Here is a 72,089-nt window from a genome sequence, read left to right as displayed (position 1 = left end):
ATGTGATAAGGCGCTATATAAAATAAACGGATTATTATTATTATTATTATAAATGTTTAAATAGACTGTGTCCTAATGCAGGGTCTCTATCCAAAATGTCCATCATCCTCTTGCCTCCACATATGCTGCCTGACATATTGATTTCTTCCAGCAACCTCTTTATTTTTTGCGCCAAAGTTCTGAATATCTTCGAGATCTTCGGTTTCCTCCCACATTCCAAAGATGTACTGGTTTATAGGTTAATTGGCTTGGTAAATGTTAAAAAAAATTGTCCCTAGTGGGTATAGGTTAGTGTTAATGTGCGGGGATCGCTGGTCGGCGTGGACCCGCTGGGCCGAAAGGGCCTGTTTCTGCGCTGTATCTCTAAACTAAACTAAACGATTGGGAAGTTGCCAGGCTCTGCTCTTTGACCTTAATCCCTTACATCCATTATTCTTCAGGTCCTCTCTTTCCTTATTTCTCCTTCCATTTTATCTGGAGTGTTTACTTTTCATGTGTAGGAAAGAACTGCAGATGCTGGCTTAAATCGAAGATAGACACAAAATGCTGGAGTAACTCAGCGGGACAGGTAGCATCTCCGGAGAGAAGGAATGGGCGACGTTTCGGGTCTGAAGATGGGTCTCGACCCGGAAAATCACCCATTCCTTCACTCCAGAGATGCTGCCTGTCCCGCTGAGTTACTCCAGCATTTTGTGTTTACATTTTATTACTGAACTTGCACAAACTGATTGGATAAGCAGTGATAAATGAATGGTAATAAAGACCCTTTGTTTACGTTTGTTCATTCACTAGACGCAGGGCCAAATGGTGAAATAAACGTCCATCTGTGATTGATCTCACGAAAGGTTGAAGTGCACTAGGAAATGTTTCAGTCGGTTTGGTGGAAATACGCACAGTGCTGATAATTAGGGGATTTCAGGAATTTTATGAGAACTTACGGGAAATGGCACTTTCCAGGAAATACGCTGTTTCCAGTACGAAATGGTTGAAGGAGCAAAAGACACAGATTTAAGTTAAATCACAAATTAAATTAAATTAAATTAAAGACACAGATTTAAATTAAATCGGGTGCTGGAACCGAAACAAAAATATAAATCAGCCAGTCAAGCAGCATCTGTGGGATTCAAGATTCAAGATTCAAGATTCAAGATTCAAGATTCAAGATTCAAGATTCAAGATTCAAGATTCAAGATAGCATTATTTGTCCTCCAAAAAAGTTTTTTGGACGAAATTCAGTCGCCCACAGTCCAACAATAAAAGCACTAAAATAGGCAGATTACACAATAAAGCATTAAAATAGGCAAATTACACAACCCCAAAAACACACAAAAAAAGAAACATCCATCACAGTGAGTCTCCTCCAGTCTTCTCCTCACTGTGATGGAAGGCCACAATGTATTTTCCCTTCCGCTGCCGTCTTCTCCCGCGGTCAGGCTGTTGTGGTTCCAGGCCGCGCCGGACGGTCCGCAGCGGGCCGACCCAAGCCCCGCGATCCGGGGCGGGCGAACACGCTGCCACTGTTGCTGCACGTCGGGGCGGTCGTGGCTCCCGACATTGAAGCCCCCGCCCAGCAGAGAAAAATCCCGCGGCCTATTTTAGGCCACGCCGGACGGTGAAATGTCCGCGACCCAAGCCCCGCGACCCGGGGCGGGCGAACACGCTGCCGCTGCCGGAGCTCCCGATGTCGGCATCCACGCGGCCCGAGCCTAAGGCGAGTCGCAGCCGCCCCCGCAGCCTCCGAAGACGGCCGGCTCCGCTGTTGGTAAGTCCGATCCGCGGGCTCTGCGAACCAGAGCCCTGGAGGCCGCCAGCTCCAGGAGTTGTTCTCTGTGTGTCCAAGTGCCTGTTTAAACACCTCTAAGCTGATCTAAACTGAACTAAATGTTTCTTTAATGTTGCGATAATCCCTGCCTCAACTACCTCTTTCGGCAACTCCTTTCTTACACCCACCGCCCTTTGTGTAAAAAAGCTGCTCCTCAGGTTCCTATTAAATCTAGCCCCCCGCCCCCCCCCCTCCAGCTAAACCTAGGTCATTGAATGGTCTTGCTAGCACCATTCAATTCAACAGCTGCAGTTACAAAGCAGCCCCTTTTCAATCAAGTTATATTAATCATCTAGGTCAGGTATTTCCAATGTCTAGAGGTTATGTTGAAAGTGTTAATTGTAATTGAATAAGTGCTGGCAAGACCAGCACTCACACATTTATTGTATCCGTTGTACATTCTCTGTATTTCTAGGTCACCTGGTCAGGTCCACTACCCCAGACAGTGAGGCATGTGCACGGGCACATTCTATATATCACTGCAACCACATATCTAGGTCATGTACCAAGGGCAATTCTATATTAACAAACAAACATTCTCGTGCGATGAGATTTAAAAGATCAGGCGCTATTTCCAAGAAATGCCAGGGGATAAGAACATGACACATGGAACAGTATAGCACGCGAACAGGCCATTCGGCCCACGAGTCCCGTGCTGATCATGATGCCAATCTGTAGGAAGGAACTGCAGATGCTGGTTTACACCGGAGATAGATGCAAAATGCTGGAGTATCTCAACGAGACAAGCAGCCTCTCTGGGCAGAAGGAATGGGTGACTTTTTAGGTGGAGACCCTTCTTCACACCCTGAATCTCCTCTGCCTAACGTATGATCCATATCTCTCTGTTCTCTGTGTGTCCAACACCTCAAACACCACTATCGTATTGGCCTCCACCACTACCCTGTGTGCAGCGTGTTCCAGGGTCCCACCACCCTCTCTCTTGGTTTATGCCCAGTATATACCACTCTGTTACCAATAGTTTCTGATCTTTACCACCTTATCGTTCAAGGACTTAATGTACACAAAATGGTGACAGTATTCCTAATACGTCTAAAATATTTGATTGCCCCTCGTGTAGCTTGAGAAAAAAAGTATTCTTGGTTAAAGTATATCTGTTGTTGTTTGATGTCAGAAGGCAGTGGAGGCCAATTCTCTGAATGCTTTCAAGAGAGAGCTAGATAGAGCTCTTACGGATAGCGGAGCCAGGGGGTATGGGGAGAAGGCAGGAACGGGGTACTGATTGAGAATGATCAGCCATGATCACATTGAATGGCGGTGCTGGCTCGAAGGGCCGAATGGCCTACTCCTGCACCTATTGTCTATTGTCTATTGTCTATTCATGAAGGATAATGTCACAGCAGTAGACCCAGATGATTCATCTAGTGAGGCTGTATAGGTGGGGCTGAGAAACGAAAAGGGGATGATCACCTTGTTGGGAATGTGCCAAAGAGCCCTCGAATAGTCAATGGGAATTAGATGAACAAATGTGCCAGGAAATTACAGGCAGCTGCAAGACTATTACAGTTGTCATAGTAAGGATTTTAACTTTCCCAATAAAGACTGGGACTGTCAAGGTGCAAAAGGGGTGGAATTTGTCAAATATGTTCAGAAAGTCTCCTCACAAGACGTGGAGGCCCAACATGGAGAGGGCACGCACGAGCATTTAGAGTATTAAGGTCATAAGGTCATGTGAGGATGAGAGGGGATCTTATCGAAACATATAAGATTATTAAGGGGTTGGACACGTTAGAGGCAGGAGACATCTTCCCAATGTTGGGGGAGTCCAGAACCAGGGGCCACAGTTTAAGAATAAGGGGTAAGCCATTTAGAACGGAGATGAGAAAAAACTTTTTCAGTCAGAGAGTTGTAAATCTGTTCGATCCCAACTTCAGGTGCTGTCTGTACGGAGTTTGTACGTTCTCCCCGTGACCTGCGTGGGTTTTCTCCGAGATCTTCAGTTTCCTCCCACACTCCAAAGACGTACAGGTTTGTAGGTTAATTGGCTTGGTAAATATAAAATTGTCCCTAGTGGGTATAGGATAGTGTTAGTGTGCGGGGATCGCTGGTCGGCGCGGACCCGGTGGGCCGAAAGGGGCTGTTTCCGCGCTGTATCTCTAAACTCTAAACTCTAAAGTGGTGCCCAAAATTGCTCACAATTGAGCAACTGTGTTTAGTTTTGGTCACCCTGCTCGGGAAAAGATGTTGTTGAGCTGGAAAGAAGGCAGAGATTTCCAAGCATGTCCAATGGTTCAATGGATTCTTTATCAGCGTGTCTACCGAGGTACAGTGAAATACATTTTGCATCCAGCTCAGGAAGATATTAGCACAATCCCCACGTCAGTACAGAACATACACAACAGCCCAACAGCCCACATACAATAGTTGCTACTTTGGCACCATTCTACTGCCCCAGCTACAGCTGGCCACAAAGGCCCGTTGCAGTTGCCCCTCTCCTTGCCCAGATCTCTTCATGGCCCTGTGGATGTTGCCGGGACTCGAGGGTCTGGGCTACAGGGAGAGGTTGGGCAGGCTAGGACTGTATCCCTTGGAGCGCAGGAGGATGAGGGGTGATCTCATAGCGGTGTCTAAGATCATGAGGGGAATAGACAGGAGGGATGCCCAGAGTCTTTTCCCTAAAGTAAGGGCATCTCTTTCACACAGAGGGTGGTGTGTGTGGAGCAAGCTGACAGAGGAGGTCGTTGAAGCGGGGACTACAACAACATTGAAAATGCATTTGGACAGGTACATGGATGGGAAAGGTTTAGACACAGAAAAATAGGTGCAGGAGTAGGCCGTTCGGCCCATCGAGCCAGCACCACCATTCAATATGATCATGACTGATCAACTAAAATCAGTAGGTAGACACAAAATGCTGGAGTAACTCAACGGGTCAGGCAGCATCTCGGGAGAGAAGGAACATGTGACGTTATGGGTCGAGACCCTTCTTCAGATTGATGAAGAAGGGTCGATTAGTCTGAAGAAGGGTCTCGACCCGAAACATCACCCATTCCTTCTCTCCCGAGAACTCTGCCTGACCCGCTGAGTTACTCCAGCATTTTGTGTCGACCTTTGATTTTAACCAGCATCTGCAGTTTTTTTCCTACACATCTAAAATCAGTACCCCGTTCCTGCTTTCTCCCCATATCCCTTGATTCCATTAGCCCTAAGAGCTATATCTAACTCTCTCTTGAAAACATCCAGTGAATTGGCGTCCACTGCCTTCTGTGGCTGAGAATTCCAGATTCACAATTCTCTGGGTGAAATGGTTTTTCCTCAACTCAGTCCTAAATGGCCTACCCCTTATTCTTAAACTGTGACCTCTGGTTCTGGACTCCCCCAACATCGCGAACATGTTTCCTGCATCTGGCCTGCCCAATCCTTTAAGAATTTTATATGTTTCTATGATCCCCTCTCATCCTTCTAAATTCCAGTGAATATAAGCCCAGTCGACCCATTTTACATCATATGTCAGTCTCGCCATCCTGGGAATTAGAGGGATGTGTGGGCAGCGTGGGGAGGTGGGACTGGTGTAGATGGAGAATGTTGGTCGACATGGAGAGGTTGAACCGTAGGCCCTGTTTACGTGCTGTCTGACTCGATGTTCTGACATCGTGGAAAGTCTCATTTAACTAGCAGCACTTTCCTTTTTTAGAAACACAGAAACATAGAAAATAGGTGCAGGAGGAGGCCATTTGGCCGGTCGAGCCAGCACCGCCATTCATTGTGATCATGGCTGATCATCCACAATCAGTAACCCATGCCTGCCTTCTCCCCATGTCCCTTGATTCCTCTAGCCCCTAGAGCTCTATCTGACTCTCTTTTAAATCCATCCAATGAATTGGCCTCCAGTGCCTTCTGTGGCAGAGAATTCCACAAATTCACAACTCTCTGGGTGAAAAGGTTTTTTCTCACTTCAGTTTTAAATGGCCTCCCCATTATTCTTACACTGTGTCCCCTGGTTCTGGAGTCCCCCAACATTGGGAATTTTTTTCCTGCATCGAGCTTGTCCAGTCCTTTTATTATTTTATACGTTTTTCATACGTTTTTTATACGTTTTTCTTGTTAATCAAGCAACAATCTGCCTGATCATCACAATCTCGCAGCAGTAGTCCAGGTCCCAGATCGCGACTCGAAACGTCACCTATTTTTCTCTCCAGAGATGCTGCCTGCCCCGCTGAGTTACTCCAGCACTTTGTGTCTATCCCAGATCTTCAGATGATCAAAGACCTCCGGATAGTACTAACAAACCACATCTCCTTGATCACATCCACTTGAAATTGAACAATCAATATAGAGCTTGTTGTGGGACTGTTACATGTGGACAGGTTCAAGGATCTGACCATTAGAACAGAAAAAGGCTCACTCCTCTTATTCACAAAATGCTGGAGTAACTCAGCAGGTCAGGCAGCATCTCGGGAGAGAAGGAATGGGTGACGTTTCGGGTCGAGTCCCTTCTTCAGACTGATGTCAGGGGGGCGGGACAAAGGAAGGATATAGGTGGAGACAGGAAGAAAGAGGGAGATCTGGGAAGGAGGAGGGGAAGGGAGGGACAGAGGAACTATCTAAAGTTGGAGAAGTCGACGTTCATACCACCGGGCTGCAAACTGCCCAGGCGAAATATGAGGTGCTGCTCCTCCAATTTCCGGTGGGCCTCACTATGGCACTGGAGGAGACCCATGACAGAAAGGTCAGACTGGGAATGGGAGGGGGAGTTAAAGTGCTGGGCCACCGGGAGATCAGTTTTGTAAGGCTCACTCCTCTGTTTAGTTGCAGGTCAGTTTTATTAGCAAGAGAGAACAGCAACAATACTTGTCTCGATATGCACGGGTCCAGTTATACAGCAGCTCACCTCTCTCCCTCTCTCTCTCTGCCTCTGTCCGCGGCTTTGATCGCGACAGCCCGTCGGTGAACCCCTCCCTCTCGTACATGAACTTAAACTAACTTCTGGCTTACTGGCGCCTGCCTTGAAACAGGTAAGAGAATCATATGTTGAAATAACCGCAGGTGAGTCCTGGCCGAAAGCGCTGCTCCCAAATTCAAACTAGAACCAATGGCAGGGGACTGCGTCCCAGCCCGACCGGAAACGTCACCCATTCCTTCTCCCCAGAGATGCTGCCTGACGCGCTGAGACACTCCAGCATTTTGTGTCTATTTTCGATTTAAACCGCATCTGCAGTTCCTTCCTACACATGTTGCTCAACTCTATTCAGGGGCAAAGCAGTGTGTTTGGTTGGCACTCAATCCACCACCCTAAATATTCCCTACACCTCCGTCACCACCACCCAGCCACTCCAGCACCTTGTGGCTGTACGGTGTACAAATGGGCCACTTACTAACATCACCGTCTCCAGCAGCAACTCGACAACCTGTGGCCTCCACCACTAAGAATGACAATGGGAATCAGACTCGTGAAAAGCTTCACCATTTACAGCAACCTTCCTGCATCCCTCATCAGCCTACATTGAAACTATCATGGGTAATTGTTTAAGAAGGAACTGTTTGTAACAAAGATAGAGACAAAATGCTGGAGTAACTCAGCAGGAAAGGCAGCATCTCTGGAGAGGATTGGGTGATGTTTCATTCTGATCGAACTGAAAGTCTTCTTCAGTCCGAATAAGGGTCTAAACCAGAAACGTCACCCATTCCTTCTCTCCAGGATGTCCCGCTGAGTTACTCCAGCATTTTGTGTCTATCATGGGTAATTGTTTAGTCTTAACTGGTCTCCTTTACTTTGCTTTACTTTACTTTGGAAATACATCATGGAAATAAGCCCTTCGGCCCACTGTGTTAGTGCCGACCAGCGATCACTCTGTACACTAGGTATCATCCTAGGAACAAATTACAATTTACTGAAGCCAATTATCCTACAAACCTGCACGTCTTTGGAGTGTGGGAGGAAACCGGAGCACCCGGAGAAACCCCAGGCGGCCACAAGCAGAACGTACAAACCCCATATGGACAGCACCCACAGTCAGGATGGAACCTGGGTCTCTGGGGCTGTGAGGCAGCAACTCTACCGCTGCACCACACAGCTGATTTTACTGGATGGTCAAGTTATAAATGCATTTGCATCTTTGACAAATAATCTAGTCGCAGAAAATAGCTGTGAACATGCATTTCCTGCCACACTGTGGCGACTTTGAGCAAATGCATGTAGCTTTGATTTCCTTGGGAAAGATGCTGGAGTCAATTATAAAAGACGAAATTGCGGAGCATTTGGATAGTAGTAACAAGATCGTTCTGAGTCAGCATGGATTTACGAAGGGGAAATTGACAGGGGCGAGCCAGTGGATGTGGTGTACCTCGACTTTCAGAAAGCCTTCGACAAGGTCCCACATAGGAGATTAGTGTGCAAAATTAGAGCGCATGGTATTGGAGGTAGGGTACTGACATGGATAAAAAATTGGTTGACAGACAGAAAGCAAAGAGTGGTGATAAATGGGTCCCTTTCAGAATGGCAGGCAGTGACTAGTGGGGTACCGCAAGGCTCGGTGCTGGGACCACAGCTATTTACAATATACATTAATGACTTGGATGAAGGGATTAAAAGTACCATTAGCAAATTGACAGGGGCGAGCCAGTGGATGTGGTGTACCTCGACTTTCAGAAAGCCTTCGACAAGGTCCCACATAGGAGATTAGTGTGCAAAATTAGAGCGCATGGTATTGGAGGTAGGGTACTGACATGGATAAAAAATTGGTTGACAGACAGAAAGCAAAGAGTGGTGATAAATGGGTCCCTTTCAGAATGGCAGGCAGTGACTAGTGGGGTACCGCAAGGCTCGGTGCTGGGACCACAGCTATTTACAATATACATTAATGACTTGGATGAAGGGATTAAAAGTACCATTAGCAAATTTGCAGATGATACAAAGCTGGGTGGTAGTGTGAACTGTGAGGAAGATGCTATGAGGTTGCAGGGTGACTTGGACAGGTTGTGTGTGTGGGCGGATGCATGGCAGATGCAGTTTAATGTGGATAAGTGTGAGGTTATCCACTTTGGTGGTAAGAATAGGAAGGCAGATTATTATCTGAATGGTGTCAAGTTAGGAAAAGGGGACGTACAACGAGATCTGGGTGTCCTAGTGCATCGGTCACTGAAAGTAAGCATGCAGGTACAGCAGGCAGTGAAGAAAGCTAATGAAATGTTGGCCTTCATAACAAGGGGAGTTGAGTATAGGAGCAAAGAGGTCCTTCTGCAGTTGTACAGGGCCCTAATGAGACCGCACCTGGAGTACTGTGTGCAGTTTTGGTCTCTAAATTTGAGGAAGGATATTCTTGCTATTGAGGGCGTGCAGCGTAGGTTTACTAGGTTAATTCCCGGAATGGCGGGACTGTCATATGTTGAAAGACTGGAGCGATTAGGCTTGTATACACTGGAATTTAGGAGGTTGAGAGGGGATCTTATAGAAACGTATAAGATTATTAAAGGGTTGGACACTTAAGAGGCAGGAAACATGTTCCCAATGTTGGGGGTGTACAGAACCAGTGGCCACAGTTTAAGAATAAGGGGTAGGCCATTTAGAACGGAGATGAGGAAAAACTTTTTCAGTCAGAGAGTTGTGAATCTGTGGAATTCTCTGCCTCAGAAGGCAGCGGAGGCCAATTATCTGAATGCATTCAAGAGAGAGCTAGATAGAGCTCTTAAGGATAGCGGAGTCAGGGGTTATAGTGAGAAGGCAGGAACGGGGTACTGATTGAGAATGATCAGCCATGATCACATTGAATGGCGGTGCTGGCTCGAAGGGCCGAATGGCCTACTCCTGCACCTATTGTCTATTGTCTATTGTCTAACCTTATTAAATTAACCAATTATGTTAAATCTTCACATAAAGGAGAATAATTAGTTTAATGACTGCTAATATGGGAAACCAAAACAAGAATATCATCCAAATGGAATGAAAGATCTTCAAGCAGATTCACTAGATTTTTGGTTTAAAGCCAATGCACATTTTTTTTCAGGGAACTGCAAGCAATCTACGTACAACTATTGGAATTTCCCAGTGCATGTTGGAGGAAGTGAGTATTCCAGCGTGAAAGCAGAAACCCCAAACTTCCTGCAGCTGTTCATCAGCATCTGGACAACTGTAGTTTTACATTGAAACAGAAATAAACCATTGAACTGTGCTTCACTCTGACTCCTCATGGACTCCCAGCCCCTACCCGAAGGACCCTCTCAAATAACCTGTGCCAGTCTCCATTCAGCACAGTCAGTTCTCGTTTAGTTTAGTTTAGTTTAGAGATAGTGTGTGGAAACAAGCAATTTGGACCACTGAGTCCGTGCCAGCCAGCAATCACCCGTACACTAGTTCTGTCTAATTAACCTTCAAACCTGTGGAGTGTGGGAGGAAACCGGAGCGCCCGGAGAAAACCCACATGGTCACAGGAAGAATGTGTGAACTCTAAAAACAGCACCCGTAGTCAGGGTGGAACCCGGGTCTCGGGCGCTGTAGGGCAGCAGCTCTACCCACTGCGCCACCGTGCCACCCCAACATTTGTTGTTGTTTTTGTTAGCTCTGATTCTAACCTCCTTTCAAGTTGTGCATTCCACAATCATTAGATCCTCTAGTCACACAGAGGATCTTGAAGGAAGTCAGGTTGAAGAAAATGTAAGGCAAGAATATGAACTCTGAAGGCCTTTTGGTGGCCTTGTGTTCATTAATGGAGCAACGGGAGAGGGGAAATGTAGATTGGCAGACACAAGGAGTGGTGGGGCTGGGGGAAGCAGCAAAGACATGGAGGTGCAAGATCAAGCAGAGCTTTGAGTGAGGATGGGAGCACTCTGCCACCCTTCTGTGCCACAGTGTCACCCCATTCTCGTCAGCACTGCAAGGGATTGAGGTAAGTGATGGTATTTTCAGATCTAATTTTAACTCTTGGAACCATTTCGAATGATTCTTTATTGGGATGAGTGCCCCTTCAACAAGAGAGAGTGCCCCTTCAACAGCACGGTAGCGCAGCGGTAGAGTTGCTGCTTTACAGCGAATGCAGCGCCGGAGACTTAGGTTCGATCCTGACTACGGGTGCTGCACTGTAAGGAGTTTGTACGTTCTCCCCGTGACCTGCGTGGGTTTACTCCGAGATCTTCGGTTTCCTCCCACACTCCAAAGACGTACAGGTATGTAGGTTAATTGGCTGGGTAAATGTAAAAATTGTCCCTAGTGGGTGTAGGATAGTGTTAATGTACGGGGATCACTGGGCGGCACGGACTTGGAGGGCCGCAAAGGCCTGTTTCCGGCTGTATGTATATGATATGATAAGAGAGAGTGCCCCTTCGACTCCAGAGAGGAACTAGCGGCCGACTTGGCCAGCACCACAGACACAACCCTTCACTCACTCCAGCACACAGTAGCAGACGTTTGTAGCATCTCAGGCGGTGGCACGGTGGCGCAGCGGCAGAGTTGCTGCCTTACAGCGAATGCAGCGCCGGAGACCTGGGTTCCATCCTGACTACGGGCGCTGTCTGTACGGAGTTTGTACGTTCTCCCCGTGACCTGCGTGGGTTTTCTCCGAGATCTTCGGTTTCCTCCCACATTCCAAAGGCATACAGGTTTGTAGGCTAAATGGCTTGGTAAATGTAAAAATTGTCCCTCGTGGGTGTAGGATAGTGTTAATGTGCGGGGATCGCCGGTCGGTGCGGACTCGGTGGGCCGAAAGGGCCTGTTTCTGCGCTGTATCTCTAAACTAAAAGATGGCAATGCACAACTCACCAAGATTGCTCAGACAGTATCTTAGAGGTCATAACCTCCACAAGGTAGCATAGGACAGTAAGAGCATGTAGTAAAAGCAGGACTGTAGTAAAGGTACTGATTCTGGATGATCGGCCATGATCATATTGAATGGTGATGCTGGCTTGAAGGGCCGAATGGCCTACTCCTGCACCGTCTTTCTATGTTTCCATGATTGTATAAACACAACAGTGGCACAGCTGGTAGAGCAGCTGCCTCACAGCTCCAGAGACCCCAGCTAAATCCTGGCCTCGGGTGAAGTCAATCTTGTGTATGCACGTTCTCCCTGTGACCTCGTGGGCTCTCTCCGGGTGCTCCGGTTTCCTCCCACATCCCAAAGATGTGCAGGTTTGTAGGTTAATCGGCCTCTGCCAATCATACTATACATTTGTGGATTAGAGGGGCTACGCTACAGGGAGAGGTTGGACAGACAGATTGTTTTCTATGGAACAGTGGAGGTTGGGAGACCTGAAAGAAGTATATAGAATTATGAAGCTTAGATAGGATAGACAGTCAGTCTTTGCCTCAGTGTGGAAATGTCCAACAGTAGAGTCCATTGTGGAATTCTCTGCCACAGAGGGCAGTGGAGGCCAATCCACTGGATGAATTTAAAAGAGAGTTAGATGGAGCTCTAGGGGCTAGTGGAATCAAGGGATATGGGGAGAAGGCAGGTACGGGTTACTGATTGTGGACGATCAGCCAAGTGGGACAGGGGCTTAAAGAGTGAAGGATTGATGTGGAATCTCTGTTTGTATGTGTGCTAGAATCAACACATTAAAAAAAAAAAAGTGATTTTATCAGAATTCTTCATTGTTTGTGACTTTACAAGTGGAGCTAGTAGCATGCACTTACAAGTCACTGAACAATTCAGGTCTGCTAATAATGGAAAATATAATTCTGTGACTGAACAGTATGTGATGCCACCAAAGAGAGTATGATTCTGAAATAAATAATTGCACTGCTAATAATGGCACATTTCACAACCTCAGGATGCTCACAAAATACATTCTAGCTCGAGAAGGGCTTGTCCCACTGAGGTGATGTTTTAGGCAACTGCCAGCGACTGTCAAAGTTATAGCAGATCGCCGAAAAAATTAACCCTACGACAATGTCCACGACAATGACCACGACAATGTAGGGCGGCACGTTAGCGCAGCGGTAGAGTTGCTGCTTTACAGCGAATGCAGCGCCGGAGACTCAGGTTCGATCCTGACTACGGGTGCTGCACTGTAAGGAGTTTGTACGTTCTCCCCGTGACCTGCGTGGGTTTTCTCCGAGATCTTCGGTTTCCTCCCACACTCCAAAGACGTACAGGTATGTAGGTTAATTGGCTGGGTAAATGTAAAAAATTGTCCCTAGTGGGTGTAGGATAGTGTTAATGTGCGGGGATCGCTGGGCGGCACGGACTTGGTGGGCCGAAAAGGCCTGTTTCCGGCTGTATATATATGATATGATATGATATGATATGATATGATATGATGATATGACAATGACCACGACAATGACCATGACAATGACCACGACAATGACCACGACAATGACCACGACAGTGACCACGACAATGACCACAGTGGCCACAGTGACCACGACAATGACCACAATGACCATGACAATGACCATGACAATGACCAGAGTGACCACGACAATGACCACGACAATGACCACAGTGACCACGACAATGACCACGACAATGACCACAGTGACCACAGTGACCACAGTGACCACAGTGACCACGACAATGACCACAACAATGACCATGACAATGACCACGACAATGACCACGACAAGCTGAGACAACCTACCACACAGGCGACGGCAAGCTGACGTTAACTGGTGACTCAGTCTTCACTACCTAGGACGCCCACTACGACAGGGACCACGACAAGCAAGACAACCAATGACATCCTGCACTTATGTGGAGGTGTCACAAGCACAACTCACACTTGAACAAACCCACAGCAAGGTTCGTCCAGTGACATTTCTAGGTATATTTTGCATTCGTTTGAAGGGTCTGTTTAAAAAAATTTTTTTGCCATGCAGTTATCCATCTTTCATAGGAATATATTGTTTTTGAATAAAGTTGATTTTGGTGATTTAAAAAAAAATAGGTGTCGGAAATTATTGAATTTCTAAGTACTTTATCATGACATCTCATTCAAAGATTCCAGTCGCATTCATTTTGACCATTAAAATCAAACGCTGACACACGCACTGCGCTATGAGAACTCTTTTTATTCATTTATTTAGATCAATGAGGCAAGCACATACACAGGCATTTCGGTACATCCACAACTTTCTGCAATGTTTTACCGTCTTAGGCAGAGCTGTTGCCAAACCAAGATATTATACATCTTGGCAGGATGCTTTCATGGTGTAATAGAAGGTGATAAGACCTGTTGGAGATAGACATAAAATGCTGGAGTAACTCAGCGGGACGGGCAGCATCTCTGGAGAGAAGACGTTTTGGGTCGAGACCCTTCTTCGATCCGAAACGTCCATCCAGAGATGCTGCCTGTCCCGCTGAGTTACTCCAGCATATTCTGTCTATCTCTGGAAATCAAACATGGATAGAGATTTCTGCAGCGTCAAATGGAGATTCCCAAGTCGAGAGTCCACAAGCTTGATTTGAACATATAACTGCTAAACCACCTGCCCTAAATTGAGAATTTCTTTCTGCGGTTCCTTGGTGAGAAAACATCGTCATCTTCCAGTCTCTCCAGAAACTCCTTGTTTACCCAAAAGTTCTTTAGATCCCACTTAGGTAAGTGTTTATTCCTCGTTTGTGATACAGGATTGGAATAAACTGTTATTGGAGTCACAATGAAGTTGCCCAGCCAGTCTTCTGGCATTGACATCTCACTGCTATTATCAATGGCATTGGATTGAGGAAAGGAAGTGAAAGAGTTCTTTATTTATCCCTCCTGAGCACAACCTACTATTCTGGTGAAAGGGGACAAAGTCACCACACATTGTGGTTGGACAGTAAGGTCAGTGCACTTCTTACCCCTTTGAGCTACGCATTTACCATTCATCTGCAGATGCATTGACTAACGGTATGGAGGACATTGCTTGTGTAGTCTCGTGCACACAAGGTGGGGTACACTTGGCATGTAGTCTCGTGCACACAAGGTGGGGTACACTTGGCATGTAGTCTCGTGCACACAAGGTGGGGTACACTTGGCATGTAGTCTCGTGCACACAAGGTGGGGTACATTTGGCCATGGATCATAATCATAATCGTAATTAATTAATTAGCCAAGTATGTTTTGCAACATACAAACAATTTGATTTTGCCATACAGTCATACCAAAAAAAGCAACAAGACACACAACTACATAAAAGTTAACATAAATATCCAGCACAGCGTCTCCTCATTCCCCACTGTGATAAAAGACAATAAAGTCTTAACTTCTTTCCTCCATTTCTCCCGCGGTCGGGGCAGTCGGGGCGGTTGAAGCTCCTGTGGTTGAAGCTCCCGAGCTCGGTCCCTAACCAGGGACCGCTAGCTCCACAATGTTAAGTCCGCAGGCTCCCGTGGTTGGAGCTCCCGAGGTCGATCCCCAGCAAAGGGACCTCCGCAAGCTCCACGATGTTAAGCCGCAGTGCGGACGGAGATATGATACAGAAAAAGTCGCATCTTCACCGAGGAAAGAGATTTAAAAAGTTCCCCCACCCCCCACATAATACAAAACTAAAGGTACACTAAGACCTACATTTAACAACAGACCAAAAACAACAAAGAAGAAGAGAAGAGGCAGGCCGTTGGCGAGGCAGCCACAGTTCGCCGCCACCTGCTGGATGTAGGGTGATATCAAATAGGCCACATGTTTTACACCAGGTGCAAAAAGCAATGCCATTCATTTTATGACACTATCCCAAATTATCGCCAGTGGAAGCAACATGGCTGAATCCTTTAACTCTCTGGATATGCATGAGAGCAGCACAGTGGCACAGCGTTAGAGCTGCTGCCTCACAACGCCAGACACCCAGGTTCGGTCTATATGGAGTTTGTACATTCTTCCCTGTGACCACGTGGGTTTTCTCCGGGTGCTCGGGTTTTCTCCCACATTCCAAAGACGTGCAAGTTTGTAGGTTAATTGGCTTCTGTAAACTGTCCCTAGTGTGTAAAATAGAACTAGCTTATGGGGATAGCAGGTCAGCATGGGCTCGATGGGCCAACAGGCCTGTTTCTACGCTGTATCTCTAAAAATAAAAATAAAACTAAGACTGAAAAAAACACAGGGATCAATTTAGTCCTAATAATAATAGAACGACTCAGAAACAGGTGATGTTTTCTCCAATTAAACTGCTTTCATTCAGTAAACTTCAATTACTCCCATTTGTCAGTGCAACCCTGTCTCTGTTTGATTAATTTTTATTCTTCATTTAATCATATTTTTTCATTTCCCTTGTTATCTCTGCCCCCATTTGTCTGCAATATAATAACGTGTGGCTTTTGTTCAGTTTATTAATGGTGCTGGATATTTTTCTGTTATACGTTTCGTCACAGATCATTTGATCCAGACCATACTGTCAGATATAATTGCCATTGTTTCCTATTTTTATTCAGTTCTTTATTTATTCCTTAATAGTTTTTTAATTGAATTTCTCTGACAAGTATTGAACAATTTGCTAATGTTTTACTTTAATGATCTGTCTTGCTGCAGATCGAGGTACCAACGTTTGGTTTAATAGATTGGCCTCCATCTCAGGCCCGCTCAGTGCCCTGGGGCATGTGTCACAGAGTAAAGTTCTACTACCTCTGCCTTGACCTGCCAACACACATTAACCAGTTTGTGATCAACTTGCTCATTCTTATCCAGCTACATGCATAATATTCTAAACTTGCCTGTGCTCTGTGACGCCACTTTCAGGGAGCTATGTACCGGCGCTCCTAGATCCCTCTGCTTCACAACACTCCATAGAGTTCAGCCATTCACTGTGAAGGTAGGCACAAAAAGCTGGAGTAACTCAGCGGGACAGGCAGCGTCTTTAGAGAGAAGGAATGGGTGACGTTTTGGGTCGAGACCCTTCTTCATGCCCTTCTCTCCAGAGATGATGCCTGTCCCGCTGAGTTTCTCCTGCTTTTTGTGTCTATCTTCGGTTTAAGCCAGCATCTGCAGTTCCTCCCTACAGATTCACTGTGAAGGCTCTGGTTCTGTCCAGGTTTGACTTCCCAAAAATGCCTCGCACTTATCCGCATTAAACTCCTTTCGCCATTCTTTAGCCCAGAGAACTATGGGTCATGTGCAGGCAGAGGAGATTGGTTTATGCTGGTTTCGCAAGGACATGCTGGGCGTACAGGACTGTTCCTGTGCTACACTGTTCCATGTGTGATGTCCTATAAAACTGCTTCCATTCAGTAAACTTCAAACGTGAAGGGCCATCGGCACTTTTCCATTCACCAGGCAAGTTGCAAAGGTGAATACCAAACTTGCATCCCGTACACCAAAGAGAAGTACAGTAAACCCTTGTTATTACGGACCTCTTTATAACAGATTTTGGATATAGTGGTCAGACCTTCACCACCAGGCTGGGCTGCTGACGCCACCCATTGGTGCTCACCGCCTCCACGGCCGCTCCCAGGCCATGCCAACTGCTGGCAACGCCAACCCCTACCTGCCCTCCAGCCACCCGCGGGCCGCGACCATTGAGCCTCGTCCCTCCCCCGGCTGCCAGCAGGCCATGACCATTGACCCCGCCGACCCTCGTCCCTCCCCCGGCCAGCTGCAGGCCGCAACCATTGACCCCGCCGACTCTCGCCCCTCCCCCGGCCGCCAGCAGGCCATGACCATTGACCCCGCCGACCCTCGTCCCTCCCCCGGCCAGCTGCAGGCCGCAACCATTGACCCCGCCGACCCTCGCCCCTCCCCGGCCGCCAGCAGGCCATGATCATTGACCCCGCCGACCCTCGCCCCTCCCCCGGCCGCCAGCAGGCCATGACCATTGACCCTCGCCCCTCCCCGGCTGCCAGCAGGCCGTGACCATTGACCCCCCCCGACCCTCTCCCCTCCCCCGGCTGCCAGCAGGCCGCGACCATTGACCCCGCAACCCTCGCCCCTCCCCCGGCCAGCTGCAGGCCGGAGCTGTCAACTCACCTGGACTCTGAAGAAGGGTCTCAACCCGAGACGTCACCTATCAATGTTGTCCAGAGATGCTGCAGAGTTACTCCAGCACTTTGTGGATTATTTTGTGTATTAACCAGCATCTGCAGTCCTTGTTTCTAATACAATGATACTCTGATACTCGGTATTCCCATACTCCCTTATAGTGGACAATAAGTTCACAAGTTCTAGGAGCAGATCAGGCCATTCGGCCCATCAGGTCTACCCCACCATTCAATCATGGCTGATCTATCTTTCCCCCTCAACCCTATTCTCCAGCCTTCTCTCCATAACCCTGACACCTTTACTAATCAAGAATCGATCTATCTCTGCCTTAAAAAATATCCATCGACAGTCTCCACAACCTTCTGGAAATGAATTCCACAGATTCACCACCTTCTGACTACAGAAATTCCTCCTCATCTCCTTTCTATTGGTACGTCCTTTTATTCTGAGGCTGTGACCTCTGGTCATAGACTCTCCCACCAGTGGAAACATCTTCTCCACATCCACTCTATCCAGGCCTTTCACTGTTCAGCAATAACAGGCACCATTCCCCCCCCTTCCTCCCATGGTCCATTATAATTTGGTGGGGTGCCGCAAGGCTCGGTGCTGGGACCCCAGTTATTTACAATTTATATTAACGATTTCGATGAAGGAATTAAATGTAACATCTCCAAGTTGACACAAAGCTGGGTGGCAGTGTGAGCTGCGAGGAGGATGCTATGAGGCTGCAGGTGACTTGGATGAGTGGGCAGATGCAGTAGAATGTGCATAAATGTGAGGTTATCCACTTTGGTGGCAAGGGCGGCACGGTGGCGCAGCGGTAGAGTTGCTGCCTTACAGCGAATGCAGCGCCGGAGACTCGGGTTCGATCCTGACTACGGGCGCCGTCTGTACAGAGTTTGTACGTTCTCCACGTGACCTGCGTGGGTTTTCTCCGAGATCTTCGGTTTCCTCCCACACTCCAAAGACGTACAGGTATGTAGGTTAATTGACTGGGTAAATGTAAAAATTGTCCCTAGTGTGTGTAGGATAGTGTTAGTGTGCGGGGATCGCTGGGCGGCGCGGACTCGGTGGGCCGAAGGGCCTGTTTCAGCACTGCATCTCTAAACCCCCCCCCCCAAAAAAAACAGGAAGGCAGATTATTATCTGAATGGTGTCAGATTAGGTCAAAGGGGAAGTGCAATGTGATCTCTGTGTGCTTGTACATCAGTCACTGAAAGTAAGTGTGCAGGTACAGCCAGGGGTGTATCTATGGCAAATAGCACCTGTGGCAAGCACTGAAATTGTGCCCCTGTTGCCAGCCGTCTTTCCATAAGCTATGTTCACCTTTCCCCCTTTGTGGACATTTCACCGTCTATGCAGACGGTACACTACAATGTTCTGCACTGTGCATCGTTCACTTTGCCCTACCTATTGTAGTCGAGCCGGCCTTGATTGGATTTATGTATCAGATCACCCGATCTGATTTGCTGGCTTGAGAGAGAGTTTTTCCTGTCCCCGGTGACAAGAGTAAACCTAAACCTGAACCACAAAGTGGTGGAGGCAGTGGACAGAAGCTGGGAAGCCCAGCAGAGATCGTGGTCTGTAGTCAAATGGAGCATAGGAGAATGAAAACATGCGGTAGAGGAGATGACGATAGGTGGGCGAGGAATGTGCAAAGGAGAGAGGAATTTGGTCACATTAGCAAACGGCCGAAGAAAACTGTGGGCTGAATGGCGGGAAATAATGGGACATGTCAGAGAAGAGGGTAGCAAGACCCTGAGGGAATAGGGAGCACTCCATAGCTGAGATGGTTTCTGACTCTTTTGTACTGTGGAATCTGTTTGCACATAATGCATGAAGAGACAATAGGATCGGATAATAGCACAGAGGGGACTCAGGCCGAAAGGGAGAGTGAAGTCATGTGGTAGTGGGATTAGATAGTAGATGAAAAGGAGACTGCAGCCGATCTAATGATATCAGCCCAGAACTGATTCTTGGAATCAGTACGCCGATCACCTTTAGAGACTAAATGCTGGAGTAACTCAGCAGGTCAGGCAGCATCTTGGAGAGAAGGAATGGATGACGTTTCGGGTCGAGACCCTTCTTCAGACTGAAGAAGGGTCTCGACCCAAAACGTCACCCATTCCTTCTCTCCAAGATGTTGCCTGACCTGCTGAGTTACTCCAGCATTTTGTGATACCTTTGTTTTGTACCAGCATCTGCAGTTATTTTCCTACACTTTCAGAGATTGAGTCAGAATCAGAAACGCCGTAATACTATGGTATCTATGGTAGTCTTGGAGTCTGCAATATTTTGGCATGACTCATTAGTTTGAATGATTGTCCAATTGTACAAGTTGAAGGTATTCTACTGAAGGGAGTTATCTGCCCATCCTCGTGCTTCTCACTCATGATAATCAAAGCAGTTGGGATGGAACCCTGGTCTCCGGCGCTGCATTTGCTGTAAGGCAGCAACTCTACCGCTGTGCCACCGTGCTGCCGTTATGTTCAGACTTAATAAAGCAGGCCTCACTTCCACTGCTTGACGGACCTGATATGTCTTCCTCTCATTAACCCCTTGACGTTTCACTGCCGTCTGCGCCTCTATTGTCACAGGTATTGTTCAGTGGTTTTTATCTCCGGTGAAGCAAACATTTCCCTGGAATGCAAAGTTTGCAAAGGTGTGGAATGTCTGCAAGGAAAAGTAACAGTGGCAGAATCACCACTCCAGAATACTGACGGAAAATATATTCCAGATTCCCTGTAGGAAAAAAAATGCTACAGATGCTGGTTAAAATCGAAGGTGGACACAAAATGCTGGAGTAACTCAGCGGGTCAGGCAGCATCTCGGGAGAGAAGGAATGGGTGATGTTTCGGGTCGAGACCCTTCTTCAGACTGATGTCAGGTGAGGGGGTGAGGAGTTGGGGTTGGGGGAAATTGAATATATGTGGAGAGCATTAAAAATGATTTAAGATTAATATAAATGTAGGAATAATGTAAATGGGTGCTTGATAATCTGCAGAAGGGTCTGTGTCTGTGCCGTGTGACTCTATGACCTGAGTAACAGTGATGATTAGGCATTTCTGAAGAACATCGGTCAGGATAACCTCTGGGAATTAACGGGGAATGAACTGAAGATGAGAAGGTTAATACAGAGAACATGGACTGAGTACCCAAAAGCACGCACTTAATGAAATGGCAATTACAGATTGATAAATCAGAGTAATGTGCAATTCAGTGACAATATAATGAGATAATCGGGAAAATGATATGAATTAGTCCATTGGAAAATGATGGGTTTGAATCAGGCTCATGTTAAACAGAAACTTTGTGTTTAAAAGATATATAACGTTTAAACAGGGTTTCAAGAGCACGTCTGGAGTAGCAACAGCAACAAATGTCAGATCTTGCAGAAGGGGACATGGGTGAGACTGTAAATGAATACGTTTATTGGCCAAGTATGCAGATACAAGGAATGTGCCTTGGTGCTCTACTCACAAATGACAACACAAACATACAGTTAACAATTAAGAATAAAGCATAAATACATCAAAACAATAAGGATACACCATTACGGTCTAAACATGTGGGTGAAAATAAACCCGAGCAAAAAAGAGACTACAGACTTTGGTTATTGAGTAGAACTACCACTCGTGGAAAAAAGCTGATTCTATGTCTGGCTGTGGCTGCTTTGACAGTCTGGAGTCGCCTTCCAGAGGGAAGTGCTTCAAATAGTTTGTGGCCAGGGTGAGAGGGGTCAGAGATGATCTTGCCCGCTCGCTTCCTGGCCCTTGTAGTGTACAGTTCGTCAATGGGGGGGAAGGTTGCAGCCAACAACCTTCTCAGCTGTGCGAACGATCCATTGCAGCCTCCGGATGTCGTGCTTGGTGGCTGAGCCAAACCAGACCATGATGGAGAAGGTGAGGACGGACTCAATGATAGCAGTATAGAATTGGACCATCATTGCCTGTGGCAGATTGTGTTTCTTCAGTTGCCGCAGGAAGTGCATTCTCTGTTGGAACTATGTAACTAGAGTTGCAAATGCAAGCTTCCATCAACACGCTGGGGTGCAGGAATAGCATTATAGTTCACAATGGTAATCATGATTAAAGAATAAATCAGCATTTTTATGGAAAGGATTTTTAGACACTTTTATGGCATTTGCATTAAAGAATACAGACCCTCAAAGAATCCACACATCTTTGGGCGGCACGGTGGTGCAGCGGTAGAGTTGCTGCCTCACAGCGCCAGAGACACAGATTCGATCCCGACTATGGGTGCTGTCTGTACAGTGTGTGTAACTTCTCCCTGTGACTGCGTGGGCTTTCTCCAGGTGCTCCGGTTTCCTCCCAAGTCCCAAAGATGTGCAGGTTTATAGGTTAATTGGCTTCTGTAAATTGCCCCTAATGTGTGGAATACATCTAGTGTATGGATGATCAGTCACTATGGACTGGGTGGGCCGAAGGGCCTGTTTCAGCATTGTATCTCTAAATTAAACTAAACTAATAGAGGATCTGGCATATCCCCATGCACAGTTCAGGACCATCACACAAACCAACCTCCCTTCTGTTGACTCCATCTACACCTCACGCTGCCTCGGCAAGGCCAGCAGCATGATCATGATGAGTCGCACTCTGGCAACTCCTCCTCTCTCCCATCGGGCAAAAGGTTTAGAAGTGTGAAAACACGCATCACCAGATTCAGGGACAGTTTCTTCCCAGCTGTTATCAGGCAACTGAACCATCCTGCCACAACCAGAGAGCAGTGCTGAACTATCTACCTCATTGGAGACCCTTGGATGATCTTTGATCGGATTTTAAGAGCGCACTTGAAATCTTCACGGAAGTCCCCCAGAAAATGTGGTGGCTAGGCCAGGCGAGATGGCCGATCTCGACCTCATTGGGACTTCCACTGCTGGACATCCGATCGGCGGGTGGAATTTGCCCCGCTGCGGCCGGGACTCTGGAACTCTGGCCCAGCCGGCACCGGCAGATCCGTTCCCATAGCCGACTTCCGCGGCCGATCTAAGATTTAAATTAATTGATGGAATTGAAGGAAAGGACATAAAGAGCTGGAATAATGGAGAACATGGGTCGATGATATTTTGGGTTGGGACCCTTGTTCGAACAGATAGTGGGGGCGGGGGGAGAAAGCTGGAAGAGAGGGAGAGCAGGACAAAGCGTGGCGAGCAATAGGTGGACACGGAGAGGCGGGAGAGGGGGGGAGAGGTGGATGGCTGCAACAACGGCCAGAGATTAAAGCAGGTGTGAGACAGACTGATGGAAGAGTTGTAAATGATGAAGCCAGAGGATGGAATGTTAGATGAGGGGGGGGTGGAAGTGTGAGCCCAGGTGGGGCGTGGCGGAGGGGAGGGGGGGAAGGAAGGGGGGGTGGGGGAGAAAGGGGAGGAAGTGTTGCTGGAAGTTACAGCAATTAAAAGTGGAGAATTCAATAGAATTGAAGACTTTGTTTCACTCGCATGTGTGATGGAGACTTGGAACGTTGCTGGGAACTGTGGTGGAGGCAGAAACACTCACTCTATTTATAAACCATGTGAATGTGCACCTGTGGAGTAAAGCCCATCAGGTCGTGAAACAAGGGCTGGGAAGTAAAGGAAAGATGCTGGGAAGTGTGCAGAAAAGATTGACCAGGATGGTGCCAGGACTGGAGGGACAGAATCATGGGAAGAGGTGGACAAGCTTGGAATTTATTCCTTGAAGCGAAGGAGACTGAGGGGCGATCATGTATAGGTGTATACAATCATGAGGGGCATAGATAGAGTGAATACAAACAGCGTTTATCCCAGGGGGAAGAATCAGGAGCTAGAGGTTTATTGTGAGAGAGGAATGATTTGGTAGGAACTAAACCAAGTGGACCCGTTGGACCCAAACCACTCCTGCACTGGTGCAGCCCCCTCTCCACCCCCACTCCCCCCTCCCCTCCCCCACCCACCATCCCCACTCCCCTCCCCCACCCACCATCCCCCCTCCCCTCCCCTCCCCCCTCCCCTCCCCCACCCATCACCCCCCTCCCCTCCCTTCCCCCCTCTCTCCCCCCTTCCCCCTAGGGTTGCCTCTCCTGCATTGGTGCAGCACCATCTCCTCCCCTCCTCCACCCCCTCCCATCTTTCCTCCCTCCCCCCTCCCCTTCCATCCCTCCCCCTTCCTCCCTCTTCCCTCCCCCTCCCTCCCTCCCTCCCCCTCCCTCCCTCCTGGGATCAACCCGCTGTTGCCATAGCAACCTGCCTCCCGGCTCGAGCAGCCGCCATTGGTGGAGCGGGGGTGGGGTGGGGGGGAAGAATCCTGTCCTGTCCCGGTGGGGGGATGTCCAGTGGTAGGCGGTGATGGCTCTCCCACTGTTGCTGAGCCGCTGGACTCTGGGTGGTGTGGGGAAGGCACTGAGCCGGCCGGGGAGAGGAGGGAGGATGGGGGAGCCGAGGGCAGGCCCAGCGCCAGGCCCAGGCCTCGGCCTCCTCCTCCACCAGTGCCCGGCCTCACCGCTGCTGCTGCCGCCTCTCCCCTTGGCCTATCTCAGGCTCGCGGGTACCCGGTCACATCCAGGCCCAGGCCCAGGCTCCGGCACCAGGCCTGGCTCTCCCGCCCCCAAGAGACAGGCGGCCCAGCCCTGCTCAACGGGCCCCAACTGCGCAGGCGCGGACGCGTTTGTTCTGCGCAGGCGCGAATGCGGCGGCCATCTTACGTAAGTACCAGATCAAGGGAGCCCCAATTGCACATGCGCGGTTTTTAAAACTTTAAAATGTGAATAACTTAAAAAATATAACACCGATTTCAATTATACTTCTGCCATAGGACCACGGGACGACAGTGAGCAAAGTAGGGCCTAAAATTGTCACGCTATCGTGTACCGTCTTGGCTGTAGTTTAGGAACAAACAAACAAACGAGAGTGTTAGTCTTTCGATGTGAAGGTCTACAGAGGGTGGTGGGGTTATGGAATGGGCTGTCAGATAATGTAGTTGAGGAGAGTGCAATAACTACATTTAAAGGAACTGCAGATGCTGGTTTACACTGACGGTAGACATAGAAAGCTGGAGTAACTCAGTGGTTCAGGCAGCATCTCTGGAGGGAAGGAATAGGTGATGTTTCGGGTCGAGACCCTTCTTCAGACTAGTTACGGATAAGGGAAGGAGAGATATTGAAGGTGAATAGAACAAATGAATGAGAGATATGCAAAACACGAAGGATGACCAAGGAAAGGTTGATTATTGGGGGTGGGGCAGGTGATCATGAGTTATACAGACACTGAAACTCAACAAGGGACATTTGGACTGGTACATGGATCGGAAAAGCGTAGAGGCATATTGGTTGTACTCAAGCCAATAGAACTAGCTTAGATGGGTCGGCATGGACGGGTTGGGCTGAAGGGCCAGTTTCTGTGCTGGTTGCTTCCATAACTCTATGACTAAGTGGGGTAACCCAAAATAGAAGATTGTTTGCCAACATGGCCACAGAAAACTAAGTTGATTTTTTTTATGCTGAAAATGTCCGTGATTCCCTTTCTCTGTGAAAAGCTGCCACGTTGGTTTACCTGCCAGGTGAGTGATACCTGTTCAACAGTAACTGGGACACCTTTATGCACACTTTCCCCCAGCTGAGGGGCTATAAAGAAAACCTAACATGCCAAGCTGGTGCGGGAAAGATATACAGCAAATCAAAACAAAACCCCAGAGAGCAATTTTGATTATTCTTGTCAACTTGCTTATCACAAAGTCAGATCTATTAACCAAGGATGTTAATAAATATTACCATTAAAGACTAACATCACTCACCTCTTCTCAATATATTATGTGGAAACAACACAAAATGCTTTCAGAAATGAATTTGCTTTTTGAAATGTGATTTTGTATTCCATGGATCAACTGCAACATTATGAGTGGAGTGACAGATCAAGTAGGAGGAGGAGCAATGGGCCATTCGGCCCTTCATGCTTGTTCTGACATTCATTAAGGTCATGGTTGACCTTTTACCTCAACACCATTTTCTGGCACTGTGTGTATATCCCTTGATTCGCAAACTGGAAAATTTGCCCCTCAGGTTCCCATTAGATGCGTTGCACGGTGGGACAGTGGCACAGTGGTAGAGCAGCACAGTGGTAGAGCGGCACAGGGCACAGGGCACAGGGCACAGTAGCACAGGGAACAGGGCACAGGGCACAGGGCACAGGGCACAGGGCACAGGGCACAGGGCACAGGGCACAGGGCACAGGGCACAGGGCACAGGGCACAGGGAACAGGGAACAGGGCACAGGGCACAGTGGGACAGTGGGACAGAGCACAGTGGCACAGGGCTCAGTGGCACAGGGCACAGTGGCACAGTGGGACAGTGGCACAGGGCACAGTGGCACAGGGCACAGTGGGACAGTGGGACAGTGGCACAGTGGGACAGTGGCACAGGGCACAGTGGGACAGTGGGACAGTGGCACAGGGCACAGTGGCACAGGGCACAGGGCACAGTGGGACAGTGGCACAGGGCACAGTGGGACAGTGGCACAGGGCACAGGGCACAGGGCACAGGGCACAGGGCACAGTGGCACAGGGCACAGGGCACAGTGGTACAGTGGCACAGGGCACAGAGGTACAGTGGTACAGTGGCACAGGGCACAGTGGCACAGGGCACAGTGGTGGAGTTGTTGCCTCTGAGCATCAGGGAGCAGGGTTCGATCCTGTCCTCGGGTGCTGTCGATGTGGAGTTTGCACGTTCTCTCTGTGACCGCATGTATTTCCTCCGTGTTTTCCAGTTTCCTCCCCAACATCCTCACAAATCTTCTCTGCACCCTTTCTATCTTCATGCCATCCTTGCGATGGTTGGATGAACACAATACTCCAAACGTGGCCTCACCAACCTCTGGTACAACCTTGACTCGACACCCCAACTTCCGCCTGATGGAGAAGGTTGAATGTATGTTTATCGACAGTGTGTTTTAATAACAGTTGAGGGGGCCATGCTGTTATACCATCGATATCTTCATGCTGTAGTTTCAGCATGGGTGGCACAGTGGGGCAGCTGCCTCACAGCCCCAGCGTCTTCAGTTCAATCCTGACCTCCGGTGCTGTCTGAGTGGAGTTTGCAGGGACATTTATGGAGTTGCGCTGTGAGCTATCTTTGGGTCAATGGGCCAAACAGCCTCCTTTGGTGTCGTAAGGGAATCTGGAAATAAATAATGGTTGTGTAAACGCTGATAAATACAAGTTAAACGTCTCTTCGGTTCCATGAAAGTAACGTCAAGGCTGTACATGTAACAACACATGGAACCAGAGCATTGTGGAGCTAACTTCAGAAGAGGCAATCACACTTCTGATCTCCAGAAATTTGATGAATTCATTTAGTTTGCCGAAGAGCAGCATTTGAATGAAAACCCTTACTGAGATATCACGGGGAGAATGCAGTTAGACAGAGGTAAAAGCATCTCAACAATGTCAAGAAGTATCTGGTTCTGTAAAAGCATTATTAAATCGTTTTAGAGACAGAAAATATAAGTGCACCATTATAATTGAGATGTGATTTCATTTTCCAATCCATTAGAATCCTTCAAGCAAAAGAAGGCTGTGACAACCATTCACACTGATGGTGTTTAATTTTAAGCTTCACTTGTCTGTGTTTGTATACAGTATGCACGAGTGCTGGTGTTTCAATGTCTCAGCATTATGTGTGAGCTGAGTAGATGGGATTTCCTGCAAATTCCATGATTTTGTGAAGCTGTGTTCAGTCATGCTGTCCAATGTTCCTGGGGCTCGCTGCTTGTGTATCTGACCGAATTCCTTCCTTTGTGAGATCTAAACTCACACTTTAGTTTAGTTTAGTTTAGAGATACAGCGTGGAAACAAGTCCTTTCGGCCCACCGGGTCCGTGCTGACCAGTGATCCCCACACGTTAACACTATCCTACACCCACTGGGGGCAATTTTATTTTAACATTTACCAAGCCAATTAACCTACAAACCTGTACGTCTTTGGAGTGTGGGAGGAAACCGAAGATCTCGGAGAAAACCCACACAGGTCACAGGGAGAATGTACAAACTCCGTACAGACAGCACCCGTAGTCGGGATCGAACCCGGGTCTCCGGCGCTGCAAAATATCCACTTATGCATTCTCTGCTAATCATCTGTTTGCAAACTTGATTGGAACAATGATTGAATGAATGCAGGGTTGGATGATCAAGTTTCAGGTGAGTAGGGGGAAGATTTAACAGGAACCTTAAATTCAGGTGAGTAGGGGAAGATTTAATAGGACATTTAAAAGACAATGGACAGGTACGTCTATAAGAAAGGATTAGAAAAATACTGATCAATGTGTGCAAATAACACTAAAGTAGGTGGTATTGTAGATCGGGAAGTTGGTTGTCAAACGTTGCAGCAGGATCTTGATTGGTTGGCCAGGTGGGTTGAGGAATGGCTGATGGAATTTACTACAGAGAAGTGAGAGGAGTTGTATTTTGGGAAGCCTAACATGGGCAGGACCTGCACAAAGGTAGGGATCTGGGGAGTGTTGTAGAGCAGAGGGGTCTAGGAATGCAGGTGCATGGTTCCTTGAAAGTGGCGTCACAGGTAGATAGGGTGGTCAAAAAGGATGTTGGCACATTGACTTTCACCAATCAGAGTATATAGGAGTTGGGAGGACATTTTACAGTTATCAGACATTGGTGAGGCTGCATTTAGAGTATTGTGTTCAGTTTTGTTCACCATGTTATAGGAAAAATGTCAAGCTGGAAAAAGGTACAGAGAGGATTTATGAGGATGTTGCCAGGACTTGAGGGCCTGAGCTATAGGGAGAGGTTGAGCATGCTGGGACTCTATTCCTTGGAGCGCAGGAGGATGAGGGATGATCTTATCATGGGAGGAATGGATCAGAATATTTTGCCCAGAGTGGGGGAATAGGGAACTAAAGGTTTAAGATGAGGGGGGGATAGATTAACAGGAACCCAAGCTGTAACGGTGGAGCAGCGGTAGAGTCGCTGCCTTCCAGCACAGACACCCAGGCTCGATCCTGATTACGATCGCTGTCTTTACGGAGTTTGCACGTTCTCTCTGTGACTGCGTGGGCTTTCTCCGGGTGCTCCAGTTTCCTCCCACACTCCAAAGATGTACAGGTTTGTAGGTTAATTAGCTTCTGTAAATTATCCCTAGTGTTTAGGATCGTGTACAAATGATTTCTGGTTGGCACAAACCTGGTGGGCTGAAGGGCCTGTCTATACTAAACCAAACAAAATCTAAAACTTTGCAGATTGTCTCACTGTAGAGAAACTGACGGAATTATTAGCAGCATTTTTTAAAACTATAAATAGTAGGTAAACTACTGGGAAACGTTCAAAGGGATAGAAGTGGCACAGATTAATCAAGGAAATGAAGCATAGTTGAGTTAAATGAGGCACTACAGACTACCGTGACATTTTTTGAGAAGGTCACGTTAGAGTTCAGAGGGCAATGACTGTTCTATTCCAATGCCTGTCTGGAACAGAGCCAGAGACCCGGGTTCCATCCTGACCACGGGTGCTGTAGGTATGGAATTTGAACATTCTCCCCGTGACCTGCGTGGGTTTCTTCCCACCCTCCAAGGACATTGGGCCCACAACTCATTGGGATGCCATTGTGATGTAGGGATTTTTTTTTTTTTAATTGCACTTTTCTCTTTAAAATAAATGGCTTTAAAAAATAAAAAAAATAAAGCTCAATGAAAATTGTGTTTTTTCTTTGAAATGGTGCTTTTTTCTGCATTGGTCTAGCACCCTCCCCTCCCCTCCCTCACTCCATCCCCTCAACCCCTCTTCTTCCCCACCCACTCCCCCCTTCCCCTCCCACCCCCCAGTCACCCACTCCATCCCCCCTTATCTCCCGCCCTCCATTCTTAGGGGCTCTCTGGCCGCCATTCCCGCCCGTCGGGTTTCCATGGTGATGTGGAACATGGAGGTATTACTGCGCATGGGCGGCTGACGGGCACAGCAAGTGGAAAAGGGATTTATTAAAGTTTAAAATGTGAATAACAAAATATAACAATTTGAACGTTAATAGGATTTCTTGATGCAGGAATTTTCAACATCAGCATCATTTCCCCTTTTCACAACAGGAAGGAGTTGTCGAAAATCACCACAACAAAAGGTAAGAATGCCGCCAAAAGGCTCATCGTTCTTTTTGCATAGATCTTGAAGAGTTCTGTCCACCGCTTCAAAGCTCTCCCTCCTAATCATCGGGCACTCATCCCAAACAATCAGTCTCACACTCCTGATCAAATGAACCATGTTGGAGTTCTTCTCAATGTTGCACATTGTATTATCGGTCATTTCGATGGGTATCTTGAATCGAGAATGTGCAGTTCTTCCACCAGGCATCAATGTAGCTGCTATACCAGAGGATGCTACAGCAAAAGCAACATCAACTTGACCTCGAACTTTGAAGAGGATCAAATTGGTGAGAATTGTTTTGCCCATTCCTGCTGGTGTATCAATGAAAAACATTGAAGGAACATTCCTTTCCAAGCAGCTGCACACATGGTCATACACTGCTCTTTGCTCAGCATTCAGCAAAGGCTCCTTCTCTTCAACAAATCACTGTTGTTCAGGTCTATTGTACTGCAGTTCACTCAGCAATTCTGGATTGTCACCATCAAGGTTCATCCTTCCATGTCTTGGTAGTGGCACATGAAAGTATCCCAGTGTCTTGTTGTAATTTACAAGCTTGTCTTGAATATACAACAGAGCCTGATCATGATTCCTCTCATCTATCATGATATTTGGATCATCGATTGTTCTCCGTTCTCTTTGAAGGTAATCTTCAGACATTGAATTCTTGAAGCGATTCCATATTTGTCGAGAAGAGTTGATCTCAGCAATTGTCAGCAAAACAAACAAATCTCTCATTGCTTCGGGGAGTCTTGTCCGCTCAGCATCTTCCATCGTCTGTTGCCAATGGTCGTCAGTTTGCAACAAACCTCTTTCTATGCAGACGTCTTTGAAGGAAGGAAGAATATGTCTGTCATGCATCCTCGATGAATTGAAGGATTCTGGCCCTTTTATGCGATGGAGAAGCAGTCTCAAGTAGTAGAGGTCACATCTTGGAGAAACAGTATACACTCGTCCCAGAACGTTGGCTTCAAAAATACCTGGAAGATCTTCCACTATCTTCCCAAACTTCCTTCTTTGCCATTTCTTATTGTTCCATGTGTAAAATCGGGGTACATCAGCGTAGTACAGTGTTCTTGCAAATTGATCTCGAGAACACAATTCCATGAATTCAGTTAAAGTTGTTCTCGTGATATCCTTATTTCTCACCGGCCGACCAGCATCGACTCTGATGACGACTTGTTGTTCTTGTGGTAGATGTACCTGGAGTCGAATGACAGCGGGGCGTCTTTCATGAGTTGGAAATCCAAGGATTGATCCCACTGCTTCCGACGGACCAATGTATCTGCCAGTAAAGTTCTGTGCAATTTTGTCATCCCTGTTAACTCCACAAACTGCTTGCTCACTCCCCTTCAAGGTGTACTTGAACACGTGTTTGACCGACTTTACAGAGGAGCATATCTCAACGTTGATGTGACATTTGAACAACTTCAAGAGTTGAGCATTACAGGGCACCACCCATTCAGAAGTAATAGGTTGATCCCGGCGTCCTTCTTGATGTCCCTGAAATCCTCCCATATCCGGAGATCGTCTCCTGTACAGAGGATGTGACTCATCTCCACACCTTGTGCTTTCGATAAACGGCTTTGGGAATCTCTTTCTGCATCTTCCATTCTTCCAACATTGAGAGGTGAGGTCACAGTCTGGTTCATGAACAAACCTACCAACATTTGGTTTTACAAATTCATCATTTTGATGTCCAAAATTCAGAATTTTACATCAAATTCATAATATGGCACGTAATGCAACTTTTCAGCAAAAAAAGTATTCACGTCAAATGCACATACGTGTTGTGCTACATTCATGTGTGAAAAACGACTATTATTTCCAACAGTCTGTAGTTCTTGGACTACATGTACAATGTCAGGGCGATCATGAGTATATTCTGGTATTTATAGAAAGGTTATTGAACAGAAATACTTTTTACAACAAAGAAAAAATGTTTTGTTTTGGTTTTTCTATTTTGGTTTTTCCGTACACATCCCAATTCTCTTGATATTGAATAAAAGAACAAAGGTCATAAAATGTATGACTAAGTTATGAAGACAGAGTTTCATTTAAAACTGCACATACCAAATTTCATTGAAGACGCACTTGCTCCAGTGGTCTTCAACAGCGAATCACAACGGCCCGGCGGGCGGCGAGGCGAGGACCGGGGAGCGGCAATAGACAATAGGCATTAGACAGTAGGCCATTCGGCCCTTCGAGCCAGGACCACCATTCTATGTCACCCCTTGCAAGGGGGGTGAATATCATTCCTTACCAACAGAGCGACCCCACCCCCTCTGCCCACCTGTCTGTCTTTTCTATACAATGTGTACCCCTGAATATTCAGTTCCCAGCCCTGGTCCTCTTGTAGCCATGTCTCTGTGATTCCCACAACATCATACTTGCCAATGTCTAACTGAGCCTCAAGCTCATCCACTTTATTTTTTATACTTCGCGCATTTAAATACAACACTTTGAATGGCGGTGCTGGCTCGCAGGGCCGAATGGTCTCCTCCTGCACCTATTGTCCATTGTCCATTGTCTAATTTAATTGATCAGCCAATCCACGTACTCACTTCTATCCTGCCTTCCTCTGACGAGATTGGAGGTACGCGCTTCACTGACTGCCTGCTAGCGTCCCTTTGGCGCTCTTTTTAAACGGACTTTTAACTGCAATTAACACTTTCTTTCAGCTAACGGTCGTCCTTGCTCCTGCTCTCCCGACCTTTACTGGCGAGTCCCGGCGAGCGTCGAGGCCCGATGAGCGGCGAGGTGAGGCCCAGCGGGCGGCGAGGCGAGGCCGGGCGAGCCGAGGTTAGTCGCGCTGAGCAGAGAGGCCTGGCACGTGCGAGGCAAGGCGAGGCCCGGTGGACAGCGAGGCCCGGCGGGCAGCAAGGCAAGGCCCAGCGAGCGGCGAGGTGAGTTGAGGTCCAGCCAGCTTCAAGGCCCAGCCCAGCGAGCATAGCGGCGAGAATTTAAAATACGCCACACATTTGCAAAGTGGAAGCTCATACACAGATCAGCAGGGGAAGTGGTCCAACTTGCTGTCATTTGTTTCTCGGCTGACAGACCATGTTTTACTTCTGTTTGATGTTTCCTTGATTTGTCAATTAGGGCAGCACGGTGGCGCAGCGATAGAGTTGCTGCCTTAGAGCGCCAGAGACCCATGTTTGATCAATTCAATTCAATTCAATTCAATTCTTGATGTATTCAAGAGAGAGTTAGATATAGCTCTTAGGGCTAATGGAATCAAGGGAGATGGGGAGAAAGGAGGACTGGGGTACTGATTTTGGATGAGCAGATATGATCATATTGAATGGCAGTGCTGAATGGCCTCCTCCTGCACCTATTTTCTATGTTTCTATCTATAATCCTGACTGCGGGTGCTGTCTGTACGGAGTTTGTACGTTCTCCCCGTGACCTGCGTGGGTTTTCTCTGAGATCTTCAGTTTCCTCCCACATTCCAAAGACGTGCAGGTTTGTAGGATAATTGGCTTGGTATAAATATATAAATGTAAAATTGTCCCTAGTGTGTGTAGGTTAGTGTTAGTGTGCAGGGATCGCTGGTCGGCGCGGACTCAGTGGGCCAAAGGTGCTTGTGTGTCTCTAAACTCAACTAAACTGAACTGAGCAGCAAATTCTGCAGCCCCTCGTCGCTGCCAGTAGATGGCAGTGTGTGGCCAGGAATGACGTGAGCAGTTTGAGGTATTGGCATTGTCTGGTTCTGATAACAAATCGAACCTGAGATTGTCTCACTGGACAAGGCTCAGTAATTATAGGATTTGCTTGAGATGTTCTTCAGAATTGGAAGCAATAGATTAGCACCCGAAGCCCCCGAGATGTCCCTTAGGCTGTTCTATGTCCAGCTATTCTGTAAATTAATAAACCAACAACCAAAAGCCATCAAATTCATCCGTAAAATGCACTTGAGAAATACACTTCAAGGAGCAGCACCATCAGTGTGGTTCATTGTAACATTTCTTGCACATCAGATTTACATGTTCTCACTGGTTCTGCAAAAATGCAGAAGGAACTTGAAACATCACCTATTCCTTTTCTCCAGAGATGCTGCCTGACCCGCTGAGTTACTCCAGCACTATGTGAAACGTCACCTATCCACATTCTCCAGAGATGCTGCCTGACCCGCTGAGTTACTCCAGCACTATGTGAAACGTCACCTATTCCTTTTCTCCACAGATGCTGTCAGACCCGCTGAGTTACTCCAGCACTATGTGAAACGTCACCCATCCACATTCTCCAGAGATGCTGCCTGACCCGCTGAGTTACTCCAGCACTTTGTGAAACGTCACCTATCCACATTCTCCACAGATGCTGTCAGACCCGCTGAGTTACTCCAGCACTTTGTGAAACGTCACCTATCCACATTCTCCACAGATGCTGCCTGACCCACTGAGTTACTCCAGCTTTTAGTGTCTGTTTCCTGTATTTATAAAAATGCCTCTGTGTGGCCTGGAAAGTTTCCTATTATATATATCTAAAGTGAATGAGAGCACACCTGTTGTGGACTCAATAATATGGAGCAGCAGTCCACAGCAGCAGTCAAAGTGTAAGGCCAGTGGTAGGCTACAACACAGGGCAGAACATCATCCGATATCATAACGTGACATCATGTTTCAGTGCAGTGGTGGTACAGTGGTGGAGTTGCTGCCTTACAGCACCATGGACCTGGGTTCAATCCTGACTACGGGTGCTGTCTACATGCAGTTTGTACGTTCTCCCCGTGACCCGCGTGGGTTTTATCCATGTGCTTCGGATTCCTCCCACACTCCAAAGACGCCAAATTCCCTGATATCTTTCTCTTCCTCCAACATGGGAGGGAAGTGCTGGAAGTGACTCCATCTTGTCCACACTCAGAGATGGCACGGTGGCACAGCAGTGGACTTGCTGCCTTACAGCGTCAGAGACCCGGATTCAATCCTGACTACGGGCGCTGTCTGTACGGAGTTTGTACGTTCTCCCCGTTGGTGGGTTTTCTCTTGGATCTCTGGTTTACTCCCACAGTCCAAAGACTGTGCCTTGTCCAGTAGGTTAATTGACTTGGTGTTAATGTAAAATTGCGCCTCGTGTGTGTAGGATAGTGTTAATGTGCGGGGATCGCTGGTTGGCACGGACTCAGTGGGCCGAAGGGCCTGTTTGCCCGCTGTATCTCTAAACTACTTGGCTCTTGTGCATCCAGTGTCCCTGGTACCTTCATTATGGGACGAGCTACACCTTAACTGGAGGGGGGCCAGCGTTTTGGCAGGCAGGTTTGCTAGTGCTACATGAGTGGGTTTAAACTAAATAGTGGGGGTTGGAGGGGTTGACAAATTGGGAGTATAAAGATGGATTTAAAGGGGAAGAGAGTACAGGAAAAGATGCAAAGGACTCCCGAATTAATGGGACGGAGACATAGAAACATAGAAACATAGAAAATAGGTGCAGGAGGAGGCCATTTGGCCCTTCGAGCCAGCACCTCCATTCATTGTAAGAAAATAACTGCAGATGCTGGTACAAATCGAAGGTATTTATTCACAAAATGCTGGAGTAACTCAGCGGGTCAGGCAGCATCTCAGGAGAGAAGGAATGGGTGACGTTTCGGGTCGAGACCCTTCTTCAGACTGATCGTCCACAATCAATAACCTGTGCTTGCCTTCTCCCCATATCCCTTGATTCCACTAGCCCCTAGAGCTCTATCTAACTCTCTCTTAAATCCATCCAGTGATTTGGCTTCCACTGCCCTCTGTGGCAGAGAATTCCACAAATTCACAACTCTGGGTGAAAAAGTTTCTTCTCACCTCAGTTTTAAATGGCCTCCCCTTTATTATAAGGATGTGACCCCTGGTTCTGGACTCCCCCAACATTGGGAACATTTTTCCTGCATCTAGCTTGTCCAGTCCTTTTATAATTTTATATGTTTCTATAAGATCCCCTCTCATCCTTCTAAACTCCAGTGAATACAAGCCTAGTCTTTTCAATCTTTCCTCATATAACAGTCCCGCCATCCCAGGGATCAATCTCGTGAACCTATGCTGCACTGCCTCAATTACAATGATGTCCTTCCTCAAATTAGGAGACCAAAACTGTACACAATACTCCAAAGTTCATGAAGGGATAAGAGAGTAAGGTCAGATGAAAGAGGTGAGGGGAGGGGAGGTGAATGCCGAATTAAAAGTGTTATATATGAATGCACAAAGTATAAGATATAAAGTGGCTGAGCTTGAGGCTCAGTTGGAAATTGGTGAGTCTGATGTTGTGTGAATTCCAGAAACATGACTGCAAGAGGATCTGAGCTGGAAACTGAAACTGTATATGTCCTGTTGAAAGGACAGACAGGTGGGCAGAGGGGGTGGGGTTGCTCTGTTGGTAAGGAATGAAATTCAGTCCCTTGCAAGGGGTGACATAGAATCAGGAGATTTAGAGTCATTGTGGATAGAACTGAGGAATTGTCAGGGTAAAAAGACCCTAATGGGAGTTATCTACAGGCCCCCAAACAGTAGCCTCGACATAGGGTGCAAGTTGCATCAGGAGTTACAATTGGCATGTCGCAAATGTAATGTTACGGTGGTTATGGGAGATTTCACCATGCAGGTAGACTGGGAAAATCAGGTTGGTAATGGACCCCAGGAAAGGGAGTTTGTGGAATGTCTCCGAGATGGATCTTTAGAACAGCTTGTACTGGAGCCTACCAGGGAGAAGGCAATTCTGGATTTAGTGTTGTGTAATGAACCTGATCTGATAAGGGGACTCAAGGTAAAAGAGCCATTAGGAGGCAGTGATCACAATATGATGTTTTAATCTACAATTTGAGAGGGTGAAGGGAAAATCGGAAGTGTCGGTATTGCAGTTGAGCAAGGGGGACTATGGAGGTATGAGAGAGGAGCTGGCCAGAGTTGACTGGAAAGATACCCTAGCAGGGAAGACGGTGGAACAACAATGGCAGGTATTTCTGGGAATAATACTGAAGGTGCAGGATCAGTTCATTACAAAGAGGAAGAAAGATTCTAAAGGGAGTAAGAGGCAACCGTGGTTGACATGGGAAGTCAAGGACAGCATAAAAATAAAAGAGAAGTAGTATAACATAGCAAAGAAGAGCGGGAAGCCAGAGGATTGGGACTCTTTTAAAGAGCAACAGAAGATAACTAAAAAGGCAATACGGGGAGAAAAGATGAGGTACGAAGGTAAGCTAGCCAAGAATATAAAGGAAGATAGTAAAAGCTTCTTAAGGTACGTGAAGAAAAAAAAAAAGTTAAGATAAATGTGGGTCCCTTGAAGACAGAAGCAGGTGAATTTATTATGGGGAACAATGAAATGGCAGACGTTGAACAGGTACTTTGGATCTGTCTTCACTAAGGAAGACACCAACAATCTCCCAGATGTTCTAGTGGCCAGAGATCCTAGGGTGACGGAGGAACTGAAGGAAATTCACATTAGGCAGGAAATGGTGTTGGGTAGACTGATGGGACTGAAGGCTGATAAATCCCCAGGGCCTGATGGTCTGCATCCCAAGGTACTTAAGGAAGTGGCTCTAGAAATCATGAACGCATTGGTGATCATTTTCCAATGTTCCATAGATTCAGGATCAGTTCCTGTGGATTGGAGGGTAGCTAATGTTATCCCACTTTTCAAGAAAGGAGGGAGAGAGAAAACGGGAAATTATAGACCAGTTTGCGTGACATCGGTGGTGGGGAAGATGCTGGGGTCAATTATCAAAGATGTAATAGCGGCACATTTGGATAGCAGTAACAGGATTGTTCCAAGTCAGCATGGATTTACGAAGGGGAAATCATGTTTGACTAATCTTCTGGAATTTTTTGAGGATGTAACAAGTAAAATGGACAAGGGAGAGCCAGTGGATGTGGTGTATCTGGACTTTCATAAAGCCTTTGATAAGGTCCCACACGGGAGATTAGTGGGCAAAATTAGAGCACATGGTATTGGGGGTGGGGTGCTGACATGGATAGAAAATTGGTTGGCAGACAGGAAACAAAGAGTAGGGATTAACGGGTCCCTTTCAGAATGGCAGGCAGTGTCTAGTGGGGTACTGCAAGGCTCAGTGCTGGGACCACAGCTATTTACAATAATGATTTAAATGAAGGAATTAAAAGTAACATTAGCAGATTTGCGGATGACACAAAGCTGGGTGGCTGTGTGAGCTGCAATGAGGATGCTATGAGGATGCAGAGTGACTTGGACAGGTTGGGTGAGTGGGCAGATGCATGGCAGATGCAGTATAATGTGGATAAATGTGAGACCTGGATGTCCTTGTACATCTGTCACTGAAAGGAAGCATGCAGGTACAGCAGGCAGTGAAGAAAGCTAATGGCATGATGGCCTTCATAACAAGAGGAGTTGAGTATAGGAGCAAAGAGGTCCTTCTGCAGTTGTACAGAGTTCTGGTGTGACCACACCTGGAGTATTGTGTGCAGTTTTGGTCTCCTAATTTGAGGAAGGACATTCTTGCTATTGAGGGAGTGCAGCGTAGGTTCACGAGGTTAATCCCCGGGATGGTGGGACTGTCATATGAGGAAAGATTGGGAAGACTGGGCTTGTATTCACTGGAATTTAGAAGGATGAGAGGGGATCTTATAGAAACATATAAAATTACTAAGGGATTGGACACACTAGATGCAGGAAATATGTTCCAGGCGTTGTGGGAGTCCAGAACCAGAGTTAAGAATAAGGGGTAGGCCATTTAGAACTGAGATGAGGAAAAACATTTTCACCCAGAGAGTTGTGAATTTGTGGAATTCTCTGCCTCATAAGGCAGTGGAGGCTGATTCACTGGATGCATTCAAAAGAAAGTTAGATAGAGGTCTTAGGGCTAGCAGAATCAAGGGGTATGGAGAGAAGGCAGGAACGGGGTACTGATTGTGGATGATCAGCCATGATCACATTGAATGGCGGTGCTGGCTCGAAGGGCCGAATGGCCTCCTCCTGCACCTATTGTCTATGTATTAGTGACTGTGCCATTCAACACTAAAATATTAAATTCGTTAACTAACATTAATTGCCAATGTATTTTCATTTTTGTCATTTGCCAGTTAAAAGAAAGAAGTATTAGTCACGACAACAATGATTGGGAAAATTCTGCTGCATTGTGTTATAATGTTTGAATAATGCTGTCATAAATGTAGCATATTCAGGTGATGAGCATTTTGATAATAGAACTGGGGTGCCACCTCACAGCACCAGAGACCCGGGTTCAATCCTGACTAAGGGTGCTGCCTGTACGGAGTTTGTACGTCCTTCCCGTGACCGCCTGGGATTTCCTTGGGTGCTCCAGTTTCCTCTCACACTCCAAAGACGTACAGATTTGTAGGTTAATTGGGTTCTGTAAAATTATAAGTTGTCGCTACTGTGTGTGGGATAGTGTTAGTGTGCGTGGATCACTGGTTGGCATAGATTCGGTTGGCTGAGGAGCCTGTGTCCACACTGTTTCTCTAAGCTGTATTATAGTAACTGTATCCTTCACAAATAGCTGTGGTTTCAAGATGATTTTATGTCTGGCAAAACAGAATTTATAGTAAACAGACCAATTCCCTTCAAAATTGTTTTATCTTTGGATAAATAGGAGTCTGAGACAGGACTAATAATCTATTTCCTTGTACACTAACTGGTAAATCAAGCTTCCATTAGGGCCATCAATGCGAAGCAAAAGGTGCCGAGGTTTAGTTGGTGACAGTGGAATGCAGGCAGAGGGTTGGGATGTAATGGATGAGAGAGCAGAGAACATAATGGTGTTCCACCAACACATGAGAGCGGTCAGGATGGTGGAGAACATAAGGGTTGAGAAACTGGTGAGAGTGCAGGCACTGGCACCCACAAAGCCTTGCACCGGGAGAGGTCTGGTCTGGCAGCTGGGAGTAGGAAAAGCAGGGAAAAAGTGCAAGTATCACCATCATTCCTGGTTTATGCCTCCCACCATTGTGTGTGGGCACTGTGCACTGGGGTGGCACGGTGGCACAGTGGTAGAGTTGCTGCCTTACAGCGCCAGAGACAGAGCTTTGATCCTGACTACGGGTGCTGTCTGTACGGAGTTTGTACGTTCTCCCTGTGACCCACGTGGGTTTTCTCCAGGTGCTCTGGTTTCCTCCCACACTCCAAAGCTGTTCAGATTTGTAGAGGTTAATTGGCTTGGTAACAATGTAAATTGTCCCAAGTGTGTTAGTGTGCGGGGATCGCTGGTCGGCAACCACCCGCCGACCACTGCTCCAAACTTGAAGTACATTGTGAAATTTTGGGTTCCTCTTAACTTTAGTGGAGTATGCTGCCTAATGCAATATCATCACCGGATCTCACAGGTAAAGCAATGCGTTTGTAAAACCAGTGCTTTGAAAAGCACTAGATTATGATGTTTATAGCTAGTGTGTGGTTGATTTACTGCTGAGTTTATATCGCACAACGGCATTAAATTCTCTTCTCGTCCACCTAAAACATTCAATATTTACTAATGAAGTAATAAAGTGGCACATCTGAGCTATAAAATTTTGGATAAAGTGGAATAGATGTGTTGGCAATCCTTACCAATTCAGGCACTTCACGAGGAGTTTTTGATATATGCAAACTGTTCCTTCGGGATAGGTTTACTCTTCACACAATAATGCTTTTGTCAATCCTTTGATGTGTGAGTATGGATGCACTCTTGTGTAAGTCAATAACAACACTGCCCACCTTGTTATTTACAGATCTGGAGAAACAACAACCGACCTTTGTAGCATGTTCCCAGTGTACTGTATTCACAAGGCTATCATTACATAGGAACTGGCACTGAGTCACAGAAGATGATGTTGAGTCAAAGGACCAAGTGTTTGGTCAAGAAGAAGGTTGTAAGCAGCATCTGTGTGCAGTTTTGGTCTCCTAATTTGAGGAAGGACATTCTTGCTATTGAGGGAGTACAGGTTTACCAGGGTAATTCCTGGGATGGCCGGACTGACATATGATTACAGAATGGGTCGACTGGGCTTGTATTCACTGGAATTTAGAAGGATGAGAGGGGATCTTAGAAACATATACAATTCTTCAGGGATGGGACAGGCTAGATGCAGGAAACATGTTCCCTGTGTTGGGGGGGGGGTCCAGAACCAGGGGTCACAGTTTAAGAATAAGGGGTAGGCCATTTAAGACTGAGATGAGGAAAAACATTTCACCCAGAGTGTTGTGAATCTGTGGAATTCTCTGTCACAGAAGGCAGTGGACCAATTCACTGGATGTTTTCAAGAGAGAGTTGGATTTAGCTCTTAGGGCTAAAGGAATCATGGGATATGGGGAATAACCAGGAACGGGGTACTGATTTTGGATGATCAGCCATGATCATATAGAATGGTGGTGCTGGCTCGAAGGGCCGAATGGCCTACTCCTGCACCTATTGTCTATGTTTTCTCAATTAAAAAGGGTGAAGAAGAAAGATTTAGTTTTAGTTTAGTTTAGAGATACAGTGCGGAATCAGGCCCTTTGGCCCACTGAGTCCGCGCCGACCAGCGATCCCCGCACATTAACACTATCCTACACACACTCGGGGCAATTTACATTTACCAAGCCAATTAACCTACAAACCTGTACGTCTTTGGAGTGCGGGAGGAAACCGAAGATCTCGAAGAAAACCTACCTGGTCACGGGGAGAACGCACAAACTCTGTACAGACAGCACCCGTAGTCGGGATGGAACCCGGGTCTCTGGCACTGCAAGCGTTGTAAGGCAACAACTCTACCGCTGCGCCACCGTGACGCCCAGAATTTAGGGAAGAGATTTCAGAATTTAGCTGCCTCATGCTACAAACTTCATCAGTGAGTGTTCATGCGTCAGTGCCCAGAGTCTGAGGAAATTTCACCACAAGGAGAAGTTGGACAAACCTGGATATTCACCAAGTGCTGCAGTCAGGCAGCAGCTCGGCAGAAAAGGAATGGGTGACATTTAGGGTCGGAACCCTTCTTCAGACTGAAAGAGTTGGTGGAGGGGGAACAAATCAGGGCCAGCAACAGATGATCTCAGGAAGGGTGGAGTCCATCATGGCCCATTGTTGGCTGGGGATGGGTGGAGTCCATCATGGCCCATTGTTGGCTGGGGAAGGGTGGAGTCCATCATGACCCATTGTTGGCTGGGGAAGGGTGGAGTCCATCATGGTCCATTGTTGGCTGGGGAAGGGTGGAATCTATCATGGCCCATTGTTGGCTGGGGAAGGGTGGAGTCCATCATGGTCCATTGTTGGCTGGGGAAGGGTGGAGTCCATCATGGTCCATTGTTGGCTGGGGAAGGGTGGAGTCCATCATGGTCCATTGTTGGCTGGGGAAGATGTGCTCACGACCACTGGCGTACAAGCTGCCCAAATGAAATATGAAAGGTGCTGTTCCTCTAATGTGCGTGTGGCCTCACTCTGCCAGTGGAGGAGATCAAGGACAGAACGGTCAGTGTGGGAATGGGAAGGGGAGTTTAAATTGTTGGCAAGTGGGAGATTGCGTTGGCCAAGGTGGACTGAGCGAAGATGTTTACTTGGACAAACTTGGATTGCTTCCTCTGGAATGTCGGAGGCTGAGGGTCGACCTGAAAGACATGATAATACTACACGGGTGGGTTTAAACTAAACAACGGGGGGGGGGGGGGGAGCCAACAACGTGGAAACGTATGCGTGCAGTTAACGGGAAAGAGAGTGTAGGGAAGGTCACGTTTGAACTAACAGGGCAGGGGGATGGGAACCGATGCAAGGAGACAGAGGGCCATAAAAGGAGGGCAGAAGCAAAAGGTAGAAGGGAGAAAAGAAAACAAACCTGAAAGCTTTGTGCCTTAATACGAGGAGCATTCGTAATAAGGTGGATGAATGGAATGTGCAGTTAGTAGTTAAGGAATATGATATAGTTGGAATTACGGAGACATGGCTCCAGGGTGACCAAGGCTGGGAGCTAAACATGCAGGGGTGTTCAATATTCAGGAAGGATAGACAGAAAGGAAGAGGAGATGGGGTGGCATTGCTGGTTAAAGAGATTAATGCAATAGCAAGGAGAGACATTAGCTTGTAGCAGCGGCTCGGTCTCCAGGAAAGGCCACCACTCCACGATGTTAGGCCGCAGTGGGGACAGAGATACGACACGGAAAAAATCGCATCTCCGTCGAAGTAAGAGATTGAAAAAAAAGTTTCCCCCAATTTCCCCCCCCACCCCCCACATAAAACAAACCAAGGAACACTAAAACATACTTTTTAACACATACTACAAATAACAACAAGAAGAAAGGACAGGCTGTTGGCAAGGCTGCTACTGCTGTTGGCACCACCCGCTGAAGTCAGAGGTAGACTAAAACAGTGTTGAACATAACCAACAATAAGACAGGCATAACTCGTGCCCTTATGAATGCCCACGGCTACACCTGGACTTGAAGAAAACGAGAGGAGTCAAAAGAGAAGTTGTTAAGTTTATTTCAGCAGAGCTGACAGTTTGCAAAATGGGGCAAGATCATGTTTGTTAACGCGGCCAATGAAAGAGAAACTTGCACAAACCGCAAGTATGAGAGAAATTCATCGTGGTCAGTATTGCATAACAGTAACCAGATCACCAACATGTCTTTTTATGTCAACATGATTGAAGTGTACAATTACACAGAGAGGATTGTGGAATGTGATGATGTTTCTCTCTCTCTCCCCCTCATACCTCCCCACATTCACCTCTCAACCAACCGAGTCTCAACCATTTTAAGAGTTTCTAAAATCAGTTCACGCAACAACTGGTATCTGAAACTCAAACAATACTGGAAACCCTGGCTCGGATTTTTAATTTCTCAAAGGGTAGGAGGTGTTTTACCAGTTAAACATGGTACTGGATTAAAATAAATGCAGATTCTGATTACTCCAGCACTTTGTGCTTTTGCTCAATCTTATCGATTTTGTTTAAATTCATAAGACAGAGGAGCCATTCAGCCCATCGAGTCTGCTCCACCATTTCATCATGGCTGATCTATTTTTCCTTCTCAACCCCATTCTCCTCGTGACCTTTGATGCCCATACCTATCAATCTCCACTTTAAAAACACATAGTGACTTGACCTCCACAGCTGTCTGGCAATGAATTCCACAAATTCATCAACCTCTCGCTAAAGAAATTCCTCCTCATCTCTATTCTATAGATACATCCTTTCATTCTCTTGCTGCTCTTACTTGCTGCACCTTTAAAGACACATTCAATGCAATAACATAAGATGGTGGCGCAGCGGTAGAGTTGCTGCCTTACAATGCTTACAGCACCAGAGACCCAGGTTCAATCCTGGCTACACGTGGTTGTCTGTACATAATTTGTACATTATCTCCGTGACCTGCGTAGTTTTTCCCCGGGTGCTCCGGTTTCCTCCCACACTCCAAAGACATACAGGTTTGTAGGTAAATTGGCTTGGTATAAATGTAAAAGATTGTCCCTAGTGTGTGTAGGATAGTGTTAATGTGCGGGAATCGCTGGTCGGTGCGGACTCGGTGGGCCGAAGGGCTTATTTCTGCGCTGTATCTCTAAACTAAGCTATACTCAACTAAAATATATAAACAAACAAATTCATAATAAGCTGCAATACATGGATAGGAAAGGTTTGGAGGAATGTGGGCCAAATGTGGGTAAATGGGGCATCTTGGTCAGAGTGGATGATTTGGGCACCCCCTTCCCCTGCAGATGGAGAAACATCAGACTGAGGTTCATGTGTAGTTTGTACGTTCTCCCCGTGACCTGCGGGGGCTCCAGTTTCCTCCTACACTCCACAGACGTACAGGTTTCTAGGTTAGTTGGCTTCGGTAATGTTGTAAATTGTCCCTAGTGTGCGTAGATTAGTGTTAATGTGCGGGGATTGCTGGTCGGTGCAGACTCAACGGGCCAAAGGGCCTCTATCTGTGCTGTATCGCTAAACTAAACTAAACTAAAGTACTGAGCATATTTTCCACGGTGTGCAATTCCAAGTTTAGTCAGCCAAAAGAAATCAGAAAAACTTCAGGAATATTTATACCTGCTCCAGTATGAGTTTGTACGTTCTCCCCTTGACCACGTGGGTTTTCTCTGGGTGCTCCGGTTTCCTCCCACATCCCAAAGACGTGCAGGTTTGCAGGTTAATTGTCTTCTGTAAATTGCCCCTAGTGTGTGAGTGGATGCAAAGGTGGGTTACAGCAAACTAGTGTGAATGGGTCATCGATGGTCACCATGGACATATCTGAAATATCGCTGACTGCTTAGTTTAGTTTAGTTTCAAGATACAGCGCGGAAACAGGCCCTTCGGCCCACCGAGTCCACACTGACCAGTGATCCCTGCACATTAACACTATCCTACACACACTAGGGACAATTTGCATTTACACCGAGCCAATTAACCTGTCTTTGGAGTGTGGAAGGAAACCGGAGCACCCGGGGAAAACCCATGGGGTCACGCGGAGAACGTACAAACTCCGTACAGACAGCACCTGTAGTCAGGATGGAACCCGGGTCTCAGGCGCTGCAAGGCAGCAGCTCTACCACTGCACCACCATGCCGGAAAAGCAGACGGGAGACCCCTTCCACTGCAGATGGACAAACATCAGATGTAAGTGGCACGGTGACGCAGCGGTAGAGTTGCTGCCTTACAGTGAATGCAGCACCGGAGACCCGGGTTCGATCCCGACTACGGGTGCTGTCTGTATGGAGTTTGTACGTTCTCCCCGTGACCTGCGTGGGTTTTCTCCGAGATCTTCGGTTTCCTCCCACACTCAAAAGACGTACAGGTTTGAAGGTTAATTGGCTTGGTAAATGTAAATTGTCCCTAGTGTGTGTAGGATAGTGTTAGTGTGCGGGGATTGCTGGTCGGCGCCGACTCGGTGGGCCGAAGGGACTGTTTCTGTACTGTATCCCTAAACTAAACTACACTAAGCTGCTGGATCTGGCTGCTGGTTTCTTGCCCATCAAACAAGACAATGGCTCTGTTGGCGAACAGCTCCAGGCACTTCACGCACTTGTTGTTTATGCCATTGGCATCCTGCACTGCAGCGAAAATTTATTCAGGCACCACTGAGAATTTCTAAAATTCCCACACATATACTCGCACGTTATTCTTCACACCAATTATTGTTGTGATCCTGATACTTAAACAAAAAATAAATCCAACGCAATTTGTTTCAATGACTGTTTAGGACATAGAATAGTGAACGGTACAGCACAAAAACAGGACCTCAGGCCCACGATACCTGTGCCGAACATAACGCCGAGGCCAACTCTTATCTGCCTGCACATAATCCATCTGCCTCCAATTCCAGCATATCCATACGCCTATCCAAAAGTCTATTCAATGCCATTATTTTAACCAACTATCTGTGGCAGTTAAATATATCCATCTTATTTCCATAAGTAGTCCGTTGCTGTAAACTATTTTTAGTTTTCACATGCCTCAGACTGTGTGGAGTGATGGTTCTTGCAGTTGATGTTGGGCTGGGGCTTATGTCTTGCGTGGATATTAGTCTTGGGCCTGTCTGGTGTTTGGTCCTGTCTGAATTTTGTTCTTGTGTGGAGTGTGAGCTTGTCGAGAGTTTGCTAATGACTTTCAAACAATGAGTTCAAATTCAACAAAAGTTGAGTTAATAACTTGGCCATGACTAGAGTGCGAGACAAATCAGAAGTGGCCATGGACTTTGGGAAACTTCTGAAGGGGGTTTTCTCTCTTTGATATTTCATGATCAAAAGCAAATCATTGCTTCATTGTAGAGTTGCCATTGGGCATTTATCAGAAGGGCAGTCACGGTGGCGCAGCGGTAGAGTTGCTGCCTTACAGCGAATGCAACGTCGGAGACCCGGGTTCAGTCCTGACTACGGGTGCTGTCTGTGCGGAGTTTGTATGTTCTCCCCGTCGCCTGCATGGGTTTTCTCAGAGATCTTCGGTTTCCTCCCACTCTCCAAAGACGTACAGGTGTGTAGGTTAATTGGCTTGGTAAATGTTAAAATTGTCCCTAGTTGGTGTAGGATAGTGTTAATGTGCGGGGATCGCTGGTTGGTGTGGACTCGGTGGGCCGAAGGGCCTGTTTCCGCGCTGTATCTCTAAACAAAACTAAACCCAAGGATTTGATTTTTCAACCTTAGGGTATCGCTCGCAAGATCAAGCTTCATCACCTGTCTCTAATCTCCTGGAAAACATGGTGGGAGGTCACATTCCCGAACTTGAAGGCTGGTTGCTTTGTGGTGCATCACTTTGACCGAGCGGTGACTAGGTCAATTCTGCAAACAGTTAACAATCAACTATTGGGCCCTTTCCTTCAGGAGCCTGGTGAACTAGTTGGATTTTAATGACAGCTTTATAGTCTGAATACCAACTTTTTATGTCCAGATTTTTGAAAAAGTGACTTAAATGTTTCAAGGATTGGCATGAAGAGGTTTTAAGATATGCAGGGAATGGAGGGGTATGAATCACATGCAGGTTTGGTTTAGTTTAGTTTAGAGATAGAGCACAGAAATAGGCCCTTCGGCCCATCAGGTTTGTGCTGACGAGTGATCCCCGCATACTAACACTATCCTACGCACACAAGGGACAATTTACAATTATATCCAGCCAATTAACCTACAAACCTGCACGTCTTTGGAGTGTGGGAGGAAACCGGAGCTCCCGGAGAAAACCCACGGGGAGAAAACCCATGGGGAGAACGTACCAACTCCGTACAGACGGCACCCGTAGACTTGGTTCGAACCCCGTTCTCTGGCACTGTCAGGCAGCAACTCTACCATTGCGCCACTATGTGGCTTATCTTAGCATCATATTTGGCACGGGCATTGTGGGCTGAAGGGTTGCTCTGCTGGACTGTTCTATGTTCTACATTCTATCGCTACTGGAATTTGAATTGAATTGAATACAAACTCATCATTGATCCAAGTCGAATGATGTGGTTGATGTAACTGTAGTGCTTTCACCTCTTCTCCCACCCAGCCTCCTCCCCCCCCCCCCCAACCCCCACCCCATCCCCCACCGCCAGGTTGATAGACTTCGTCAGTGCAGAGCCAAGTCAGATTCATTCTATGGAGAGATGGCGGGGGCACCATGCTGTGATCAGTTGCCATGGCAACGTGAAGCTCCAATGTTGAGGGGTGCGGTGGTGGTCAAAGATACTAGAGGATCAAGATGGACCACTCCGTTGAAATTGCCGAAACAGAAGTGTAGTCACAAAGGAGCATAACGTCCGCCATTTTAGTAGGCAAAACCCACCGTTCGCTATGCCTCTCGCAGTGTAATCAGGGTTTTGGGCGAACATTATGTGTGATGATACCATTAAAATGCAGAATATATCTCATCTAACAACTCACAGATTTTTGTTATTTTAATTTTAAAATGTTTCTGCAAGTTTCTGCCTACTAAAATGGCACCGTGACACACTACGGTTTTTAGGGTTGAGTGGTCTATCTTGCTCCTCTAGTATCTTTGGTGGTGCTGTTGGTAACTGCGTGTGTTCTAGAACATCGATGCAGAGACACAATGTGCAGTTCCACCTTGGCAGCGGGGAAACCCGATTCCAGTGGATAAATAAATCTAACATTCACAATAAAATCTAGTCTCAGTAATACTAATGTACTAGAACAAGTGGACTCATTGGGCGCACAACTCATTGCGTTGCCATGGTGATGTGCGGAAAATCGCACTTTTTTCTTTAAAATAAATGGCTTTAAAAAAAAATTTAAAATCTCATTGAAAATCGAGATTTTTCTTTAAAATTGTGTTTTTGTCTGCATTGGTCTAGCACCCTCCCCTCCCCTCTCTCACTCCATCCCCTCAACTCCTCTTCTTCCCCACCAACTCCCCCCTTCCCCTCCCACCCCCCAGTCACCCACTCCATCCCCCCTTATCTCCCCCCCTCCATTCTTAGGGGCTCTCCGGCGGCGCCGCCATTCCCGCCCGTCGGGTTTCCATGGTGACGTGGAACATGGAGGTATTACTGCGCATGGGCGGCTGACGGGCACAGCAAGTGGAAAAGGGATTTATTAAAGTTTAAAATGTGAATAACAAAATATAACAATTTGAACGTTAATAGGATTTCTTGATGCAGGAATTTTCAACATCAGCATCATTTCCCCTTTTCACAACAGGAAGGAGTTGTTGAAAATCGCCACAACAAAAGGTAAGAATGCCGCCAAAAGGCTCATCGTTGACAGCGGGGCATCTCTCATGAGTTGGAAATCCAAGGATTGATCCCACTTCTTCCGACGGATCAATGTATCTGCCAGTAAAGTTCTGTGCAATTTCGTCATCCCTGTTAACTCCACAAACTGCTTGCTCACTCCCCTTCAAGGTGTACTTGAACACGTATTTGACCGACTTTACAGAGGAGCATATCTCAACGTTGATGTGACATTTGAACAACTTCAAGAGTTGAGCATTACAGGGCACCACCCATTCAGAAGTAATAGGTCGATCCCGGCCTCCTTCTTGATGTCCCTGAAATCCTCCCATATCCGGAGATCGTCTCCTGTACAGAGGATGTGATTCATCTCCACACCTTGTGCTTTCGATAAACGGCTTTGGGAATCTCTTTCTGCATCTTCCATTCTTCCAACATTGAGAGGTGAGGTCACAGTCTGGTTCATGAACAAACCTCCCAACATATGGTTTTACAAATTCATCATTTTGATGTCCAAAATTCAGAATTTTACATCAAATCCATAATATGGCACGTAATGCAAAATGCACATACGTGTTGTGCTACATTCATGTGTGAAAAACGACTATTATTTCCACCAGTCTGTAGTTCTTGGACTACATGTACAATGTCAGGCCGATCATGAGTATATTCTGGTATTTATAGAAAGGTTATTGGACAGAAATACTTTTTACAACAAAGAAAAAATTCGTTTTGTTTTGGTTTTTCTATTTTGGTTTTTCCGTACACATCCCAATTCTCTTGATATTGAATAAAAGAACAATGATCATAAAATGTATGACTAAGTTATGAAGAAAGAGTTTCATTTAAAACTGCACATACTTGATTTCATTGAAGACGAACTTGCTCCAGTGGTCTTCAACAGCAAATCACAACGGCCTGGTGGGCGGCGAGGCGAGGACCGGGGAGCGTCACGTGGCGAGGAGAATGGCGAGGCCCGCCCTGGACTGGCGACGCTGGGCGAGCAGCAAGGCGGGGTGAGGCGAGGCGGGGTGGGGTGGGGTGGGGCGAGGTGGGGTGGGGTGAGGTGGGGTGAGTTGGGGTGGGGTGAGGTGGGGTGGGGTGAGGCGGGGTGGGGCGAGGGGGGGTGGGGCGAGGCGGGGTGGGGTGAGGCGGGGTGGGGTGAGGCGGGGTGGGGCGAGGGGGGGTGGGGCGAGGCGGGATGGGGTGGGGTTGGGTGGGGTGAGGGGGGGTGGGGCGAGGGGGGGTGGGGCGAGGCGGGGTGGGGTGGGGTGGGGTGGGGTGGGGTGGGGTGAGGTGGGGTGGGGTGGGGTGGGGTGGGGTGGGGTGGGGTGGGGTGGGGTGGGGTGGGTTGAGGTGGGGTGGGGTGAGGTGGGGTGGGGTGAGGGGGGGGTGGGGCGAGGGGGGGTGGGGTGAGGTGGGGTGGGGTGAGGGGGGGTGGGGCGAGGGGGGGTGGGGTGGGGTGGGGTGGGGTGGGGTGGGGTGAGGTGGGGTGGGGAGTGGCGGGGTGGGGTGGGGTGTGGTGGGGTGGGGTGGGGTGGGGTGGGGTGAGGTGGGGTGGGGTGGGGTGGGGTGAGGTGGGGTGGGGTGGGGTGGGTTGAGGTGGGGTGGGGTGAGGTGGGGTGGGGTGAGGGGGGGTGGGGCGAGGGGGGGTGGGGTGGGGTGGGGTGGGGTGGGGTGGGGTGGGGTGGGGTGAGGTGGGGTGGGGTGGGGTGGGGTGAGGTGGGGTGGGGTGGGGTGGGTTGAGGTGGGGTGGGGTGAGGTGGGGTGAGGTGGGGTGGGGTGGGGTGAGGTGGGGTGGGGTGGGGTGGGGTGAGGTGGGGTGGGGTGGGGTGGGTTGAGGTGGGGTGGGGTGAGGTGGGGTGGGGTGAGGGGGGGTGGGGTGGGGTGGGGTGGGGTGGGGTGAGGGGGGGTGGGGCGAGGGGGGGTGGGGTGAGGTGGGGTGGGGTGAGGGGGGTGGGGCGAGGGGGGGTGGGGTGGGGTGGGGTGGGGTGGGGTGGGGTGGGGTGGGGTGGGGTGGGGTGGGGTGGGGTGGGGTGGGGTGGGGTGAGGTGAGGTGGGGTGGGGTGGGATGGGGTGAGGTGAGGTGGGGTGGGGTGGGGTGGGGTGGGGTGGGGTGGGGTGGGGTGGGGTGGGGTGAGGTGGGGTGGGGTGAGGTGGGGTGGGGTGGGGTGGGGTGGGGTGGGGTGGGGTGGGGTGGGGTGAGGTGGGGTGGGGTGGGGTGGGGTGGGGTGGGGTGGGGTGGGGTGGGGTGGGGTGGGGTGGGGTGGGGTGAGGTGAGGTGGGGTGGGGTGGGGTGGGGTGGGGTGGGGTGAGGCGGGTTGGGGTGAGGTGGGTTGGGGCGAGGTGGGGTCGGGCGAGGGGGGGTCGGGCGAGGGGGGGTGGGGCGAGCGGTGGGGCAAGTGTCAAGGCATGTGTTTTCCGGAAAAATGTGAGGCGAAATCGGAATGGCGGAAATGAAATAAGGCGGCGGAGGCTTTCTGCCAAATTGGGAAGGGTTCGGAGGTCTGCGTGACCTCGGAGGTCTTTCTCCCTCTTGGCATGATGTTAAAAAGAGATAGGTATTGATCAGGTGAAGGGAGGGGGGATAAAGGGGGGAGAGGAGTGGGGGGAGTGGAGGGGGGAGAGGAGCGGGGGAAAGGAGGAGTGGGGGAGAGGAGGGGGAGAGGAGGGGGGCAGAGGAGGAGGGGGGAGAGGAGGATGGGGGAGAGGAGGGGGGAGTGGAGGGGGAGAGGAGAGGTGGGAGAGGGGGAAGAGGGAGGGGGAGAGGAGTGGGAGGAGGGGAGGTGGGAGATGGGGGGAGAGGAGGGGAGGGAGAGGAGGGAGGGAGAGGAGGGGGGAGAAGAGGGGGAGAGGAGGGGGGAGATGAGGGGGCGGAGAGGAGTGGAGGGGGGTCGGGCGCTACGCGAATGCGGGAGGGGTTTGGGCCCAGCGGGTCCGCCTGGTCTAATTAGTCTGACCTTTAACTGCTCGGCGGTGGATCCGGGGCTGAGCGGTGAAAGAGACACCCGTGGCTGGGAGCGGCGGCCGCAGTGATGGTGACGCCCCTGGTTCAGAGCAGCAGCGTGAGCAGCGGCGGCGGTGTGATGGCTCAGCGGGAACTGGAAAGCAGAGCGGCGGCCATGATGGAGACGCCTGGGGTTTAGAGCGGGAAGAAGAAGCAGCGTTGGCGGCATGATTGATCAGCGGGGCTCCAGGGCGCAGAAGTGATGGAGACGCTCGGGGTTTGGAGCAGCGGCAGTGGTGATGGCGGCAGTGATGGTGGAGCGGCGGCCATGATGGGGACGCCCGGGGTTTGGAGCGGCGGCGGTAACGCTTCCCCCACTTGGGCCACGGAACCAAACGGGCGTCAGGCGGGAAGTTGGAGTTGAATGAAAAGGACGACCCTCCCCCCAACTGCGCACGCACCAGAATTAGGCCATTTGGCCCATCAAGTCAACTCCGCCATTCAATTGTTATGTTATGATAAATCGCCTTTGGCTGATCTACCTTTCCCTCTCAACCCCATTCTCCTGGCTTCTCCCCATAACCCCTGACACCCTTACTAATAAAAAATCTGTCAATCTCCACCTTAAAAATACCCAATGACTTGGGTCATTGTCTGTGGTAATGAATTCCACAGATTCATCACCCCCTGCCTAAAGAAATTCTTCCTCATTTCCTTTCAAAATCTATGTCCGTTTATTCTGAAGCTGTGGCCTCTGGTCCTAGACTCCCACTAGTGAATACATCCTCTCCATATTTGCTCTATCCAGGTCTTTGGATAAACACAAGGCTGGAACTGCTCTTTTGCCCAATATCATTATATTACAAAAGTGTGACCGCCTGATTCTGGATCTTCGGTAAGTTTCATTGAGGTCCCCCCTCATCCTTCTAAACTCCAGCGAGTACAGGCCCAGTGACTTCAAACGCTCATCATATGTTAACCCACTCATTCCTGGGATCATTCTCGTAAACCTCCTCTGGACCCTCTCCAGAGCCAGCACATCCTTCCTCAGATATGGGGCCCAAAACTGCTCATAATACTGGAAATGCGGTCTGCCCAGTGCCTTGCAGTGCCTCAGTGTTACATTTGTCACTTACATCCCAAGGTTGTCAGGTCAAAACATAACAGTTTTCTGTGAATTCATGAGAGAAAAAAAAAAATTATATGAAGGAAGCAAAACAAAAACAGAATAAAACCAATTAACATTAAGGTCAAATAAATTATGAAATAAATGGAGCAGCTGGCTGAGGTGATATGAAATGTTTGTTGCACGTGTCACCTACATTTGGATTCATGAGCTTTACTGCACAGCTTGAATTTTTCTGAAACATTTTTAGAGGTGCCCAGATTAATCAAGTAAGCTTCATCCAACTTCTCTGTTCCAAGAGCAATCAGAACGTACAGCCAGCATTTCCATAATTCATTGAATTTTAATGCTTGTGACAAAATAGTTTTGTTTTGTGAAGTGTTTGATGAGAGTGTGCCTTCATTGTATCAGCTCGAGCTCCAACTCAGCTCACATTTATCAACTTGAATAAAACAAAGACACGATGCAACAAATCACCTCTGAAGACTTCGGAAGCATCTGCAGTTATTTTCTTACACTACCTCTGAAAACTTGCTCCGTGAATTCATTCTTCTGTGCGGTTAGCCGAGTTGTTTTAGTTGTTGAATGGGATAAACATTTCTGGAATTTGCAGGTCTATCAAGTATCAGCAACTGCCAATGGCATTGAACATTTTACTGTGAGATTCGTCGTTGATAAATCTGTTGCGACTTAACCGAGTTTCTCCGAATACAGGAAAACAAAAGTGGCATATTTGCATGTGTTGGCACTCTGTAACCTTGGAGTTAAAGTTAACTTAATGCAATAAGTGTTTTTTAGTTTAGTTAAGAGATATAGCGCGGAAACAGACCCTTCAACCCATCGAGTCCGCACCAACCAGCGATCCCTGCACATTAACACTGTCCATCTCTGCCTTAAAAGTATCCATTGACTCGGCCTCCACAGCTGTCTGTGCCAATAAATTCCAAAGATTCACCACCGTCTGACTAAAGATAAAAGAGTCCATTAAAATAACACTCTGGATTCAACTCTTCAAAGTATTTTTTTAAAGTTGTTTAAACTTGTTACATCATAGGGCAAGCACGGTGGCGCAGCAGTAGAGTTGCTGCCTTACAGCGCCGGAGACCCGGGTTCGATCCCGACTATGGGTGCTGTCTGTACGGAGTTTGTACATTCTCCCCGTGACCTCTGTGAGTTTTCTCTGAGATCTTCGGTTTCCTCCCGCACTCCAAAGATGTACAGGTTTGTTGGTTAATTGACTTGGTATAAATGTAAAAATTGTCCCTTGTGGGTGCGGGATAGTGTTAATGTGCGGTAATCGCAGGTCGATGCGGACTCAGTGGGCCGAAGGGCCTGTTTCTGCACTGTATCTTTAAACTAAACTAAACTAAACTAAACTAAAAAAACACAGGAATTAGTGGAAACTTGCTGTGTGGTAAAAATGCCTATTTTATCCCGCGAGACATATCTTTTGGTCAGTGGACACAGAAGCCTCAATATGTCTGTTACCGGAGATACTGCTCACTTAATATTCACTGATTACATTCATACTCTGTGTAGATCTCATTAAGCATGAATTACAGAGATTGTTTAAATACAGAGCAACTCTTAAAACAAATGCCATCACCAACAGAAAGAAAAATCTGTGTCAGCACGTACTTTCAACACTATAATTAATTCTTCATATCGCCGTAGAATCTTCATGGCACAGCAGCTAATTATTTCATTCTTGTGTCCACTAAAGGCTGTACACAGCCATCCAGCATCATCTCAAAGACAGGCACAAAGTGCTGTAGTAACTCAGCGGGTCAGGCAGCATCTCTGGAGAGAAGGAATGGGTGATGTCTCGGGTCAACGCCCTTCTTCAGACAGGTCTCAACCCGACACCTCACCCATTCCTTCTCTCCAGAGATGCAGCCTGTGCCGCTGAGTTACTCCAGCATTTTGTGCCTATCTTGGTTTATACCAGCATCTGCAGTTCTTTCCTACAGCATAATTTCAATTTCCAACTTGTAGGCTATTGCCCTGTGTGGTTTGGGGTTTCTAACCGCATCGGCACGGTGGCGCAGCGGTAGAGTTGCTGCCTTACAATGAATGCAGCTCCGGAGACTCAGGTTCGATCCTGACTATGGGCGCCGTCTGTACGGAGTTTGTACGTTCTCCCCGTGACCTGCGTGGGTTTTCTCCGAGATCTTCGGTTTCCTCCCACACTCCAAAGACGTACAGGTATGTAGGTTAATTGGCTGGGTATAAATTGTCCCTAGTGTGTGTAGGATAGTGTTAATGTGCGGGGATCGCTGGGCGGCGCGGACCCGGTGGGTCGAAGGGCCTGTTTCCGCGCTGTATCTCTAAATCTAAAAATCTAAAATCTAAATACTGGGTTTCCCACTCTTTCAACCTTCCAAAAACACACCAGCAAACTTGGCGAGATATTATTCCTCAATTCCCTCCTGAATCCCCTTTCAATTGAAATCTAAATATTTTGCTGGAGATTCTTCTGCTAAGGGAAATACAGTCGGCTCTTGTAATGCATTTAACCTGGAATTCACATACATTTGGCCACGGCCGTAAAAAATAGGACGTAAGGTTAGAATGGAGATGAGGAGGCATCTCTTTAACCAGAGGGTGGTGAATCTGTGGAATTCATTGCCACAGTCAGCTGTGGAGGCAAAGTCATTGGGTATTATTAAAGTGGAGATTGACAGGTTCTTGTTAAGGGAGGTTATGGGGAGAAGGCAGGAGAAAGGGGTTGAGAGAGTAAAAGCTTCTTTGGAGTGGAGTGAGTGGGATGGAGGGCCGGTGAGCAGCTGGGCGGCGGGAGGGAGTGCATGGCTTGGACGGGGGAGTGGGACGGGGGGCCGGTGAGCAGAGGGAGGGAGGGGGGGAGGGAGGGAGGGAGTGCATGGCCTGGGCGGGGGAGTGGGCCGCTGAAGGCCCTGCAGCAGCCTGGGGCTTGGCTGGACCGGGCACCCCTCTAAGAGGCCGAGCACGTGGACCGCACGCGGCCCACAGCAGTGGAGCAGCAGCGGAGGACACCGCGGCTATGCTTGGCCAGGCCGACCCTGCAACGCAGCCATGACAACGGGCCTTCATGGTCAGGTCATGATCCCTGCACTTACAGCAATGGGAACTTGGAAATGACACCAAACTGGTGACTGTATCCTGTCTCAGTGTACCACTGCTGTACACGTACTGTATCCTGTCTCAGTGTACCACTGGTGTACCACTGCTGTACACTTGTACTGTATCTGAGATGCTTATCTAAGATGTATCCAAGTGCTTATGTATAGTGATACTGATACTGTACACAACAATGAATGTCACTGTACCTCGGTACACACATACTGTACACTGTATACTGATACTGTACACAACAATGAAGATGTCTCTGTACCTCGGTACATGTGACAAATAAAGTACCATACCATACCAAATGTGGACACAAAATGCTGGAGTAACTCAGCGGGACAGGCAGCATCTCTGGAGAGAAGGAATGGGTGACGTTTCAGGTCGAGACCTTTCTTCAAACAGATTCAGAAGGATTTTGACCCGGAATCACCCATTCCTTCTCTCCAGAGATGTTGCCTGTCCTGCTGAATTGCTCCAGCTTTTTGTGTTTATCTTTAGTTTAAACCAGCATCTGCAGTTCCTTCTTACACAATACCATACCAAATACTTCGTTTCCATTTTTACAGCCAGAGTCAGTTCTGTTTTATGGTACACTCCCTGTTTAACAAGAACTCTGTTTTGAACAGTTTGGCCTGGCATTTCCTTCCAAGTGCATTTGCATTTTCAGCACATTCCCACCGATCTTGCAGGTGGCTCTACAGGGTATGGAAATGTATTTTCCCGAGCAAATTGAAATTCATGTGGACTTTTGTACCAGCTTTTAAAATATCATCTTCATCGTAGACCCTCTGCAAAGCATTAGGCTTTGGCGTTTAGACTTTAGGGATCCAGTGCAGAAACAGGCCCTTCGGCCCATCGAGTCTGCCCTGACCTGCGATCCCCGTACACTAGCAGTGTCCTCCACACTAGGGTCAAGTCACAATTTTACTGAAGCCAATGAACCTACAAACCTCTATGTCTTTGGAGTGTGGAAGAAGACCGGAGCACCCACAGAAAACCCACACAGTTACAGGTAGAACGTACAAACCAAAGATACTGGACGAGCAAGATAGACCACTCGACCCTAAAAACCATAGTATGTCACGGCGCCATTTTAGTAGGCAGAAACCTGCAGAAACATTTGAAAAGAAAAATAACAAAGATCTGTGAATTGATAGATGAGATACATTCTGCATTTTAATGGTATCATCACACATACTGTTCCCCACAACACTGATTACACTGCGAGGGGCATAGCGAACGGCGGGTTTTGCCTACTAAAATGGCAGACGTTACGCTCCTTTACGTACTACACTTCAGTATATGTGATTTCGACGGAGTGGTCCATCCTGCTCCTCTAGTATCTTTGGTACAAACTCTGCACTGACAGCACCCATAGTCAGGATTGAACCTGGGTCTCTGGCGCTGTGAGGCAGCAACTCTACCGCTGTGCCACCTCCTTGTCAACCTCCCTGGCAATCCATCTTCACTGGGAGCTTTCGGTATTGGTTCTGAACAATCTAATATCAAGGTGAATCTCATGAACATCAGGACACATGTATATTTTGGCAGGGTCTAACTGTTTTTATTTTTGCAATTATTTAATCAATTACTCTGCACCAATCCACTTAGAAAATCGTTTCTCCTTTCTTTTTCTCAGTAAAGTGTGGTTTGTCAGTGGAGCCTGAAAATGCTTAATTTTTGCAGTTAATTTTTATTCATATTCATTAATGAAACTTAGTCGATACTTAACGCAAATATATTAACAGCGATAGAGTAGAAAAAAACCTGCAGGTGCTGGTTTACATCGCAGGTGGACACAAAATGCTGGAGTAACTCAGCGGGTCAGGCAGCATCTCGGGAGAGAAGGAATGGGTGACGATTCGAGTCGAGGCCCTTCTTCAAACTGATGTCAGGGGAGGGGGCGGTCCCACCCCCTCCCCTGACATCAGTCAGAAGAAGAGTCTCGACTCGAATCGTCACCCATTCCTTCTCTCCCAAGATGCTGCCTGACCTGACCCGCTGAGTTACTCCAGCATTTTGTGTCGACTTTCAACAGCGATAGAATCATATAAAAAGCGGGGAAAGGCTCTTCGGCCCACCCATGCCATCCACAAAGCCTCATCTAAGTTAGTCCTAATTTCCCACAAGGAATATATTTCAACGGACCATTGTGGTTTCAAACAGTTAAAATTTATGCCTATTTATATGACAGATTTTGCATTCAGCAAAATGCAAATGCGTTTGAATGGAAACTCAAAAAACACAATTTGTGCCAGAATCGCTGATTGGACATAAAGTGAACACTTTACCCTTTACAATATAATTTCATATTGGAATGCATTTACTAAGGCTGCTCGCGACCCACCCACGGACCCATTCATCTCCTGCCATTCCTACATCTCCCACACATTATTCCACTTCACGTTTCTGACAGACCTTTCAAGCCAACCTTTCCTTCTACTTATTCCTCTGATGCCGTTTCCCTTCGCCAGTGTAAGCTGCCCTGCGTTGTCAGATAGAAGCAGCTATTGGATACGCAAGTGGCTAATTTTAGAACGGGCCACTTATCAATTACAGAAAAAAAATCAAATAAATGATTCAAGAAAACACTGGGAAAAGAATGAAAAGGGAAAGAATGCAGCTCCATAATGCAGGTAATTCATCTCTGCACTCAGCTGTCAAAATGATTCATGATTTCCAATTTACTTGGAACTCACATCTAAAGTAAATCAGCTAAGAACATTCACCCTTTGTCTGATAGAAGTGCTCACCAGCTCAAGGAAGTGTGTTAGATTAACATATCCACAATATTCATCTTGTTCATTTTTCACATAGGTCACCATATCTGCCTTCATTTTGTTTAGCTATTCAATGGTGCAGTTGATTGAGGTTTCTTTAAGATTCAACCCACTATCTCATTAATGGTTCTAATCTTCATTGATGGCACGGTGGTGCAGCGGTAGAGTTGCTGCCTCACAGCGCCAGAGTCCCGGGTTCGACCCTGACTACGGGTGCTGTCTGTACAGAGTTTGTACATTCTCTCTGTGACCTGCGTGGGTTTTCTCCGAGAGCTTCGGTTTCCTCCCACACTCCAAAGTCAGTAGGTTAATTGGCTTGATATAAGTGTAAATTGTACCTATTGTGTGCGTAGGATAGTGCCAGTGTGCGGGGATCGCTAGTCGGTGCGGACTCGGTGGGTCGAAGGGCCAGTTTCCACACTGTATCTCTTAACTAAACTAAACTAAACCCGGGAACCTTCTTGCTGATTTATAAGCCTTCTGATATAATACTGGGAAAGATTTTGTTTGGGTGTAAAATAATCATCCTAACTTCATCTTGACTTCTGCAAAGTAAACATTTGTTGTTTTCTGTCACTTTGATAAGCCAGCTGCTTTGATAATTTGCTTAAAATTTAAACAACTTTGCATTTACTTGTAGCTCCATTTGTTTGCTTGTATGTCAGAACTAGGATGTTAGTATCTGTCAACTTGAACATGTCATTCTGCTCAATGTACAATACATCTCAGATCCTGTCTGGTTAATGTGCAGGAAGGAACTGCATTTGGACAGATGTTGATTTACACTGAAGATCGACACAAAAATCTGGAGTAACTCAGCGGGTCAGGCAGCATCTCTGGAGAGAAGGAATAGGTGACGTTTCGGGTCGAGACCCTCCTTTGGACTGAGAGTCAGGGGAAAGGGAAACGAGAGATATAGAAGGTAAATAGAACAAATAAATGAAAGATATGCAAAAAGCATCAATGATCAAGGAAATGTAGAGCCCAAAATGGTCCACAATGATCCACCTTCCCCTCAGCCAACAATGGTCCACAATGATCCGCCTTCCCCTCAGCCAACAGTGGACCATTGTAGGCTCCACCTTCCCCTCAGCCAACAATGGACCATTGTGGGCTCCACCTTCCCCTCAGCCAACAATGGACCATTGTGGGCTACACTTTTCCTGGATCATCGTTGCTTTTAGCATATCTTTCATTCATTTGTTCCATTTACCTTTTATATCTCTCGTTTCCTTTTCCCCTGAGTCTGAAGAAGGGCCTCGACCCAAAACGTCACTTATTCCTTTTCTTCAGAGATGCCGCTTGACCCACTGAGTCACTCCAGGTTTTTGTGTCTATCTGCTGTCAGACTTAGATATGTGTCACCTTGTTCGGCCGTGCGAAAGGTGAGATTAGGCTTTTAGTCCAATCCAGTCACATCCCAATCTGCTAAAACCGTTTTACAGTCTGATAACTGCTGTCAGTGGGCCTTGGAGAATAGTGTGTGGCTTAGATTGATGTTGTGGGTCACATCACAAAACTCTGCACACATTATCCAGGCTGAACAGTCTGTCCCACTGATGATTTTCAGGATCTGTAACATGCCTTTTTTCTTTACAGGTGTGGTCTATATGATGACTCCATCCCCTCAACTCCTCTTCTTCCCCACCCATTGATGCAGGAATTTTCAACATCAGCATCATTTCCCCTTTTCACAACAGGAAGGAGTTGTCGAAAATCACCACAACAAAAGGTAAGAATGCCGCCAAAAGGCTCATCGTTCTTTTTGCATAGATCTCGAAGAGTTCTGTCCACCGCTTCAAAGCTCTCCCTCCTAATCATCGGGCACTCATCCCAAACAATCAGTCTCACACTCCTGATCAAATGAACCATGTTGGAGTTCTTCTCAATGTTGCACATTGCACTTTGAAAGTAATCTTTGGACATTGAATTCTTGAAGCGATCCCATATTTGTCGAGAAGTGTTGATCTCAGCAATCGTCAGCAAAACAAACAAATCACTCATTGCTTCAGGGAGTCTTGTCCGCTCAGCATCTTCCATCGTCTGTTGCCAATGGTCGTCAGTTTGCAAAAACCTCTTTCTATGCAGACTTCTTTGAAGGAAGGAAGAATATGTCTGTCATGTGTCCTCGATGAATCGAAGGATTCTGGCCTTTTTACGCGATGGAGAAGCAGTCTCAAGTAGTAGAGGTCACATCTTGGAGAAACAGTATACACTCGTCCCAGAACGTTGGCTTCAAAAATACCTGGAAGATCTTTCACTATCTTCCCAAACTTCCTTCTTTGCCATTTCTTATTGTTCCATGTGTAAAATTGGGGTACATCAGCGTAGTACAGTGTTCTTGCAAACTGATCTTGAGAACACAATTCCATGAATTCAGTTAAAGTTGTTCTCGTGATATCCTCATTTCTCACCGGCCGACCAGCATCGACTCTGATGATGACTTGTTGTTCTTGTGGTAGATGTACCTGGAGTCCAATGACAGCGGGACGTCTCTCATGAGTTGGAAATCCAAGGATTGATCCCACTGCTTCCGATGGACCAATGTATCTGCCAGTAAAGTACTGTGCAATTTTGTCATCCCTGTTAACTCCAAAAACTGCTTGCTCACTCCCCTTCAAGGTGTACTTGAACACGTATTTGACTGACTTTACAGAGGAGCATATCTCAACGTTGATGTGACATTTGAACAACTTCAAGAGTTGAGATGAGAAAAAACTTTTTCAGACAGAGAGTTGCTAATCTGTGGAATTCTCTGCCACAGAAGGCAGTGGACGCCAATTGACTCGATGTATTCTAGAGAGAGTTGGATATATGCTCTTAGGGCTAATGGAATCAAGGGATATGGGGAGAAAGCAGGAATGGGGTACTTATTTTGGATGATCAGCCATGATCATATTGAATGGCGGTGCTGGCTCGAAGGGCCGAATGGCCTACTCCTGCCCCTATTTTCTATGTTTCTATGTTTCTAACACTGAGAGTAAAAGAATCACTTAATCTCTCACTTTTTTAGTATTTCTCTTGCCAAAATCTCTCATTTAACTTCACTTATCAGATATTCATCCACTTACTTGACTTATTTATGAGCCTTGGTAGTCTCTTTGTATCCTCTTCACAACTAATTTTCCGATCCATCGTAATGTGATCAGCAAATTGGCAAGCACAGCTTCGGTATCTTTTAGTCCCTTGCCAAGAATGAACCATACATCCTGGGCAGAGAAGCAAATACAGGCGAGAAAAGACTGGAAAACACATTGCTTTTTATGCTCCTATTGTTCGGCTAATCTTCCTTTGTTTTACATTTGGAGTGTGGGTGTTGTTTTAATTTCGGATCTTTTATCTAATCCAATGGCCTCTGCTGCCAAGCGATTGAAACTCCAAAAGGTTGCCCTGAAATTATCATGTGACCTGGGATGTTATTGCAAGCCTTCAGTTTGAATTGGGATTCTGCAGTAGCTAGATGAGGTTCTAGGTTGCCAAATTTGTGCATGAGGTAGCCACACTGGCCGTGACCAGATCTTGTCCAGTATCCCAGCGTCCTGATGTTTCATGCGGGTTGAAGTGAACTACTGGGTCCAACGTTTGAAAAAGTAACGGAAGGAGAATCTGCAGAAGATTTGCAGATGACAGTGTTATGTCACCATGGGAGCAATGTACCAGGAAAAGAGAAGGTGGATGGTTCTCACTTCAGTCTGAAGACTGGAGACATCATCTCTTCATTCCCATCTTGCCTGAACCACTGGGTTCCTCCAGCATTTTGTGTCTTGCTCAGGATCCCAGCACCTGAGTTTCTTGTGAGTGGGTAGGCAGACACAAAGTGCTGGAGTAACTCAACGGGTCAGGCAGCATCTCGGGAGAGAAGGAATGGGTGACGTTTCTGGGCGGGACTGCCCCCTCTCCTGACATCAGTCTGAAGAAGGGTCTCGACCCGAAACGTCACCCATTCCTTCTCTCCCGAGATGCTGCCTGACCCGCTGAGTTACTCCAGCACTTTGTGTCTACATTTGATTTAAACCAGCATCTGCAGTTTTTGTTTCCTACTTGCTTGTGAGTGCGACTGACTGGGTAGATGCTGTAAGGAACCTGCAGGGTTGTGATGAGCTGAGTGACTGACCTCTTTACCATGACTGACGTGTGACGGACCTCTGCACTATGACTGACATGTGACTGACCTCTGCACCATGACTGACATGTGACTGACCTCTGTACTTCTGTCAAGATGTCTTGTAAACGCTGTTATAGTATCTGCCTCAACTACCTCATCTGACAGGTTGTAACTAAAGCGAATGTAGATGAACAGCTTTAACGAGAGAGTTAGATTTAGCTCTTCGGGCTAAAGGAATCAAGGAATATGGGGAAAAAGCAGGATCGGGGTACTGATTTCAGATGATCAGCCATGATCATATTGAATGGTGATGCTGGCTTGAAGGGCAAAATGGGCAACTCCTGCACCTATTTTCTATGTCTATGTCTATGTTTGCAGGAACCAATACACAATGCAATATAAGAGTCCTTACGTGAGTTCATATTGTCATATTTGGGTCCTGGAGACCAGGGTGGTTCTACCACTAGTCCCTGTGCTCAATGGTGCTGTGGGGACTGGTGGTGTCAATGCTTCCTGTCAGCCAGTGCCCATTCTGCCCCTTGTTGCTGCCAGTTGTGACAGGATAAGCGACTGGCAGTGATGATTCATTCTACACACCAGCAGCTGCGTAGAAAATAACCGGTAGATCAAAGTGGGCAGCACGGTGGCACAGCGGTAGAGTTGCTGCCTTACAGCGAATACAGCGCCGGAGACCCAGGTTCCATCCCGACTAAGCATCTGTCTGTACGGAGTTTGTACGTTCTCCCCTTGACCTGCGTGGGTTTTCTCCGAGATCTTCGGTTTCCTCCCACACTCCAAAGACGTGCAGGTTTGTAGGTTAATTGGCTTGGTAAATGTAAAAATTGTCCCAAGTGGGTATAGGATAGTGTTAATGTGCGGGGATCGCTGGTCGGCGGGGACCCGGTGGGCCGAATGGCCTGTTTCCGCGTTGTATCTCTACTGGGGAAATAGTGGGATGAAGGGGGGACCTCATTGAAACTTATCGAATAGCGAAAGGCCTGGACAGAGTGGATGTGGAGTGGATGTTTCCACTAGTGGGACAGTCTTGGGCCAGAGGTCATAGCCTCAAAATTAAAGGACGTTACTTTAAAAAGGAGATGAGGAGGAATTTATTGAGTCAGAAGGTGGTTAATCTGTGGAATTTATTACCACAGAAGGCTGTGGAGGCTGTCAATGGATATTTTTAAGGCATAGATTGATAAGATTCTTGATTAGTCCAGGTGTCAGGGGTTATGGGGAGAAGGCAGGAGAATGGGGTTGAGAGGGAGAGATAGATCAGCCATGATTGAATGGTGGAGCAGACTTGATGGGCCGAATGGCCTCATTCTTCTCCTATCACTTATGAACATGAAAATAACCTGTGGATCTCAAGGTTATAGGGCAATGGGTGCCCCATCTTATGCTGAGAAGGAATCAATGAAGGATAAATGGAAGTGTAAATATCATTGTAAACTATAATAATGGATAAGGTAATAAGTGTGACAAGGGGCGGCCGAGTGGCGCTGGTTGGCACAGTGGAGCAGATGGTAGATCTACTGCCCCATAGCGCCAGATTCAATTCTGACCCTGCACATTCTCAAACCCATGGGTTTTCTCCGAATGCTCCTAGTTCCTCCACATTTCCATAAGACGTGCACGATTGTAGATTAATTGGCCCCTGAAACTTGCTGCAATGGTGTCAGGGACTGGATGAGAAAATGGGATGACGTGGAAGCAGTGTGAATGGGCGATCGATGAGCTGGCATGCACACAGTGGGCCGAAGGGCCTGTTTCCATGCATCCTTCAAATAAAATCAAACTCGGAGGAGTGATCGCTGTCTGATGCAAGGTCTAAAAAGGAAAGCAAAGCAGCTGAAGAACAAAATAGCAGATTGAGTTGGACAGATTTTCAAAGTGTGATGGGTGAGCTGGCTACAATGAGCTGGAAGGAAGAGCTGGCACACACAACTGTGGAATAACTGTGGGATGTGTTGGTGCATTGCAAAAGTACAAAATAAACAGTAAAAAGGAACCGATTCAGAGTTTCAGAATGCTGAGGATAGAATAGCAAAGTGTAACTGGAGAAGAGAGCTGAAAGGAACTGTATCACAATGCAAGAAACTTTGAAAAGATTTATTGAGTGGGATGTTGGCGCGATGTACAACTTCTTTTATAAACATCAAAGCGACTAGCAGAGCAGATCTGAAGTATATCAGTTAAAAGAGAATTGTTGAAAGTGAAGTGAGACCCCTGAAAGCAAGAGGCTGTCAATTATGCAAGGCTGGGAACTGGTAGTGGTTCTAAATAGGTACTCAGTAAATACCTTGCATCAAAGAGAAATATGTAAGGCTGGAGGAGAAGCTTGACTCACCAAGAGCCAAATGGATGATATTAGATCAATGAAGGAAAATGGTAGAAGTGATTGTTGGAGGAAAGGAGATACAATTCCAAAGGTGCACACTTTAGGAAACTGAGGGAATGACAAAAGTCTGAAGGAACATTGCAAAGAGATTTACTGCGTAGAGATTCCAAGGAATAGTGGATCACAAGAAGATGAGGTAATAGAAGCTAGGCCACTCAGCCCCTCAAGCCTGCCCCCAGCATTCACAATGATGATGGTTGCTCTGTGCTGATGGCACTGTGGTGCAGCAGTAGAGTTGCAGCGCCAGAGACCCGGATTCCATCCTGACCGCAGGTGCTGTCTGTATGGAGTTTGTACGTTCTTCCTGTGACTGCGTGGGTTTTCCCCAGGTGCTCCAGTTCCCTCCCACACTCCAAAGACGTACAGGTTTGTAGGTTGATTGGCTTTTGTAAAAGTGTAAATTGTCCCGAGTGTGTGTAGGATAGTGTCAGTGTGTGAGGATCGCTGGTCGGCGCGGACTCGGTGGGCCGAAGGGCCTGTTTTTATCATATCATATCATATCATATCATATATATACAGCGCGGAAACAGGCCTTTTCGGCCCTCCAAGTCCGCGCCGCCCAGAGATCCCCGTACATTAACACTATCCTACACCCACTAGGGACAATTTTTACATTTACCCAGCCAATTAACCTACAAACCTGTACGTCTTTGGAGTGTGGGAGGAAACCGAGGATCTCGGAGAAAACCCACGCAGGTCACGGGGAGAACGTACAAACTCCTTACAGTGCAACACCCGTAGTCAGGATCGAACCTGAGTCTCCGGCGCTGCATTCGCTGTAAAGCAGCAACTCTACCGCTGCGCTACCGTGCCGCTTTTGTGCTGTATCTCTAAACTAAAGCAAACCTCTTTGTGACAATTCCCCGTAACCTGTAGAACAAATAAATGAATGAATGAAACTTTACTATCGTCACATATAAGAAGTGCCCGTGAAATTCTGTGCCAGCACACCCAAGCTATCCAAAGAGTCGCCACATAAAGGCTGTTGACAAAGTTACACAGTACTCCATTTTAACACAAAGTATTCAATTTGAGGGCCCCTTAGTTCTCTGTGCCCCTCCCCCCCCTCCATGCTGGGTCCCCCTTATTTCTCTGTGCCCCTCCCCCCCCTCCATGCTGGGTCCCCCTTAGTTCTCTGTGCCCCTCCCCCCCCTCCATGCTGGGTCCCTCTTAGTTCTCTGTGCCCCTCCCCCCCCCCTCCATGCTGGGTCCCCCTTAGTTCTCTGTGCCCCTCCCCCCCTCCATGCTGGGTCCCCCTTAGTTCTCTGTGCCCCTCCCCCCCCCTCCATGCCCGGTCCCCCTTAGTTCTCTGTGCCCCTCCCCCCCCCTCCATGCTGGGTCCCCCTTAGTTCTCTGTGCCCCTCCCCCCCCCTCCATGCCCGGTCCCCCTTAGTTCTCTGTGCCCCTCCCCCCCCTCCATGCTGGGTCCCCCTTAGTTCTCTGTGCCCCTCCCCCCCTCCATGCTGGGTCCCCCTTAGTTCTCTGTGCCCCTCCCCCCCCTCCATGCTGGGTCCCCCTTAGTTCTCTGTGCCCCTCCCCCCCCTCCATGCTGGGTCCCCCTTAGTTCTCTGTGCCCCTCCCCCCCCTCCATGCCGGGTCCCCCTTAGTTCTCTGTTCCCCCCCCTCCATGCCCGGTCCCCCTTAGTTCTCTCTGCCCCCCCCCCACCATGCTGGGTCCCCCTTAGTTCTCTCTGCCCCCCCCACCATGCTGGGTCCCCCTTAGTTCTCTGTGCCCCTCCCCCCCCCCTCCATGCCGGGTCCCCCTTAGTTCTCTGGGCCCTCCCCCCTCCATGACCGGTCCCCCTTTGTTATCGGCGGCACGTCCGACTTCCGGCACCCACTGTCGACCCACCCTTGACCTTGGCCGCCTTCACGTGACCTTGATCTGGTCCTCGACCACAGGCACCATCCTTGGCCTCAGCTGCCGACCCCTTACTCGACCTACTCAACCCTGACAGCCGGCGTGACCTCGGCCCGTCCTCGACCGCTGCCCGGTCCACTCCTGGCGGATCCCACCCAGAGCCCGGCCATGGGGATCCACCTCGGATTTGTGACTCCACCAGCAGGGATTTATGAAAGGGAAATTATGCTTGACTAATCTTCTGGAACTTTTTGAGGATGTGACAAGTAAAATGGATGAAGGGGAGCCAGTGGATGTGGTGTATCTGGACTTTCAGAAAGCCTTGTCAATAGTCAATAGATAATAGACAATACGTGCAGGAGTAGGCCATTCAGCCCTTGGAGCCAGCACCACCATTCAATGTGATCATGGCTGATCATCCACAATCTGTTCGCCATTCCTGCCTTCTCCCCATACCCCCTGACTCCGCTATCATTAAGAGCTCTATCTAACTCTCTCTTGAAAGCATCCAGAAAATTGACCTCCACTGCCTTCTGAGGCAGAGAATTCCACAGATTCACAACTCTCTGAGTGAAAAAGTTTTCCACTCATCTCCATTCCTTTCATCTAATTCATTAATGTATACTGAAAATAGCTGCGGTCCCAGCACCGAGCCTTTAGCAGCCGTGTCACCCTGTCTCTGACTCAAGCTTTAGATAAGTGGAATGCGACACGTTTTAAAGCTATCTCGGAGTACAAATTGTATTGTAATTAATTTAATAGCCAAGTATGTTTTGCAAAATATGAGGAATTTGATTTGCCAAACAGTCATACCAAAATAGCAACAAGACACACGACTACTTCAAAGTTAACATAAACAGGTACAATAAAAATGTTTAAAATGCATTTGTGTAGGAAAATAACTGCAGGTGCTGGTTCAAATCGAAGGTAGACACAAAATGCTGGAGTAACTCAGCGGGTCAGGCTGCACCTCAGGAGAGAAGGAATGGGTGACGTTTCGGGTCGAGATCCTTCTTCAGACTGATGTCAGGCGTGGGGGTGGGATGCCCCCTGACATCAGTCTGAAGAAGGGTCTCGACCTGAAATGACACCCATTCCTTCCCCCTCCCCTGACATCAGTCTGAAGAAGGGACTCGACCCAAATGGGAAGACGCACCCATTCCTTCTGCCCAGAGATGCTGCCTGACCCGCTGAGTTACTCCACCATTTTGTGTCTACCTTCGATTTAATATGCATTTGGACATGTACATGGATAGGAAAAGTTTAGAGGGATGTTGGCCAAACATGGGCAACTTTGGAAGGGAATGGGGTAATTAGAAATAGCCAGGGCCTGTCTCACTATCTTGATTGAGTTTTTCGAGGAGGTGATAAAGGAGAATGATGAAGATTGGGTGGTCGATGTTGTACACGTGAATTTTTGTAAGGCTTTTGATAAGGTCCCTCATGGTTAGCTGATCCAGAAGATTAAGACATATGGGATTCACAATGATTTGGTCGTATGGATCAAGAAATGACTTAATCATACGAGGGTTGTGGTAGAAAGTAAATCTTCTAGTTTAAATTTATTGGAGATGTGCGTGGCAAGGTTTTTACACAGAGAGTTTAAGGGTAGGCCATTTAGAACGGAGATGAGGAAAAACTTTTTCACTCAGAGAGTTGTAAATCTGTGGAATTCTCTGCCTCAGAAGGCAGTGGAGGCCAATTCTCTGAATGCTTTCAAGAGAGAGCTAGATAGAGCTCTTAAGGATAGCGGAGTCAGGGGGTGCGGGGAGAAGGCAGGAACGGGGTACTGATTGTGGATGATCAGCCATGATCACATTGAATGGCGGTGCTGGCTCGAAAGGCCGAATGGCCTACTCCTGCACCTATTGTCTATTGTCTATTGAGCGTGGCGGGGCCTGGAATGCATTGCCAGGGGTGGTGATGGAGGCAGATACGAGGCAGGCGTTTGTTTGTATTCAAAATAGACTCATAGAGTCATACATCACGGAAACTGACCCTTCAGCCCAACTTGTTCAAGCCGGCCATGATGGACACATGGAAGGGCAGGAACTGGAGGGATATGGATCATCCCTATGGTACAGGCAGATGGGATCATGTTCACAAGTTATAGGAGTAGAATTAGGCCATTCGGCCCATCGAGTCTACCATTCAATCATGGCTGATCTCTGCCTCCTAATCCCATTTCCCTGCCTTCTCCCCATAACCCGCGACACCTGTTCTAATCAATAATTTGTCTATCTCTGCATTAAAAATATCCACTGACTTGGCCTCCATGGACGAGTTCCACAGATTAACTACCCTCTGATTAAAGAAGTTCCTCCTCAGCTCTTTTTTAAAAGAGTGCCCTTTAATTCTGAGGCTATGACCTCTGGTCCCAGACTCTCCCACCAGTGGAAACATCCTCTCCACATCCACGCTATCTGTGCCGTTCATTAATCTGTAAGTTAAAAAGGAGGTCCCCCTCAATCTTCTAAACTCCAGCGAGTACAGGCCCAGTGCTGTCAAATGTTCACCATATGCTAACCCACTCATTCCTGGGATCATTCTTGTAAACCTCCTCTGGACCCTCTCCAGAGCCAACACATCCTTCCTCAGATATGGGGCCCAAAATTGCTCACAATACTCCAAATGCGGCCTGACCAGCACCTTATAGAGCCTCAGCATTACATCCCTGTTTTTGTTTTCCAGCTGTAATGTCCTCCGTAACACCCTGTTGTGGCTAGCACAATGAATATATGCCCGACATCTTGTAAGAAGATTTTATTACTGATTCTTCACCAGGAAACTTCTAGAAGCTCACCTGACCTCAGTCACAAGGCACAAGCCCATTGGCCAGCTTCTGCTCTTGGCCTCAAGGGGCACTGGCATTTATATTACATATACATCACACCAGTCTTCTTGATATAAATTTCTTCCTACCGACCAGTTTAACTCAGCATCGTGTTGGCACCAACCAGGGTTGCCAACTGTCCCGTATTAGCCGGGACATATCATATCATATCATATATATACAGCCAGAAACAGGCCTTTTCGGCTCACCAAGTCCGTGCCGCCCAGTGATCCCCGTACATTAACACTATCCTACACCCACTAGGGACAATTTTTACATTTACCCAGCCAATTAGCCTACATACCTGTACGTCTTTGGAGTGTGGGAGGAAACCGAAGATCTCGGAGAAAACCCACGCAGGTCACGGGGAGAACGTACAAACTCCTTACAGTGCAGCACCCGTAGTCAGGATCGAACCTGAGTCTCCGGCGCTGCATTCGCTGTAAAGCAGCAACTCTACCGCTGCGCTACCGTGCCGTATTTGTATCTCGTATTTTGGGCTAAATTGGTTTGTCCCGTACGGGACCGCTCTTGTCCCGTATTAGGCCCGGGAGGTGCTGTAGGCCCGGACGCTGTAGGCCCCGACACTGTAGGCCCCGACACTGTAGGCCCCGACACAGTAGGCCCCGACACTGTGGGTCCCAACAGTTTAGATCCCGACACTCTAGGTTTCCGACATTTTAGGTTCGGACAGTGTAGGTGCGTAGGCCCGGGCACGGCCTAACGGAGGTTGCGTAACAACCCACCTCCCAGCCTGGGCGGCCGCCATTGGTGAAGTGGGAGCACATGGCCGCTGGCTGGGTGAGGTCACGTGGGGCGCGGGGCGGTGACGTCACCTTGTCCTGTGTTTGGCAGTGAGATAGTTGCCAACCCTAGCACCAACATTGTGTGCCAAAAGGCCCACTCCCGCGCTGTACTGATGCTCGATGTTGTGTGTTTTAAATGGGACTAGCTTAGATGGGGCATCATGGCCAGCTTCAACAAGTTGGGCTGAAGGATCTGTTTCTGTGATGTATGACTCTACGACTCCATTTTAAAACAGTGGTAGATTTAATTTGGACAATCATGGAAGAGCTGGTGCAAAGCCTGTTGTGGGAAATGTTTCAGTATTGGCCCCTATATAAGGGATGGAAAACAAAAGAGCTGATAAATGTAACAGCAGATAGAATTGGACAATACTGGACATGGTGGGCTGACGGGCCTGTTTCCATGTCGTATCTTTCAATCTTTCAATATGTCAATCAATCAATCAATCAATCAATCAATCAATCAATCAATCAATCAATCATATTTTTAAACCACATTTATAATTTTAAAGATCTCCATCAACTTATCCTTTATTTATAATTGCAGCTTATGTAGTGCTCCGTGATACCTTTCTAGTTCCTATATTTAATATATCAAAGTCATCCATTTTATTGTTAATACTGTTCTGTTTCTATTGCAGTCACTGGTCTATGGTCACTGGCTCAACTTCGTAAGGTACAGCAGGCAGTGAAGAAAGCTCATGGCATGTTGGCCTTCATGCGAGAGGATTTGAGTTTAGGAGCAAGGAGGTCCTACTGCAGTTGTGCAGGGCCCTGGTGAGACCATACTTGGATTATTGTATGCAATTTTGGTCTCCTAATTTGAGGAAGGACATTATTGCTATTGAGGGAGTGCAGCATAGGTTCACCAGGTTAATTCCCGGGATGGACTGACATATGATGTAAGAATGGGTCGACTGGGCTTGTATTCACTGGAGTTTAGAAGGATGAAAGTGGATCTTACAGAAACATATAAAATTCTTAAAGGATTGGACAGGCTAGATGCAGGAAAAATGTTCCCCATGTTGGGGGAGTCCAGAACCAGGGGTCACAGTTTAAGAATAAGGGCCATTTAGGACTGAGATGAGGAAAAAACTTTTTCACCCAGAGAGTTGTGAATCTGTGGAATTCTCTGCCACAGAAGGCAGTGGAGGCCAATTCACTGGATGTTTTCAAGAGAGAGTTAGATTTAGCTTTTAGGGCTAAAGGAATCAAGGGATATGGGGAAAAGAAGGAACCGGGGTACTGTTTGCGGGTGTTCAGCCATGATCATATTGAATGGTGGT

Source organism: Rhinoraja longicauda, chromosome 27 (assembly GCF_053455715.1).
Source record: "Rhinoraja longicauda isolate Sanriku21f chromosome 27, sRhiLon1.1, whole genome shotgun sequence".
Lineage (NCBI taxonomy): Eukaryota > Metazoa > Chordata > Chondrichthyes > Rajiformes > Arhynchobatidae > Rhinoraja > Rhinoraja longicauda.
The sequence above is the reverse complement of the archived record's forward strand: the minus strand, read 5'-3'. Positions refer to the sequence as shown.